Source organism: Trifolium pratense, linkage group LG1 (assembly GCF_020283565.1).
Source record: "Trifolium pratense cultivar HEN17-A07 linkage group LG1, ARS_RC_1.1, whole genome shotgun sequence".
NCBI classification, from domain to species: domain Eukaryota; kingdom Viridiplantae; phylum Streptophyta; class Magnoliopsida; order Fabales; family Fabaceae; genus Trifolium; species Trifolium pratense.
The window spans coordinates 30214234-30286322 of NC_060059.1; the positions used below are offsets into that span (position 1 = coordinate 30214234).

General features: G+C 34.7%; 4 protein-coding genes and 1 long non-coding RNA gene across 7 annotated transcripts; 4 read left to right on the forward strand and 1 right to left on the reverse strand.

Moving 5' to 3' along the window:
* Positions 1-1364: 1364 nt before the first annotated feature.
* On the forward strand, positions 1365-6715 carry LOC123892046 (protein unc-13 homolog). Its single transcript, XM_045941899.1, has 5 exons — positions 1365-1961; positions 2433-3320; positions 3820-4275; positions 4636-4822; positions 5337-6715. The coding sequence occupies exons 1-5, from the start codon at positions 1365-1367 to the stop codon at positions 6320-6322; spliced, it is 3114 nt and encodes a 1037-aa protein (XP_045797855.1). The 3' UTR covers positions 6323-6715.
* A 7866-nt stretch (positions 6716-14581) lies between these two features.
* On the reverse strand, positions 14582-25561 carry LOC123897241 (TNF receptor-associated factor homolog 1b-like). 2 transcript variants are annotated; one of them, XM_045947807.1, is made up of 13 exons: positions 25387-25561; positions 24349-24566; positions 24161-24272; positions 23697-23785; positions 23513-23581; positions 23294-23426; positions 22607-22765; positions 20985-21333; positions 19610-19722; positions 18349-18499; positions 17238-17710; positions 16961-17156; positions 14582-16110 (listed from the first exon to the last, which is right to left on the reverse strand). In XM_045947807.1, the coding sequence occupies exons 2-13, from the start codon at positions 24521-24523 to the stop codon at positions 14755-14757; spliced, it is 3375 nt and encodes a 1124-aa protein (XP_045803763.1). In that variant the 5' UTR covers positions 24524-24566; positions 25387-25561; the 3' UTR covers positions 14582-14754. The 2 variants fall into 2 exon arrangements, with proteins under 2 accessions (XP_045803763.1, XP_045803754.1); XM_045947798.1 differs by having other exon boundaries at positions 24349-24893; positions 25387-25513.
* A 28980-nt stretch (positions 25562-54541) lies between these two features.
* LOC123901909 (transcriptional regulator TAC1-like) lies at positions 54542-55166 on the forward strand. The gene has a single exon (XM_045951730.1). The coding sequence runs from the start codon at positions 54578-54580 to the stop codon at positions 55067-55069; it is 492 nt and encodes a 163-aa protein (XP_045807686.1). The 5' UTR covers positions 54542-54577; the 3' UTR covers positions 55070-55166.
* Positions 55167-65779: 10613 nt separating this feature from the next.
* Positions 65780-66643, forward strand: LOC123892054 (WUSCHEL-related homeobox 12-like). Its single transcript, XM_045941905.1, has one exon. It carries the CDS (start codon positions 65780-65782, stop codon positions 66641-66643), a length of 864 nt encoding a protein of 287 aa, XP_045797861.1.
* A 1458-nt stretch (positions 66644-68101) lies between these two features.
* On the forward strand, positions 68102-70273 carry LOC123902720. Of its 2 annotated transcripts, XR_006807708.1 has the most exons (4): positions 68102-68129; positions 68235-68404; positions 68510-68652; positions 70031-70273. It is a non-coding gene; the product is annotated as an uncharacterized LOC123902720 (long non-coding RNA). The 2 variants fall into 2 exon arrangements; XR_006807707.1 differs by lacking the exon at positions 68102-68129 and having other exon boundaries at positions 68160-68404.
* The last annotated feature ends 1816 nt before the right edge of the window (positions 70274-72089 follow it).

A 72089-nucleotide genomic window follows, 5' to 3' on the forward strand; every position in this document is an offset into this window, starting at 1 on the left:
ATATAAAAAATATAAGACACCGACACCGACACCGCTATATATTTACAAAACATATAATTTATAATCAAAATATATACATGTAAATCTAAGTTGAGCAAGTTATTTCTTAAAAAAAGTTTTAAAACAAGATATAATAATATTTTACCTTTTATTTATTCATCTACTATCGAAAAAACTAAAAATATTGATTAATAAAAGGTAAAATATCTACATATTTTACATTTTCTTTACCTTTTCGACACATATTTAATTCTTGTAGATATGTCTGTTATGTGTTTAAGGAGAGTATAAGTAAAGAAAAAAACCATTTTTTTGGGACACTTGTCCGATACGTGTCATATGAGTGTCTTACAGATGTCGGACACAAATCAAAGGAGTGTCAAAGTAAAAGAAAAATTGATTTTTTTTGACATCGGTCTGACCTATTCGACACGTGTCGTAGGAGTGTTATACGAGTGTCGGACACCGCGACACACCTAATTATAAAGGTGTCGGTGCTTCATAGCATTCAACATTCTAATTATTTACTAGGCATAAACTAGAAAGTACTAGTATATATGAATTTCAGTAATGGGGAAAAATTCTACGAATTTTACTTTACCATTTAAAACTAAAATTAAAATTGATTGGTAAATTTTATTTTATTTTTATAAAAAAAGGTTAAAACTTTATTTTTTATTATAATAAGATTAAAATATATGTATGAGAATATATTATAATTTTTCTTAAAATATAAAAATTGTTTTTTTTTATTATTAGAGCTTTTAAAAATTGTTGTTTAGCTTAGAAAAAATAAGAGAAAAAAAGCTAGCTAAAACTTCACCTAAATACATTACTTTTTCTTATTGGATAAGGATTTAACGACATAACTAAAGACGATATTTCAACTTTCAAGTGCCATATCAAACCACACTTTAAGCCAAATTAGGATTATGACATAACAAACAAAAAAGATAGAAAACAAAAAATGAGGTGAAATGAAACTAAAGAAAACGAACAAAATAACAACAACAACATATTTTAATTCCTAAAAAATCGCTTTTCGAAAATTGTGTTCTATATTTTTAGAAAGTATTCTCGTTTTCTTCGTTAATGACAACGTGGGTAAACCCAAAATCACTAATCATTTTCTCTCTCTTCCCCAATTCACCATCCATGCATATTAATGCTGTCATTAACAACAAAACCAACTCCATTACCCTTAATATTCATCTCCTCTCTATTATCCCTTTCCTTTAATTCAAATGCACCACTCTCTTCCTTAAGCCATTTATTTGGCATTATATTCATCTGTTGTTGTGTGGTCACCGGCGCCACCATTCATCGTCGGTTTTTGACCCGCCACACATCTTCACATTCACCTTATGGGTCCACCAGCTCGCCGCGAATCATATTCCGGTCCTTTGTTACCGACCGGATATCATAAGGAACATCATTATCATAACCACCACCATCACCATCTTAGTTATCCTCATGACCAGCGTGTATTCGAGGTTGTTGCAAATGACGAAGCTTATAATTTAGTCTCGCCTTTTGACAAACTTGAACGCTTTAGTGAAGATGACATTAGAGAAACGGCCTATGAAATATTTTTCACCGCGTGTCGTTCGTCTCCTGGATTTGGTGGTCGGAATGCACACTCATTCCATATAAATATAAATAATCAGAATGAGTCCAAGTCAAGCAATGTGGTGATGTCTCCTACGAGTAGGGTGAAGAAGGCTTTAGGTTTGAAGATGTTGAAAAGGTCACCGTCGAGGAGAATGACGTCCGGTGGAAGAGATGGAGGGCCGTCATCACCTGTTAGTGGTGGCAGCCCTTTATATCACTCTAACTCCATGTCGATGTACAGGCCACGGAGGCCGATGACATCTGCAGAGATCATGAGGCAACAGATGAAGGTGACAGAGCACAACGATAATCGCTTGAGAAAAACCATCATGAGGACCCTTGTTGGCCAAGTAAGTATACACACATCACTATTAGTATGAAATTTATCTTAATTCCGTCATTAATTAAAGATAAATTTTATATCTTTGATAATTTAATATTTTATTGATTCGTCTTTAATTGATTTGTTGCTAAACTTAGTGACACAATTATACACGAATTTCGTATTTTTTCGTCTTTAATTAAGTTTCTCATGTTAATTTAATTTTTAGTAGTTTAATTATGTCTTTCATCTCAAATCATTTTGTTTATGATTTTCATTTGTTGTTTAAAATACAAAAATGTTATATGGACACCAAATTTTCTGTACACCCTCGACACACCTGGATAATTACTTGCAAAATCGTAGTTAATTCAGTTGAAGAGATGGTTAATTTAGATCATGTTGAAAATTATGGTTAATTATGTAGTTGAATTAATTTCAATTTTGACTGTAACTTGCATGCTATTGTTCTAATTACATAAAAATGATTGTATTGCAGGCAGGAAGAAGAGCAGAAACAATAATTATCCCATTAGAACTATTACGCCACCTAAAACCAACAGAATTCAGTGATTCTCATGAGTACCATATGTGGCAAAAGAGACAACTTAGAGTCCTTGAACTAGGTCTTCTAACCCACCCTTTAGTCACCGTCGAAAAAAACAGCACATTCGCCTCGCGACTAAGAGACATCATACGTAATTGCGAGTCAAAACAAATAGACACAAGCAAAAACTCAGACACAATGAGAACACTTTGTAACTCTGTTGTGTCATTATCATGGAGAGGTCAAAATGGAGCACCAGCTGATGTTTGTCATTGGGCTGATGGTTTCCCTCTCAACATTCATTTCTATAATGCACTTCTTCAAGCCATTTTCGATATTCGTGACGAGACATTAGTCCTTGATGAAGTTGATGAATTACTTGAGTTGATTAAGAAAACTTGGTCGATATTAGGGATAACAAAGTCAATTCATAATATATGTTTTGCTTGGATTTTGTTTCAACAATATGTAGCAACTGGTCAAGTTGAATTTGATCTTCTTTCTGCTTCAAATATTATGTTGAGTGAGGTTGCTAATGATGCTAAGAAAGAAAAAGATTCTTTTTATCTTAAGTTGTTGACATCTGTTTTGAGTTCAATGCAAAGTTGGGGTGAAAAGAGGTTGCTTAATTATCATGAGTTTTTTCTTAGAGGGACTATTTGTCAAATTGAGAATCTTATTCCTTTGGTTTTGTCGGTTTCAAAGATTTTGGGTGAAGATCTGATGATAACTGATGTCCGTGAAGGAAGAGAGAACGGAGATACTATTACAATTGTTGATTCGTCTAGTGATAGGATCGATTATTACATTAGATCTTCTATGAAAAATGCTTTTGACAAGGTTTGTACTTTGACCTATATTTTTATTTTCCTTTCATCACTTAAGAAATAGCTTACATATATGCACTTGTGTGATAAGAACTTAGATACTATAATGCTTAATTAACTTGTTTATCCTAAGAAAACTAAATTTTTTCTAAGAAGTGATTATTTTGGAACAACTAGTAACAAAAGAGAAATAATGAAAATAAACGCAAACAATGAACACACAATATTTGATAACGAAGTTCCCCAAGTGGCGAGTATGTCTCAGACTGTAGAGTCACTACAGTTTGTTTCTATTAGATTGAATGAATGAATTAGGATTTCAGTGTGACAAGCGGTATTTTTTAATAATAATTTGGTCCATATAACAACAACAATACCTATGAACCGTACGGCGGGGGTTTCCCACCAAAACATTTGGGCCGGAGCCCTCAGCCCTCTTCCTGGTGCATATGAGCCATACTCGACAGATTAGTATTTTATTTAAAATCATAATTGTTTTTCCATGATTGTAGGTAATTGAGGCAGTGAATGCAAAGTATGCTGAATTGCAAATAAAGGGTGAACTAAGTGCAATTCTTCTTCACATAGCTCAAGAAACAGAAGAATTGGCAATAAAAGAGAGACAAAATTTCAGTCCAATGCTAAGGAAATGGCACCCTACAGCAAGTGCTTCTGCAGCCTTGATGTTGCACAGCTGTTATGGCCATGTCTTAAGGCAATATTTAAGTGATGTGACCTCACTTACACGGGAAGCCGTCGAGGTACTTCAAAGGGCTGGAAAATTAGAAAAAGTTTTTGTTCAAATGGTTGTTGAAGATGTTAATGAAGGTGATGAAAATGGAAAAACAGTTGTTAAAGATATGGTTCCTTATGAAGTTGATTCAGTTATATTGAACCTTTTGAAAAAATGGATACATGAATCACTGTCCAAAGGAAGGGAGTGTATGCAAAGAGCAAAAGAAACTGAAGTAAGTTTTAGCTTTATAATCTTCTTACATTTAAAGATTAAGGGTTTGTTTGGATTGATATATTTGAGTTTATCTACTGACATAGATACAACTTATCACTGACTTATAAGCTGATTTCAAATTTTTTTCCATAAGCACTCCAGGATAGCTTGCGAAACCATATTATAACTTATATATTCAAACGGTTTGACTTTATTTTATCTTTTGTTATAGAAATAGCTTATACATAAGCACTTATATGATAACTGCTTTATTACGTAATTTATCCAAACCGGTCCTAATTGGGAGATGACACAACTAAGAATATGTGTTTAGACAAACTTCAATGTGATTTTTAATTTCTTCTCTCTTTTACTACAGACATGGAATCCAAAATCCAAATCAGAGCCATATGCACAATCAGCAGCAGAGATAGTGAAACTGGCCAAGATAACTGTGGAAGAGTTCTTTCAAATTCCAATAGGAATAACTGAAGAATTGGTTCAAGATCTTGCTGATGGATTGGAAACTATCTTCCAAGACTACATGATGTTTGTTGCAGCATGCGGTAAGTATTGTAAAACGTAAATACATAATGATCGCTCTCGGGTCTATTTGAATTGATATATGATATATCTATTAGCACAAGGATTTGCGAGCTATGGAGCACGGACACTCTTTAGATTAAGCGTGTCCCAGTGTCGGACATGCATCGGTGTCAGACACCGACACTACACCGCCACTTATGATTACGTTGAATTATGTCATTTTTCAAATTATTATCGATGTCGACATGTCAGTGTCCGTGTCCGGTGTACGTGTCTGTGTCCGTGCTTCATAGCTTGCGAGACTGTTTGGAAGAACATATGCAGGCACTTTATGAAATGCCAATAAGCTGTTTATAGCTGTTTTTATAAGCTTTTCAGGATAGCTTATGAAACCGGTGTGACTTTATTTAATCATTTATTACAGAAATAGTTAATGCATAAGTATTTACATGATAAATGATAAACGCTTATGCTATAAACTCTTAGACTGATAGTTTACATCAAAAAAATGTTTTAAACTATACTCTTTTTCAGGTTCAAAACAAAGCTACATTCCTGCACTTCCTCCATTAACAAGATGCAACCGTGATTCAACGATCATCAAGTTCTGGAGGAAAGCTAGCCCTTGTGGTTCAAACCTAGCAGAGCTGGATCATGTAACTGGAACAAATGAAGGACACAATCCAAGACCATCAACTAGCCGAGGAACACAACGCCTTTACATTCGTCTCAACACCTTACACTACCTCCTTGCACAGATCAATTCTCTCGAAAAATCGCTATCTCTAAACCCCAGCCTAGTCCCTCCAACAAAGCATTACTTCACAAACAGCCAAAGATCGCAAAGTACTAAAAAAGGTTCATATTTTGAAATAGTAAACACTTCACTTCCAGCAGCATGTCAACATGTTTCAGAAGTCGCAGCATACCGTCTCATATTCCTTGATTCAAACTCAGTCTTCTATGATAGTCTCTACATCGAAGATGTAGCGAACGCACGAATTAGGCCGGCTTTGAGAATCCTAAAACAGAATCTCACACTCATGACTACACTATTAGTAGATAGAGCTCAACCATTGGCAATGAAGGAAGTAATGAGAGCTTCCTTTGATGCATTCCTAATGGTTTTGCTAGCTGGAGGTAACTCAAGAGTGTTTAACCGGTCAGATCATGTCATGATTCAAGAGGATTTCGAGAGCTTGAACAAAGCTTTCTGCACTTGTGGTGAAGGATTGGTGTCCGAAAATGTCGTAGAACGAGAAGCTGCAGTGGTCGAAGGCGTAATTGAGTTGATGTCACAAAATACCGAACAATTGATGGAAGATTTCAGCATTGCAACATGCGAAACAAGCGGCATTGGTGGAATGAATATTAGTGGACAAAAATTGCATATGCCTCCTACTACTGGAAGGTGGAATAGATCTGATCCTAACACAATATTGAGAGTTTTGTGTCATAGAAATGATAGAACTGCAAATTATTTCTTAAAGAGGACATTCCAATTACCAAAGCGGAGATAATATGCGCCGACATGACAGCATAATTTTTTTTACACTGTCAATCAATCATAGTCGTAGGGTCAATTAAAATATTTGACTTTAATCGTATCTATCTTAAAAGTCATATAAAATAAAAATGATAGTTTATGAATGGTTGACTGTAAAAAACATTTACACTGACAGTGGGTTTAATCTCTATGCATATATATATTTATATGTACACCTCTTGGTGAAAATATGGATTGTGACAAGGAAGAACAAGCATGAAGGGAAGAAGCACATAAGAGGTTGTGAAATATTGAAGAAAGCAAAGATTCTCATTTTCATCACATGTAAGAAGTCATTTTGGAGAGACTAGTGATGATGGCCATAGAATCTGTGCTGAATTGTATACTTACACAGATATTCTTTAATTATTTTTTTTGGAGGAAAAGAGAGAGGGTTAAAATGGTATTTTAATTAGTGTATAGTTTGTTAATATTACATATAGTCTATTTGAGTAGCATGTATAGCTGGCATGTATATATACCACCAGTTAAGCTACTATTAGTCTAAAGCAGATTACAGAAAACAGAAAGAAAAATAGTTTTTTTTTTTTCTTTTCTAATTTCAGTGTGAACTATAAAAAGCTTTTTGGAAAAAGGGCATTGTTAATAATGCACATAACAGTCACATAATAACTAGTACGGTCCTGATCTGTTACAGTGTCCTGTTGTAACAACAAAAAATTCAGATCCTAGTACCTTAAGGTACTCGTATAAAATGAAGTTTGGAGTATTTTTAGGCTAATAATAAGAAGGAATAAAAAAATCACATATTTTAAGATGTATAATTGCTAGAAATTATTTTGAAATAAATTTTTGCAATAGTAATCACAGTAGCAGCTAGGAATAGTGAGAAAAGACAAAACAAAGTACCTTCTAATCAGCATACAAGAAAACCTCGCTTGCTTGCAGAGGAAGTTACTCCCTATGTGGGAGAGTAGCTTCCCTTGAGAGCTCCTTGTTGTTCCTACTTTGCTTCTTAAGATGCTTGTATTTCTTTCAATTTATGAATGAATAATTATGGTGGAGAAGAGCTCTATTTAATTTTTGCTCCTTTTGGTATAATTTTCACAATTGTTACTTGGTTAAGTAACTTCGTTTCTATGAAATTGGCATGCTTTTGGTGTTGAAACTTACTAAAATATATTGTCGCATTAATATATATTTTTTATTTTAGATTTTAAAGAACATTATTTTGTTGTTCTTGTGAGCATAACTCAATTGGTAATTGAACATGTTCAAGATGAAATTAAACGGTTAATTTGAGATGAAGAATCTTAGTGTTGCTAAAAGGATACTTGGATTTGATATATTGAAGAAAGCAATGAAACGATTTAGTATGCTTATGCTAAAACTGTTGGCACTCTTTTGTGACATCACACGTACTCACCACATTCTTTCTCTCTTGCTCGAATTGGAGAGATTGCTCTAAATTCTTGTCACGTTTTGTAAATGCAGACTATAATGAAGATGTGGACACTAGAAAATTCTTGTCACGTTTTGTGTTTGCATTGTTTGGGACGACCACTATTAGTTGGAATTAAAATCAACAATTTGTTGTGGAATTATCTAAAACACAAGTCGAGTACGTACATATGGTTGAAGGGTCTGATTGGCGATCTATAGGAATTGCGACACCTCAACAAACTCTACCGGTTCCAGCATAAAGTATAGTGATACTCCATTTGTAAAATAAAGAACAACCAATTATACAATTAAAAAAGAAAAGAAAAAAATAAAATAAAATAAATCAATGAATCATGTGTCACATAAATAAAAGCTCTAGCTCTTTGATAATTTCCACTCTTCTATATCAAATTTTAAGAATAGTGAACTACCCAATGTTCTTATGGCCAAAGGAAGTGTTGTTAATTCGGATCGAATATCACACCAATAGTCTTGATGTGTGGAGCAAATCGAATAAGCAATCAAAACGTGGAAATAGCAATAATAATCACAAATCAAAAGATAAGTAATAAAACTGTAAAGAACACGAAGCAATTGTTTACCCAGTTCAGTCAAAACCGACCTACTCTGGGGGAGAGAGCCACTCTCCGTTCCACTATCAATGAAAAGCTTGATTACAACGAGATTCAATACAAAAGAGTTGCAAGAATTAGACTTCAACCCCAATTCTACCCTTTTCCCAAATCTCTTCCCGTGACCAAGAGATTTCAATGATAAGTGATTACAAGATGAAAGAATCAACACCCAAAACCTAGAGATGAACAAAGAGTAACCCTCTTAACCCTAGCCGCCGTTTTGGTGAAAGAAACCCTCAAAACTTGTTGTCAAAAAAAGAAAATGTGACCCTTTAAATACCCTGCAGCAATTTTCGCCCGAGGCACCACATGTTTCGCCTGGGGCGAAAATTTTCGCCTGAGGCACCAGTTTTTTCGCCTGGGGCGACAAGAAAACAGAGAGCCCCTTTTTCGCCTGGGGCAGATTAGTGTTTTTTCCACGTTTTCAAGGCAATTCCCAACAGGAAGGCTCCACATTTTTGCACAATATCTTTTCCCACCTCCATCAATTCTGGATGTTTTTTATCTTCTCCTTCTTTGAATGCCCATTTAACAAATACAGACAAGGAATCATTTTTGGAAAGACCTTGTAAAATGTGAGATGTGTTAATGCTCATCACATCAGCTGTTCTATGGCTACGTGTAGTCACTACGACTTTACTTCCTTTAGCACATACTTGAATTAAATCCTTCAATTCTTTCTTCCCATTTAACCCGACTCTCGTTCCATACATCGTCCAGGACGAGCAAGAGCTTTTGATCGGCAAGTGTGTTTCTTAAGTGATTTTGTAATTGTTCTAAAGTTTTGATAGTTTTCTTGCTGAAATGTGTTAGGAGAAGAATCACTTGTAGAATTGAGGGTTTTAATTTAACAAGTAAATGCTTAAGTTCAAAATCATGAGAGACACATACATACCCACATCTTTTTTTGAAAAGCCTCGCCTAAACGTTCATCATTGAACACTGACTTTGCAAGTGTAGTCTTTCCCATACCCCCCATTCCCACAATAGGAATAACATATAGACGTGTATCATCACCATCTTGCAATAAGAGGTTTATGATTTTTTTGCTTATCATGTTCTTCCTATGACATCTGAATCATTTATATGAGAATGAGTCAATTCGCGCTTTTGCACGACACGAGTATTATAATTGGTTTGAAGGCCAAAAATTCATTTGCTAAAGTAAAAGTAGTAGAGAGAAAAATGTAACAGTGATAGAATAGGAACTAAAATGGGTTTGTTCAAGAGGGAGTGAAAATTCGAGTAGATTTGAGGGAAAAGAGAGATGAAGGTGATCGAGGGCAAAGAGGGACGAAAAATAGTTTTTTGGGGTTCACCTAGAAATTCATTTGAGTTAAATAAATTTCATTCATATCATTTTTCCTTTTCATAAAAATATCTAATTAGTAATTAACACGCAAACATTGGTACATAAGTTTCTAAAAAAACAATGCAAAATATTGCTTTTGAAGAAACATAGATTAGACAGAAATTTTTTATGTATTCCTATTCAAGTATCACCATTTCTACATTTAAACATAGCATTTGCAAATTTTAATTAATATTATAACTTATGTGATTATTCTTCATAGATTAACATCTATATATGCACCTTAATTGTGCAGTATATATCTATGAAAAAACTATATGATACAATTATCTTTAAACAAAATTTTACATATATATACATCAATCAATCAAGAATCCTAAAAATATAGAACAAACAATTGTACAATTAAAAAAGAAAAAATAAATAAATAAACCAATGAATCATGTGTCATACAATTACAATTAATAAGCTCTAGCTCTTTGATAATTTCTTCCATGCATGGCCAGCAACATTCATGGGACAGTGTGTACCACCACTTCCTGGGATAAAGGTACAGCCAGAAGGCCCTGATGGAGGTACTGGACCCTTATCAAGAGATTCTAATATAAGCTCTTTTTTCTCAATGTTCAAGATTCTACCGCCAAGGTTTGGTTGCACATACATTATTGTAAGAAGTAGAAAGAGTACCAAAATAATGTTAAGAACCTTCATATGTGGAACCAATTTAATGCTTAATTTGTATATTATTCTTTTGAATGTTAATTTGTATATCTTACTAGAGGCTGTTGGTATTTATACATATATTTGGTAGGTAGGTACATCAGTACATGTATCCAATTTTGATGCCTAATTTTGTGACTGATCATATTTTATTAATTAAAGGTTTTTGACTAATGACTATACTTGTATAGGTTGGATTTTAAAGCTTACATAAAATTATATGTATATATTTGAATTGGTCATATTTTGTGCGTGTTAATTAATTAAGAATTTATATATACTTTACGTAATTCACAAGAAATTATGTCAATGGTTTTTTTTCATTATTTTCCACGTAATTGATCGCCATTGGTGCATGTTAATTAAGAGTTTATCACTTGAATTAATTGAATCTACGGTTTTATTCATGATTTTCTACCTAATTGAGATATACTAAGTATTTGCTTATGTGGCAATACTTATGAGAGAGAGAGATATCAAAATTGTATCCTTGTTTGACAAACAAAAGTTTGATCGTTTACTTGCTCCTACAGAAGGAAAGAAAAGCAATGGTCAAGCTTGAGAAATTTCTTGGAACTAAGGTTTGTGAATGTTACCATATAAATAGCTACATAACGAACGTATATATTGTACCAAAAAGGGTATAAAATTAAAAAGTAGCATATGGTAACGTGAAAAGTTGGTAAGGGACTTTGGCAAAAGGGCGTATAATATATAGAGAGGACTTTGATGTCATACAAACACCACCACACACGCAAGAAACGACTTGCATATATTATTTTTGCATATAGAGGACTTGCATATATTATCTATATATATATAAATCCTAGATAGTTGTGGAATTGTCTATCTAAACCCTAATCCACAAACCAATGAAAATATTTCATTTAGCCACATCATCCACTTACATCCATTTAATGTGGGGTACTAATTGTAATTATTATTATTATTATTATTATTATTATTATTTTGGGTTATTATTCATTTTAAATTTTTTTGTTCATTTTATTATTTTGTGTATTTTATTGTCTTTTTTTCAAAAAAGTTAATGTTTTTGCTAATAATCTTTTGTCCAATCTTTATAAATATAAGGAGTTGGTCGATTATCAGGACTACTTTTTAATGTTAGTAAAAAAAAAAGATAAAATAAATTTTATTAATGGTTGTTATGCCCTGTATGATTTTTATCATATTTGATATTTGAGTTTGAGTTAAGTTGGTTTATCTTTGCTCCAATAAGTTTCAAATTAATATAAATATCAAATTCGATAATGAAGTAGTTTTTTGGTAAGAGATAATGAAGTAGTTTATCGAACTCAGAATCCTCCAATGAGATTTATAATATAAATAAAAACTTATGTTTCAACATCGATTGTTTTCCATGGTCAATTATATGTTATCATTTCCATAGTTATTTTGAAGAATGAGTTAAAGATATTGCTAATCAATGTTAATGAAGAAGATACCAAAGTAACTTCAAATGTGATGTATAAATAAGTTTTTTAAATGTATAAACATCTATATATATAATTCATAGATAGTTGTGCAACCATTAATCTAACCCTAATCCACGTAAGTCATTTATATCCAATTAAACCACTCAATAATGTCACATCACTTCTACTTACATCATTGTCATCTCTATACACTTTTTCATATGCTTACATTTATATACCTATGATTTTTCATTATACACTCACACAACTAATAATAATAGGTTTTACTAAATTATACGCACTAATTAATCTTTTATACTATATATTGAATTATAGTGTCCAATTAAGAATCAAATGCACAGTGTATGAGTATGACCACAAACCGTTTTCATAGCGACATGATAATTTATGGATTACCAACTTATTTTGGTAGATGCAATAGGATCCATTGTAATCTTTTCGAAATGTATAAACACGTCTTTAATATCTATCTTATATTTACATCACTTTTTTATTATTATTTTGTTGTTGGTGTTGATGTTATTATTATAATTTTCATAATACTTATTGTTTCAATTTATACGAATGATTTTTCAACATTACAATATAAAATACCGCATAATACCCGTGCATCGCACGGGTGTGGGACTAGTTATAGTTATAAATCATCTAATCTTAGTATTGTTTGTTTCGCCACCATGTGAAAATATTAGCATGGTCAAATACTAGCATAAAACGTGCATATAGTTAATTAGGCATGTCACGACTAAGTAGAGCAAGATGGATCAATACGAATACTTAGATCCATTTAATTAGGCATGCATTCAATCACATCTTATAATATAAATATTTTTCGAGTTATTTTGATCTAATATAATAATGCGACATTATAGTAGTCGCATTGAGAAACACTTCTATGTATGAGCACAAACACACAAATTATTTAAATGTGGGCAGACATAAAAACTCAAATAAAATTAAAAGATAAATGAAATAGTGTCTAATTGATGTGACTAAATTATTTATAATTTATTTTTAGTCATTTATGTGTGAGGCTATACATAAAGATTTGGTGTTGTGCTTTAGGGATGATAATGAGTGTCCATGGGTGCGGGTTTGATACTATCCAAACCCACACTCATATATTCGGGTGCCACCTAAACCCAAACTCAAATGTTGTTCAGGTGGAAAAATGAAACCCACACACACCTGCTGAGTTCGGGTTTTTTCACTCAAACCCGAAACTCATAACAAGAATACGCATAATTGATTATCTGCTCAAACTCAACCCGAACTATATTCGATAAAATGCAAAATGTAACATAATTTGGTAATATAGTTTGTAAATTTCAAAATTGTTTTTTTTACTAAACAATTCATCAAATGTTATCATCGTTACATCATGCACCAATACAGTGTTAAAAAACTTAAAATGGAGCAAAATACATAGGGGTAAATATGTTATTTAATATATATAAACGGGTGGGTGAATGGATTTCGGGTGTGGGTTTGATAATCAAACTCACACCCATATATTCGGGTGCCACCCAAACCAAAACCCATTCAACTTGGTTTCGCCCGTTAACTTGGGTTTGGGTTCGGATGAGTCTATTTGGGTTTGAGTTTTCCTGTCATCCCTATTGTGCTCGTAATATAAATTCTTGTTCATCATATGTGTAGTATAGGTCTCGTCTTAATTTTTTGTGTAAACTGAGTATCCTCTGCGCACAACTGCAGAGACTAATCCCCTAAGTCTTGTGGGACTTAAATGGATGGCAAACTATTCCTAAGAGTTTCAACACTGTCGCATGCTCATGTCTCGTCTTAATTTTATTAGATGTATTTGTAAATGAAAATTATGCCGACATTAACAATGTATAGAAATCAGTCTTAAAAAACTAAATATTTTTTTCTCTTAATGACTCACATAACTTATGCTTGCATGTTTATAAACAGGAGTGACATTGTCCGTGTCATTTAAAAAAAAAGAGTCCCGTGTCATTTAAACTTATGAAATTATTATAATTTCACCTATAATTTTTACAGCACTGATGATTTCCTACATACTAAGTCAGCAACTTCTCATTTAGTTTTAAGCCATATTAACACGTTATAATAATTGGCCTTTCCTTAAAGTAATTCTTATATTGGTCTTTTATTTACAACTTTTTTATATTGTTACAAGTGGTTGTATCTTAAAATTTAGGCTTAATTGCATATTTGGTTCCTTCTAAACCACAATATCAATTCAGTTTTCACCAAACCACATTAACACATTATAACAATTTTCAACATCTAATAAAAAATAATCCTTCGTTTAAAATAAAATAAATAAAAGTTGTTACATAGCAATAATTGTGAAATTAGTCTTCCTTTAGCAAATTCATTATTTCCAACAAAAAAAAATTAAAAGTTGTTACATAGCAATAATTGTGACCAAATTATTTGATGTAGGCATCCTTCTAACTTTTAAAATGTAATTGTAACGTCTCAAAAAATGTGCTTGTAAAAGAAAATGTCAAGCATCATTCTGCAGTATAACTTCATAAAGTTTATTAATAACACGTGAAAAAATGCCTGATTATGATCGTTTTTGGTTCGTAACATTCAATCCATTATTTATAATACACTCAAAGAACATGTGTAATAGTCCCTGTAATCTCAGAAGACCAAACCAAACTCGCAAAGTGTCAAACTTAATCCCAAAAGATCATGGCATGTAAAAATTCATGGAAAGCTGGAAGGAACCAAATTACTCAGAAACACTTTACAAAATGTTTTCTTATCAAGGGATTACAACCTCGCTCCAATCTAAAATAGACCCAACAATTTCCTTACACACATTATTACATTCGTCGATGATCACTAATTTGTTGACAATCTTTGTCATCTTTTCCTTCTATTGACCATTTGAAGGCCTGAATACTGTATAACCATTGACACCTGTCAAATTTGAGTAATCTTGATAGTATGAGTAACCATCATTGTCTGGATTTCTCAGGCCTAGATATGATAGATCAGAACCAGCCATCTGCCAATGGTTTGGAACCAACCCATCTACCTTTCCATTTCCGTATGGTAGTGTACTTGCTTGTGGATGATAATCCCTCATCGAGTCAAAATGTCCGATAGAGGAGCCATACCCTTGTTGAAACCCAGGATCATGATAACTTCGTGATCTCTCAAACCTACAACTCGTTGAGGATCCCAAATCATCATTTGTATCCAAGTCACCAGGATATGTGAACTGCCGATTTAGCATGTGTGATCCATCATTGAAGGATTGGAAGACTGAACTTGTCCCGGCTGCATTCCCGATACCCTGCTCATCATCAAGCAGATCATTTATGATATCGAGGTGTGGGAACTCATCCGCCAACAACCCTTGGTTCGGACGCCTAGATGTGCAAGCTTGAAACTCATTTGCCATGTGGTCCAAAGATCTACTGTCTACTGGCCTGAACATGTCAAAGTTTTGAACATCATTGAGTCGGGATGATGGTTCATAGTGCATGCCTCTGCTGGTATCCCTATGAGAACTCTCCATCCACTGGGGGCCAGGTCCATTTTGCAAAATATCACGAGTAATCATATTGAAAGGAACGCTAGACTGTCCAGACATAGAATCCATTTTGTCAGAGCTTTGGGATAGAAACATTGGCGATGATACTAAAGGTGGTTGTGAATAGCCTGAAGATTGATGATTTACTCCTGAACTAGAGTTGGAATTAGCGAAACTGGTAGCTGTTGAGGCCATGTGATTCCCCATCATGGCATTTCTGTACGACTGAGGAACAAAGCTATGAGTTGCAGGTGAGGGATCAGGACCCAATCGGCCAGTTGCACTTGCTGAGCGTGCAAGAGGCGGAGCTGTTTGAACCACGGATACAGAAGTAGTTGGCCTGGGACCACCAGGAACCAGAGGAGCACTGGAAGGCCTTGACATCATAGCCACCTGTGTCGTAGGTTTTTCAGTTGGTCTAGGAGGTGAAGTCTTCGGGATTTCTGTTTTAGCAATTGTTGCTTGTGATGCAGACGTTAAAGATGAAGATGCATCTTTACCAGTCTGTTGTGAGACACTAATAGATGTTTTCCTGACATTAATGGGTGAGGGTAAGTTTCTAGGGGGACTCCTAGGCGAGGATGGCCTTACTGATGTCATCTCTTTCTGTAGGCTTCCAATATCAGCAGGTTTTTCAACATCAACTTTCTCTTTAATGCTCTGTTTCTTTTGTGGTAAAAGAACTTCCTCTTCCTATTAAGTAGAATAAAAAAGCCTATTAAATCAGGTTCCAATTGTAACGGCACTAAAGAGGAACTTTATTTGAAAAATAAACATGATTATTCAAACAAGGCAGCATTTAAAAAGAAAAATTAAGTCGACGTATTTAAAAACAAATAAACATGAAATCATCAATTTTACTGCAGTTCCATATCCAATCTCCCACCCCCAACCCTCATTTCAAGAGAAAGAAAGTTCAGATCCCTATGCTACATAAAAGCAACAGATCTTAAGCTGTGATTACAGCAGCACATGTAAATTAACGAAAGGAATGAAAAATCGCAAAATGTGAAAATGAGTATGATTACAGTCACTTTGAACTTCAGATCTACCGTTAGCATTTATAAGTATTAGAAAATGTTAGAGATATATGATTTCAAGTCATTCTCAATGAGCAAACTACTCTAGCTCTTCTTCCTTCGTGATATTGCTAGATATATAATATAAAAATCATCATGTAGTCAGTTGAAAGCTTATTTTGTTCATGAAATGGAATCAGAGCCACCATAACCAAGTAGTTAGAATTTAGACCTTGACACCCCGACTCTTGTAATATAAGTTAAATTTCAGCACAAGTATTGTCCAAACACTACTTCAAGTTACAAGTGCAAGAATCTTCCGCGAGGATGCATGTTAGTAGAAGTATAATTATAAAGCAATTGTATCTTCACCTAATAACTTAGCTTTTGAGATAGATAGTTCATGACAGGTAAAAATGAAACTAGGAAAATTCAAGTATAATCAAAATGAGAAAGCAACATGTAGCATGAAAAACTTTAGACTAAAGAAATTCATGAGGATGAGCTTTAAGAAAAATGACAACCTTTCTGACAACAGGCTTGTCAAGCCACTTCAACCGATCCTGTAAGCAGATTGCACCCTCAGACTCAGATTCTCCTACCTTACCACTTCCAGACTCGTTAATATCCACAGTATTTGGAGCTGAACCAGATGCCTGACTGTCCATTTCAGTTGCCAAATTACTCGCATCACACGGTGCTTTTACTCTGCTCTTACCTCTACAGATAAAACGTGACAAATCCCTCATAAGAAACAACTTTGACATTCATCCACATGAAAGAAACAATAGAAAAACTTACCTGGTAGGCGACTTTTGGACTTTGTAATTTGAAAAAGAGTTCCCCTTGTAGGGGTCATTCATCACCACTGAAGGCAACGAATCAGTAGAGCATGTTGAAGAACTGTCATCCATCACTGAACTGCTCCTTTTCTCAGCCATTCCATTATGCACAGGCGCAAGACCACCTATACCATTGCTACTAACCTCAGTTGAAGGATGAACTTCTGATGCATCAGTATCCCAATTAACAGGACTTGCATCTCTTTCTTCTGAATCATGTTGTGGCACTTCATCAACTCCAATCACAGAATCAGACACATCAGAAACAACTTCGAGGGCATCAAGTTTTTCATCCAGAGTTTGAACCTCATCCATGTTAGAATCTTTTTTCTCATCAGAAGCATCATCTTGCTGCTTGTCATATACAGCCACAGTAGGCCTTTCCTCCCTACCTTTATCCTTTCCTTTCCGATTGTTCCGTTTCTGTTTGGCCTGGAGTGACAAGAACCAACTGTCAGTAAGCAGCTAAAAAGGAACACACAGAACTACTCACATACACCCCGTGTATATGAAGAAACAACGTCCTTTAATCCCACTAGTAGCAAACAAGCATGCTAAAGCAAAGAAAACATGCAGAAAGAATATCGGAAGTTATAGTTTCTAAATTCCTGGCAAGATACTTCCAATGAAGGCATAATTAGCCGAAAAAATATTGACTAGTTTGTAACGTAGACAATTTATGGGAACGGGAGTACGTGACATTCAAAACTAAACATACATAAAAGATAAACAGAGGCAAATCATGTAGGCCCAACCTCATTAAAATCAGTAATCCAAAGCTAGTTTTAATAAAAATTATTACAAACTCTGGTCATAGCAGATATCGTATACCAGAAATTAGATGATTTCTTCAAAATATTGTTTTGATTGGACAGTTGTCATTTATGATGCATGCTCTGTAGAGGAAATTATTAGAATTTTAAATCGTGAATTTGTGAGATAATTTTTAATCTTGGACTGATGATTAAGAATAAAACCAATTTGTCATCAGGAGAGACAGAAAAGGCAGTACTTAAGTGAAAACTACATTAGGGTATCAGAAATCCTTTCAGAATGAAAGTGTGCCAGACCTGTTTCTTCTTTGCCTTCTTTTCCTTCTCGTTAACTCCACGTTTTGATTTCTGTTCAGTTTCAGCTAGCCATGCTGCCTCTTCTTCCCGGATGAGCTCTTCTTGTCTCTTCAGAGCAACGGCTTCCTGGTAAGAAACCTCAATTTTATTGCTGCATCCATTAAATAAAAAATTAGGATAACCTCATCCATTCACAGCTTACACAGAAAATACTTACAGGTAAACAGAGACTATAAAACATAAGCAGTACAAGCATAAAAAACACCGTACAATACATACAAAAAAAAGGCACATGGTAAAATCCAAATTTGAATTGTAAAATCCCACGATTTTGTGATTATGCTTCCCCTCAGAGATTAAAAGTATACACCAAATCGCCGTTAAAAAAAAAGTATACACAAAATCCTATTTTGGTGGAATCGTTTTGCGATTATGATTCTGAACAAATTTAAGTTTATATACATATTTGAAGTGTGATTTAAGGTTTATGAAACATTTCAGATTTATATAAAATTTTATATAGATGATCCATATGATATAAATGGTTAGTTTCCAATAAAAACTAATTGAGTGGTGTGATATTACCCAAGTGTTACACCAATGTAATTTGATTCCTCCTCAACATAATATATATATATATATATATATATAAACGATAGAAAGAAATGAGAAACGGAAACTGAAGAACAAAAATGGCTACTATGGTTTTTAACACCGAGAATGGAGATGACGGGTTGGATCGTATGTAGAATATGTTGCACAAAATGGGAAAAGAAAAATGGTTCTTGGCATTTGATTTATTCCAAACAGCGTACGTAAAAGCAACAGAGAACATCCTTCTGGCTCAACTTAAGTTTAGAGGTGAACCAAACATGCTCTTTGCAATTTGCAACAGATGACCGAGCCAACATTTGTTGGCATGATGAGAAATCAATCACAGGACCATACTAACTTGCCAAGTACACAATTACTTTGAGCAGAAAATTGCACAACATTCACTACGTGAAAACTCAATCCTCTCAACAAAACACAATTCTGAAATTTGTATTTGTATTAGAGGAAAAGTATCACAAGCAAATATACAACAGCAACAACCAGGCCTTATTCCACTAAGTAGGGTCGGCTACACGGATCAAACAACATCATAATGTTCTTTCGTATATCATATTTCTATCCAACTCATTAATCTCTAGAGTCCTAGCAAGAACTAAAATCAAGAGGTATAGATGACTAGTTAACCAAAACTAATTATATATGATACCTGAATATATGGGCAAGGACAAATATTTCAAGAGTCCTGCGACCCAATTCTGTGAGACGCCTTTCATCACGCTCTATGGAATCTTTATTGAAGTCCTCCCCAGAGTTCCCATCCTGCCAGAATAGGTGAACAAGGTTCTTAGCAATCAAAACAGTTTCGAAACTACAAAACCAAAATCTGCATATCCATTGACTAACAACTTCACAGGTGACCAAGAATACCATTCTACATGTGCATTAATATGTCCATAGACAAACTGGGCCTAGGTTGTCGACTATCCTAACCAGCTTACAGAAGTTCACTATTATTTTTTAAAATAACAGGGCCTATTGTTCAGAATATGGGATAGATTTTTATTTTTCCTCCTTTACATACTTTCTTACTTGGTTGGTTCGTGGTAGTTTTCTATAATCAGTAAATAAACACATGAGTTCATGCAAAAACTATTTTGTGATTGGTCCATGAATAATATCTAAAAGAAAGTATGCTATGATTTTGCCCTCATTAATATCTATAATCAACAACAGAAAGGAGCTGTTCAAAAATATTTAGAAAACAGAATAGGGATTTTGCAATATCAGCTTTGTCGGAAGCACTTGTTTATTGTTATATTATAACTGAATCCCGTTAATTCTTACCATCTGCCTTTCCTTCCCATTAATTCCTACCATCTACGTTTTTACCATGTAACCATATAGTTATTACACCACAACACAATGTGTTGTAATGAAAATTATGCATTTAATATCTACAAGTATCATAAATCCCTAGGACTTAAGAGGAATATCTTCAATTTAACAGTTCATATGAATCTAATGATGACATTAGGTTTGATATTCAACGATCATTATTCTGTGGGATTAAGGTTAATGAGCCATATTAGTTAAAATTCAGTCGTTCTTCGTCTTCCCGATTGCTGCTCTTCTGAGTTTTTGCTTTGAAATAATCCAGACCAACAAAATCCCTGACACAGAAGACAAGGAAATGGGAAGGAAGAACTACTGAATCTGATACCGGGAACAGAACAGTAAACTCCTATAAACAATAAAACATGAAACAACTCTAAGAACAGTAAACATATAGTAAATAACTAACTCTCCTCAGTGTAAAATTAATTTATGAGCTACCGATTTGTCATTTAATTAAAGTTTCACGACTAACAGACTACAGCAAAATCAGATCATTAGAATTTAGAAAGAAGATACATTATCTTTTCCTTGGTTTTAATCAGAATAAAACTCTTTATTGATACCTATTTTTCAATTCCTCATTCTCTAAAAATCTCTAGCACTATGTCACCGGCTATCAGATTACCCTATGCCACCAGCTATCAACATAATTTCCAATCATTTAACCAACATAAACAATTTCTCACCTTTGTGCGATTTTGAGGACCCTTCTCATCTTTTGGAGGGAGAGGTTCTATAGCAGCCCTCTCGAGTAACAATAGAACATCATCCACCAGGACAAACATATCTTTCTCAGCACGAACAATTGGAGCTGGCATTTCTTCAGCATCCAACAACTTTACCCTAGCTTTCTTGCTCTTAGTCTGGCCTTCAAGAGCCTTCAATCCACTATATAAGGAGTCCATTACCAAAGTAGAGGTCACTTCTTTCTCAATAAAGAAGTGCTTCACTACTACTTTCAAAATTACATCTGTTTTTTCCCTAGACATGCGGCGCCTAGAAGTTTGATCAATTTCTCGCCAAAAAGTACAGAAGCTACAAATATTGCAAATACATAATTTCATTAGCCAACAAAATAAGAACCAAAAAATCAAGATCTGATGCAAGTCATAAAGAATCCTAATATATCAAATCAAATAGGATAAATTACATAAAAAAACGAAGACAGATAAAGCTTGTTATGTAATGTATAATATAATATACAAGTGAAACTCCAAATACATAATAAGAGGCATAAGACTACACAAAGTTGCCTAGAATGCATCTCACCAGTCACATTACAAGATTAAACTACAGCATTGCCCTTCTGTAATGATTTCTTTCCTTCCATACATGACTAACATTTTTCATTTTCCTAGATTGGAGGAAAATTAACTTAAATGATTTAAAAATTCAAGCAATAAATTGCTAATGATCATAGAGCATGGAAAGGTAATAATTAAAAGATCCTCACATTTTAGGTTACACTTTTGAGCAAGATAATTGTAGCAGCAAACATAAGGAGATATTGATAATTCACATTATATATAGGGGGGCATTTCATATAAGAGGAATGTCTTGGTCTTATTGTGAGAGATATGAGCAGCAAATATAAACAATAGGATGTAAAGGAGCGGTCCAGATTAAATTCCCTTTTTAATAATAAATATACATTGTGTCCTACTGCCATCTCTCTCCATCTTCTCTCAGACCTCCATCTTTCATTACTCACCCATTTCATTGTACACATTCATACACAGTAGACTCCAATATTTAGTTTTTTGAGTCAGATATATAAATAGCACATGGTTGATTTTGTACCAATTCAAATTCGTTGTGCCAACTTCAATTAATGCATTCATCCATGGCATTATGACACTCCCACATGTTTGTTCTACTATTGGTCAAAACTTTATGCAATTGTAGATTTTTAAAAAAATAAAATAAAAAAACTTGCTGTTTGATATCAGGAAATTTAGATTTTGGGCTTTATAAGAACTTTCAATTAATTTCTAGAAATATGGTAGGAACAAGCACACATCACCAGACCAAAATATGACTTTGAGAACTCATTTTCAAAAACAAAATTGTAGTATAAAAGAAAATGAGAGATGGTGCAGAAAGGGGAGGAAGGGAGTAGATATACTAAAGAGAAGTGGAACGTGCAGTTTAAAATTGAAATTGCATCTGGACCTTTCATTTTAATACAATGGTTACTATTTAACCCTCTCATCTCTTACAATAAGACACTCCCCTCACTTGATATGCCCCCTATATTTAACCCTCTCATCTCTTATTTCAAAAGGTAATATTAATGAATACAAAATACCTTGACCACCTAGCTTTATCTTCTATCAGCTTCCCAAGCTTGCTTCTTCTCTCCTCCACAAAACGCCGGCAAATTTGTTCTACATTTGTCAAATATACCCTAACAAGCTCTCTCCTATACTGACAATCAAGGCAACGAAAAGGCCTGTCAGCTTTTTCCCTGTACATTAAAAAAGCATACATAGTCATAAATCAGAATCAAAAGCTACCCATTCAAAAAAAAGAATCAAAAGCTACACATCACATTACATCATTGCAAAACATCAAATACAAAAGTAAAAAGATATATTCTACCAATAGCACAGTTTCAGAAGGGTAGGTATTATATCGTAAATAACATGAGTTTTGAGGTTTACATTCCCAGATATGAATGTTAAAACAATGACACAAATGAATTCATAACCTACTTCACAAAAAAATACTCAGAAGTTTCAACAAAGAAAGAGTATCATTTCTTGCTAGCTATCAAATTTCCTATAAGCTGCATTCTTAAAAGGATGAGTCACTCTAACTAGTCAGTTAGAGAACATTCACATTTACTTCTTTCCAGATAAGTAACAAATAAAACGAAAAACACATGTTAAATAACCTAATCACTATTAAAATGTATACAAGGAGGTGCATATTTGTATATTTGTAATATTATAAAGTATTAAATAAATTTTAAAATATGTTAAGCATAAAACACCTAATAACTTGAACTTGAGCTTTTATTATCAGATTGTCAGAAGTGTCAACAAAGCCGTCATACACCTTTGAAAGCTCCATAAACTTTTTCCATCCCCAGTCATGCTCCTTCTTCCAAAATCGGTGCAATGTATCTAAAAAAACTCAGGTAACATAGGTTAGCAATGCTGTTTAAAAAAATTGTAACTCCAATAACTAAAGTAATTATTTACCAACAGACCAGAATATTTTGATTTCTTGGGGTCTTTGTTAACCACAGCTATTGTAAATTGTGCAAAATGACTCCATCCTGCATTACCCACAAAAAGAGGGGAGAACAAAAAAAGAAGTCAATTATTGTGGGATTAAAAGAAGCTAGTAAAACTAACAATCATTAATGCAATGTGAAAATTCAAGAATCCAACCTGGAAGAAGTTTGTCATGATTGGCAACACAGAGAAACAGAGAGAGATGATTGCATACATCACAACCTTGTGGATAAATTAAAATATACCTGCCATATACAACATCATCATTTGATCAAAACCCCAACTTTAATGAATGGCATCAATCAAATCTTAAGGAGTGTCTCAGCAAACCATATGCAAATATTATATTTCAATTTTCAACACTGAATTATCTACTTCTGATATATGATACACCTTTCACAAATCAAATAACGTATATTCCCCTTGTTTGACAAATTAGATATAGTTACACAGTCATAAAGTATGGGATAAAACAATGTAACCCAAACCAATAGTTTTCCCTATTAGATTTGTAGATTGTAGATTCATAAAAAACATGAATGGCAAAAGCCGTAATGGTTTATTTGGGTACTGTATAGTTATAAACACGTAGGCCAATAAGTATATCCAAAGCCGCATACCACTTGTAGTTGCCGACTTCAAATGCATTACTACGGAGTTCCCTTTTGGTAATCTGAGAAAACTTTTCTATCTTCCAAGTATATCTTCCATACAACTCAGATGGTTTTGGTCCTATAAAGAGAAAAAATACATTAGATTTTAAACAACTCCTAATAGAAAATAAATTCTAACAATTATAATTCACCACCATCATCATCCTCGTCGGTGTCCCAGTAAGGGGGTGAAGTTGACGGTATTCCATTCTCCACCTGTTCAGAAGATCGCCATTCTGCCAACGCTTCTCCAGATTGACAACGGTGCCCACTATAACTTCCCTCTGAAGACTTTCCCGCTCCAGATTCCTCACTCGCAACCCCAGCCATTCCGTGATCGAGCACTATTTCACTAACACTCTTCTTATAACAGCTGCTAGACATCAAGCACAAAAACAAAGCACCAAATCAACACCCTTAAACCCCATTACATTATATCATACTTTATAGTATAAATAAATCATTCAAATATTTCAATTAAACATTTCCAACTACATCACAGAAAATCCTACATAATGATCACAAAAAGTCAACAATTATAAATTATCAACACTACACATAAAAGTATTCAAAAGCACACATTGTCACAGAAAATCAAAGGGAGAACACAACAAATTCAAAAGGTTGCAATTCACCAAATGAAACCGATGAAAGCAACACATGACAAAGTGATGATGGTGTTATTGATACTTCCCCATTTCTGAAAAACCAACAAACAACAATTGAAGACAACTAAATAAAATAAAATAAAAAATTTAATTCAAATTATTACACTCCTCAATACCATTGAACCCAAAAACCCAACTAAAAAAATTAACCTAAAAAACCCATGAATAAAACCCTAAAATAGAGATTAAAAAATAGCAATAAAAATGAAAAATTAAACCCAAAACCAATCAAATAAATTCAACCAAACCCAAATTAAACCAAAAAAAAAAAAAAAACTAGATTTCAAAAAAAAAAATCATCATCAACGCAAATTGCATGAATCCAAAAACCGAAAACTCAAAGTGAAAATCAACACTAAAAAAACAAGAAAGATCTCAGAAAACGATTTCCATGAGAAACATTGATCGAAATCGAAGAAATGGAGCAAAATGAAAAACCCCCGAAAAAATTTAAAAATGAATTGGAGGACGAGGAATTGGAAAATCTGTGTGGAATCGAATGGATCGAGAATAGAGAAGACGAACCTGGAATCGAAGGAGGAGACAACAATAGCGGCGTGAGAATCAGGGAGTCTGAGATTTTAGAGAGAGAAAATGAGATGAGAGAGAAAATTGATAGAAAGAAAGACAGAGAAGAGATGAACAACGGAGAGCAAAGGCATAACCAAAAAAAATGAAAAATAAAAATACGAGTATTTGTATTTTTTTTTTTTTATGTTCTACTTTATTTTTGTCTTTTTATTTTTGACCAAAATTTATATATATTATTTTTTTTGAAGGAACCAAAATTTATATTTTATAATTTATATTTTATGTTTTTAAATAAGAATTATTATGGATTTTCCTTATTAATATTTTTCCCTCAAAGAATGTATTTTAATTTTTTTTTTAGAAATTATAACATATTTTAATTTTAATTTTTAAATTATAAAATACTTCCTCCGGTCCTTTTTATAAGGAACACTTTAAAAAAATTACACAGACCACGAAAACACATTGTAAATAGTTATTTTCATTTAATACTCTTATAAATTTAAATTTATTACTTGTATACCCTTGTTTAATTACTTTAATTCAACTAGCTTACTTATTTTTAATATTCTCTTTCATAATAAATAAGAGCATAAGTGAAATTAAACTTTAAAACATTTTAAAATTGGTAAAAGTTTTTTTATTAAAAAGTCCAATTTTTTTTTTTCAAAATGTTCCTTATAAAAAGGACCGGAGGGAGTATTTTAATAAGTAATAATTGGTAATTAAGTAAAAAATATAAATCAGAAATATAAAAATATGGTTAAATATGTTTTTAGTTTCTCTAAAAATACCAAATTTTATTTTTAATCCCTCTAAAAAAATTTCTTCGAATTTTCATCCTATAAATTTTTAGTTTTCAATTTTTTTTAAACTCGATATCCGACCTTAGGACCGACTAATTCGAGGATCAATCTCACCACCCACTTTTTGTATGGACCAGCCCACCGAAATTGATACCAGAGAGAATTGAACATGAGACCTTGAGAGGAGCATACTCCAAAGACTCAAGCCAACAGCACTAGGTCAACCCAAGTGAATTTAGTTTTCAATTTTAATCTCAGTTTTTATCAAAAGTTCACGTATCAAATTATGAATCACTTTTTTTAAAAGAGTCAAATAAGTTTTTAGTACATATAAACATCTCAAATTTTTATAGAAAGTAAAATTAAATTTATATATTTAGAGTGATAAAAAAACATATTTAACCCATTATAAAAAAATTATTTAACCCAAAAATAAATAATATTTGTTTAGTTTATAAATGATGCAGTGTCAAATAATTTTAAACATTTTCTTTTTGTTGAGGTAAATAATTTTAAATGGTCAATCAATTAAAACTGATTTTAGATTGATAGCAAACAAAATATTTCATACGCATTATCCATGAATCAAACCCCTTACCATATGTTTAAGGGGATCAAAACTCTTACCACATGGACCAATTCATTTTTAGATAATAATTTACATTATAAACTAATCTTAATATATCTTAATATAATATAATATAATATAATAATAATAATAATAATAATAATAATAATAATAATAATAATAATAATAATAAGAAATTAATTAAAGACAACCACAATAGCCACCACCACTCTCCGGTCGTATCCAAAACCTCCTCATTTTAAGATCTAGACTTTGACAACTATTTAAGTGCGAGGTGTGATTATCTTCACATTTGTTTCAACTTTCAACCCTTTCAATGGTAACAGCTGGCTCCTTACTTTCTCTGTCTGTGGTTCATTTTATACGACTAGGTCGGATTTCGCGGAGGGAGTTGGTTCTTCTAAACCTGTTTTTGGATCCTCCAACATATAGGCCGGTTTGTTTGTGTGTCAGTGTGTTTTTAGATATATTTTTTGCAGTTTCTATTGTCGGTTTCGTCACTTCGCTGATGGTTTGTGGTTGGCTTTGGATTGTTTGGCTAGAAATGGCTGTAGTTGCTTGTTGTCGGTTGTGCAGTGAGTTGACGATTCATGGAACTGGTCTGTGTTGGGGGACGAGTCCATTTGTCGTTCTCAATTACGTTTCTCTTGTTTCAAAATGTGGATTTGTCTCAAGATTGAAGGAATGTATATTTGTTTCAAGATTAAAGGTTCACCGTTATTATTCAAACCGATTAGCTCGAAAGAGTCAGATATTGTTTGTTGTAGCGTTTGTTGCAGGGAGTTGATGATCTTAGTGATGCTTAATTATTAATATTCTTGTCACATTCTCGACTTGACGTAGGACTATTTGGCTTGAAAGAGTCTCGAATGGTTGTTGTGGCTTATGGGTACGTGATTTGGTCCATGTTGACAGTCATTTCATTTTGAGTTGGTGCTTACAGACCGTGACAATTTGTAAGAATTAATAAGGTAAATTTCATCTGTGCTGAATTTATATTTGTATCATCCATTTAGGTCGATATGCACTTTTTGTTGGGAAAAACCAGCATAGAGAAAATAAATGAACGCAATCACAACACAAGAATATACGTGGAAACTCCAAACCGGAGAAAAAACCACGGTCGTTGTCAAAAACGACAATCAGAGAATAAACACTATGTGAAAATTGTTACAACACATAGACTACCCTCAATCTTCCCTTGGCCCCCAATACACCCGCACTCTCCAAAGCAAATATCTAACTACATCTCTCAACCCTCTAATACAAGAGTAAAAGAGAAAAATAAAAAAGTCAGATATAAGCTTAAAATGCTACTGACCGGTGCAATTATAAACAAAGAACTTAGGTCCATTATATAGCCTTGATCCCCCATTGCTTCACCATTCTAAGCGATGTGAGACTTCTTTAATATAATTTCTTTGACCTTTTTTTTTCTTCATTAGCAATGTGAACTTACATTGCAATCAACCCCAACACTTTTGTGAGCTTCTATTGGACCAGGTTCTGATCTTATCTGTTGATCAGAACAGGTAGAAGGCCAGCTGGAAGTCCGTTGAGCAGGTGGTAGGCAGCAATCCGAGCAGATGGTCCACGGAGGGGGGGTTGTACCTGCAGGTGCTCCGATGCCAAAGTCAGACAAGGAATAAAGAGCAAAAGAGATACTAGAGAGAAGTTAGAGAGAGAGAATAATTGTGATAATGAATAGTGTTCTACCTTGCTCTCCCAAGAGGGAGAGTATTTATAGCCCCCAGCTCTGGGCCAAAGGTCCTCTTAGTGGGCTGGACTAGCCAAGGCCCATTAAGAGGGACTGCCAAGATATTACCCTTAGATAGTGGGTAGAGTAGTAATTTTACCCTATCTTGGTGGAGAGGTTGTGCCATGCTGACATAGAGGTGGTTGGGCAAGCCATGTGGACTTTGTGAGGGTCTAGGTGGACTAGCATTAGTCTAGTCCAGAACAGGAGCCCCCCAAGTCGTTGCTCCTAGGCGTAGGAGTGATGACTTTAGATGTGTGCCCAAGTGCAAAAGGAAATTTCCTTGCAACCTCTCTTGAACAAATGTGGACGAGGAACTTGCTCGTCAAGGCCTTGCTCGTAGCAAGTATCTGCAATGTTTTGCTCGAAGTGGTTTTTCGAGGATATTTAATATTCTGCTCGTATCTACTGCGAGGAGATAACTACGAGAGGGATTTGTTGCTCGTATTTATGACGAGGAGATAATTTATAAGAAGGAATTGTTGCTCGTTGTTATGACGAAGAAGTTAGCAACGAGGAGGTTTTCTGTAAAGCGCAGCCTTTTGCTTGAGGACTTGCTCGAGTGAAATTCGAGCATCCTTTTTCATTGGGGATGTGAAAGGGTGCATTTACTGCTTTGATTTTTACGAGGGAGTGTAAGGACCATTGGATCAAAGCGTCTTTTCACTTTCCTGGCTTGGTCTATATAATAGAGGAGAGTGAATTTCATTTTTACTTTTCACTCTCTCTCTTCAATTGTGAATCTCTCTGAAGTTCCAATTTACTAGTCAAATCGTTCTTCAGATTTTCTTCATATTCAAGGTAATTCTTTCAAATTTTGTTCTCTAGATCCATTTTTTGTTGTTCCTGCCCAGCTTTGGGCGTTTTTTTCATGAAGATTGTATGAATGTATGAATGTTAAGATGAATGTGCCGGGCACCATATGAATTTAGTGCCGAGGAGCTTTCCTCCCCTTTAAAACTTTAGGTTTGACGACTAGTGACGGGGAGCCTATCTCCCCGTTTCAAGCTTTGGATAGTTTATTAAGTGACGGGGAGCCTATCTCCCCCTTTTTTAACTTGGAGAATTTTGCTGAGAATTTGTTGTTAAAATTTCAACCGGGGAGCTTACCTCCCCGTCCTCGATTTAAGAATTCTCATGAAATTTGTTGTTTAAATTTCATGCCGGGGAGCTTACCTCCCCGTCTTTAACTTAGAAGTTTTGAGGAAATTTCGTTATACAACCTTAGTGCCGGGGAGCTTACCTCCCCGTTTTTGCCTGCCTTACCCTCCTCGGTTTGCTTTTGATTGCCATTTGAAAAGGGCTTTGGTCGGGGACAGCGTCCTCGTCCTATCTTGCGCCCTTTCACTTGAATTGCGGTGAAAGGGTGGATTTGGTCATCGAATTCACTTTGTTTTTACTGCATTTCAGGTTTTAAAATGTCAGAATCCGAGGAGGTTGTGGAAATCCAGGGTGCGGAGAAGTATACGCTGGTCGACTGTATAACTGATCCTGCATTGGATTGGGTTGCTCCTGAGCCCCGGGGAATAGCTTCGGCGCTTACTCCCAAGGATCCTAGATTATATACCACGGTCGAGCAGAGGAGAGCGAACGAGCCCCAACACTGGTCGATCCGTTTACCCGGGGAGGAAGAACGGGTGTGCTCGTCTTTTGCCGGGCATGATTTCGCTATGTATGAGTTCGTCTTCAAGGAGATGGGGCTTAGGCTGCCGTTCAGCCCTTTTGCGGCCAGTGTTCTTAAAGCCTTGCAAGTGGCTCCGTCACAGCTGCACCCGAACTCTTGGTCATTTATAATGGCGTTCGAGCACCTCTGCGTATATAAAGGTGTTCGTCCCAGTCTTCCCCTCTTTTTTAGGATCTTCAAGATTCAGCGCAAGCCGACGAAGGAAGTAGGACGAGCACCTCGTCAAAATTGGGTTTCGTTGAAGCATCACGAGGATGTTAAACTCTTTAAGATGTTTGTGGATTCCGTTAAGGATTTCAAGGAGAGGTACTATGTCGTCCGGCCAGAGTCTCCATCTGCCCGGGAGAGTTTAATGGAGCTGGAGGAAGATAGGGACGAGCAAGGTGTTGCTCGTAAGGATGCCGGTGGGCAAGTTATAGTTCGGGCAGTTCCTAAGTTCCCGTTAAGCTGGTCGTACACCCACTTCCAGAAGGAGCCTAAGGAATATACAACCGGGGACGCAGATTTGTCTCCCGAGGACATGGCTGCTTTCGAGGATTTGAAGGCCTTTGTGGCCGGTTTTACTCCCGGGGTCTGGACGACTCGTAAGGGAGTTACAATAAGAGATGAACACGGGGTGCCTAAGGCCTCTCCTCGTTTTATTAATACTAGGACCCTCCTCAAGTGCAGAAATGTCGGGGAGGTCAAATTGTGTTTGGGTATTGTTTCCTTTCTTTTTAACTTAGAAAAATTTCTGTTATTATTGTATGTATTCTTCGTCTTTTACTAACTTGTTCGTCACTTGTTTGCAGACGAAATGGAAACTATTGCCGAGCGCATGTTGAAGGCCAAGCAGGATGAGAAGGCGAGCAGGTCTGGCCGAGGAAAAAAGAAAATTGTTGCCAGAGCTTCCCAGGAGGTGAGGCCGGGGACCCCTTCCGTGCAGGTTATTGGGACCTCGAGGGGTGGTTCGGGCAGCCCTTCCTCAGCTCCCCGGCCTCCTCCAGCGAAGAGGACAAGAGAAGAAGATCCCCCGGTTGAGGAGGCGGGCATGGGTGCATGCAGCAAGTTTCCTGTTCCTCGGTGCTTTACCGTGGACAGATTTTTTGAGAAGTATCCTCCGGAGGTCTTTGAAGCTGAAAGGACTGCTATTCTCAACCAAGAGCCTGAGGTCCGCAAGCAGCAGCATGCTCGTGACATGGCTGCTGTGGTGCGAATGGTCTCGAGCTCCCTAGTCCTCGGTGACGAGCGGGAATTCTTAGTCGAGCAGCTGAACACTGCCTAGGCCAGGCACGAGCGGGCCAAAGGTCGGATCAACCAGCTCAAAATTGTTGTGGATGACCTCAAGGAGAAGCAAAAACGCTGGGGTGACCAGCTGGATGAGCACCGTAAAAGGGGAGATGAGTTGGAAGCTGCTCGGGCTGAGATTGAAAGGCTTACTGCTGCTATGGCACCGGGCGAGAACGAGCACAAGGCTGCCGAGGGCTTGACCACCCGAGCAGACTTGGTCAAGGTGATTGCTCAGCTGTCCCATGACTTTGTAGAGGGCACTGAGTACGCTTTTGAGAATGTCGTGCAGCAAATCAAGTGCCTTAATCCTGACGTGGAATTGGTGACCCGGGGAATGCATGTGAACGGGCAGGTCAAGGATGGGCAGATTGTTATCCCGGCTGGTCTGGCCGACTCTGATGAAGAGGAGGATGATGTTGAAGTGGTTTTCGAGGAGGGTCATGAAGACGGGCTGGGTGACGGGCACGAGCAGGAAGATAGGTGCGAGGAGTAGATGTCCCCGGCCTTTTTATTGTAATTTCCTTTCTATTGTAATTTATTTTGTCTCTTTGAATTTTTGGGGCCTTTGAGCCATGGTTTGTAATTTTGGAACAAGTGGGCTTTTGTCCCTGTTTGATTTTTATGACAATTCCGGGCAGGTGCCCGTTTTATTTATCTGTGCTTGTTTATAACTGCTCGTCTATACCTGCTCGCATGTATGTTTCCTCATTCTTTAACTTGGAAAATTTTACGAAATTTTGTTGTTTAAAATGCCAACCGGGGAGCCTCCCCGTAGAAAATTTTTGATGAAATTTTGTTGTTAAAATTTCGACCGGGGAGGTCTGGTCCCTACCTTTAACTTAGCCAAATTTTATGCTAATTTCTTGCTCAAAATCTGAGCCGGGGAGCTTGTCCCTATTTTTAACTTAACGAAATTTGTTGTTTAAATTTCATGCCGGGGAGCTTACCTCCCCATTTTTGAGGTGCTCGTCTGGGCATGCTGGTATGCTCATTCGAGCAAGTTGGTGTGCTAAGTTTTGCCTGTTTATTTTTATGCCTGTTTTGTATACTTATCATATTTTTGCATGTATGGATGCTGCGCTCGTTGTTATTTTGCCGGGGAGGTTTCCCCTGCTTGATACTGAGCATGTTTTATTGAGGGTAGTCTCCTCTGTTTTGACTTAAACAGTTTAGGGAACTGTATAAGCACTTAGAGTTGTTTCTAAGTTACGCGAATACGAGCACGCTAGTGTACCTTTCTTCGCAACCTGAACCTCCCATCGCGAGCTGGGTGCTAGGTCGTGGCACGGGGACGATGGGCTCGTTTCGAGAGTTATCCTCGTCTAGCAGGAGTTCTATTTCCCTTATGGTGAATTAGTTCCCCTGCTATGGTTTTAGATGAGCACGTGTGCCATGGTGCCCTCCGTTGTTTAAGGTGCTCAATTCGTTGTGTTCTGAAGTGCGAGCAGCCTTTTTTTGGTGTGGCAATAACTTAGCTGTAATATTGTTTCAATTTCTGGGCGTTCCAAGGTCGAGGAAGTTTCTTTCCTCGAAGGTCCTCGAGATAGTATGCACCATTTTCTGTTTTGTCAATGACGCGGTATGGTCCTTCCCAATTGGGTGCAAGTTTGCCATCCTGGGAGTCTGCATTGCGTCTTAGGACGAGGCTGCCCACCTCGAATTCTCTTTTGATGACTTTGGTGTCATGACGGGCAGCTATTTTCTGCTTCAGGGTGGCCTCTTTTAAGGAAGCTCCCGTTCGAATTTCTTCGACGAGGTCAAGCTCCTCTCGAAGTGCTTCATCATTTTGCTCCTCGTCTAGAGGTTGCTCAGTCCGACGAGATGGTTCCCCAATCTCTACGGGGATAACTGCCTCCGTTCCGTATACCATTCGGAAGGGGGTCTCTCCGGTTGTGGAGTGTGGGGTTGTTGGATAGGCCCAGAGTACATTGTCAAGCTCTTCGACCCATTTCTTTTTGTTTTGGTCGAGTCTTCTTCGTAACCCTCTCAGGATTACTCTGTTGGCTGCTTCAGCTTGCCCGTTGGTTTGGGGGTGCTCGACCGATGTGAAGTGCTTCTTGGTGCCCAGGGCAACAAGGAATGCTTGAAAATCTTTGTCTGTAAACTGTGTTCCGTTGTCTGTGACTACCACCTGTGGTATTCCGAATCTAGCTAGCACATTTCTTTTGAAGAAGCGCAGGATTCTGAGTGATGTGATGTCGGAGAGGGGTTCGGCTTCCACCCACTTTGTGAAGTAGTCCACTGCTACTATTAGGTAGCGATTTTGATAAAGTCCTTTGGTAAAAGGACCAAGTAAGTCCATGCCCCACCAGGCGAAGGGCCAGGGGGAAGACAAAGATTTTAGTTCTCGAGGGGGAGCTAAGTGCATATCCCCATGCCTTTGGCATTTGTCACATTTTTTTACGTGGTCTTTGGCGTCCTGTTGCATAGTAGGCCAATAGTACCCTGCTCGTAGAGCTTTCCTGGCCAGTGACCTTCCTCCCAGATGTTGGGCGTTAATGCCCTCATGGACTTCGCGCAGGATGTAATCTGCTGTGTCCTCGTCCACACATTTTAGGAGAGGAATGGAAAATCCTCTCCTGTATAACTTTCCATCAAGGATGACATAGGAGCAGGCTCTTCGTCTGACTATAGTTGCTTGTTTCTGGTCGTCAGGGAGAGTTCCGTGCTCGAGGAAGTTGTATACTGGAGTCATCCAGCAATCTTTGTCGCCAATGACATTTATGTCCACAACCTTGCTTGGTTTCTCTATGCTTGGTCGAGGGAGTATCTCTTGGATGACAGATTTGTTTCCGCCCTTCCTTTTTGTACTTGCCAGCTTGGACAGGATATCTGCCCTTTTGTTATGCTCGCGGGGAACATGTAATATTTCAACAGAGTTGAACTTGGTGATCTTTTCCTTTACTAGCACTAGGTATTCAGAGAGGTTATCATTCTTGGTCTGATACTCTCCTAGCACCTGTGAGGCGACCAGTTGCGAATCTGTGTAGATTTTTATCTCCTTGGCCTGTAGGTCCTCGGCCAAACGTAGTCCAGCGAGGAATGCTTCATATTCTGCTTGGTTGTTTGAAGTTGGGAAGGATAGTGCTAGGGACACCTCGATTAGTAAGCCATTCTCATTTTCAAGAATGATACCTGCTCCTGCTCCTGTGGCGCTTGATGCTCCATCCACAAAGATTGTCCATTTATCTGCTCCGTCCACTGCAGGGGAGGAGCTCGTCATCTCTGCGACGAAGTCAGCTAGGACTTGGGCTTTTAGAGCTTTTCTGCTCTCGTAACGAATGTCGAATTCTGAGAGTTCGAGGGACCATTTGAGCATCCTGTCCGCCATATCTGGTCGGCCAAGCAAAGACTTGATTGGTTGGTCTGTTCGGACCACAATTGTATGGGCCAGGAAATAATGTCTTAGTCTCCTCGCAGCATAAACTAGTGCAAGGGCTATTTTTTCAATTTGTTGGTACCTTAGTTCAGGACCCTGCAAGGCTTTACTCGTAAAGTATACTGGTTTCTGCCCTTCGTTTGTCTCACGAATAAGAGCTGCACTTACAGCCTCTGAGGCGACGGAAAGGTACAGGTATAATACCTCCTCGTCATTTGGTCGTGAGAGGACAGGTGGCTCTGATAATGCCTTTTTCAGATGTTGGAGAGCTTGCTCGCATTCATCTGTCCATTCGAAGACTGCTTCTTTCTTTAGTAATTTGAAAAAGGGAAGTGCATGTTGTGCTGATTTGGATACAAATCTGGAAAGCGATGTTAGCATTCCATTAAGAGTTTGTATGGACTTCTTATCGCTCGGAGTGGGGAGCTCGGCAAAAGCTCTGCACTTGTCAGGGTTGGCTTCAATTCCTCGCTCGGTTAGGTAAAACCCCAGGAATTTTCCTGCTCGGACCCCGAAGGTGCACTTCTCTGGATTGAATCTCATGTTGTATTTCCTGGCCTGCTCGAACACCTTTCGAAGGTGCACGACATGGTCGAGTTCCTCGGGGGATTTTACGATCATGTCGTCCATGTATACCTCGAGCATGTCTCCTATTTGTCCTCGGAAGACTTTGTTCATCATTCGCTGGTATGTAGCTCCTGCATTTTTGAGACCGAAGGGCATTACGTTGTAGTAATAGTTGCCCGACTCGGTCATGAAAGCTGTTTTTTCTCTATCTGCTACTGCCATTGGAATTTGGTTATAACCTGAATAAGCATCCATAAAAGACAATAATTTAAAGCCAGAAGAATTATCAACAAGTCTATCAATGCAAGGTAAGGGATAAGAGTCTTTAGGGCAAGCCCTGTTAAGATCGGTATAATCACAACACATCCTCCACTTTCCATTAGATTTTTTGACGAGTACAACGTTGGACAGCCAGGTTGTATACCTGGCCTCCGAAATGAAATTTGCCTCTAAGAGGTCTTTTACACATTTTTCTGCAGCCTCCGATTTCTCAGGAGACTGCCTACGCCTACGTTGTACAATGGGAAGTGCAGTAGGATCAATAGTCAGCTGGTGACATGCTACGTTGGGGTCCAAGCCGGGCATCTCGGAAGCGTGCCAGGCGAACAGATAAGCATTTTCCTTCAAGCAGGCTTCAAGTTGCTTCCTAGCAAGTTCGGGGAGCCCAGTCCCAATCTTCACTGCCCTGCTCGGGTCTTCTCCGAAGGGCATCAGCTCGAACTCCCCGTCTGGAACCGGACGACGGTGCTCTTGGCTTGCCTCGTCGTCTTCCTTCTTCTCCTTGCGGAGCTTCTTCTCATCTTTGTTTTCCTGTTTGGAAAAGCGGCTGTCGAGGTCGATGGAGCTGATTTCTGGCAAGGGCAGGGAAGTTGTTGCCTTGGACTTCTTGGACTCGGGGAGCTGCCCGATGTATTCATTTCCTTTGGAGGATGCATTGAAGACTCTCCTTGCAGCTTCAATGTCTCCATGCAGTGTCGCAACTTGGCCTTTATGAGTATAATACTTCATCTTGAGGTGGGCAGTTGAAGGGACAGCCATTAAGTCAGCAATAGCTGTCCGGCCCAGGATGCACTGGTAGAGAGAAGGGCAGTCTACTACCAGGAATTTCACTTTGATGGTCTTTGAAGTTTCTTCAGAGCCAACGGTGACTAGCAGGTCTACATGGCCCCATGGCTTAGTTGTTGCTCCATTAAATCCGGAGAGATCAGATCCAAAATAAGGAGTGAGGTAGGTTTCATCTAGTTGCAGAGTCTTGAAAAGTTGGGAATACATGATATCACAGGAGCTTCCTTGGTCGACCAGTACCCTGCGGACGTCCATATTTGCCATGTCCACTCTGATGAGCAGGGGTATCTGGGAGTTTGCAGTTCCACCGGGCAGCTCTTCCATATAGAAGGCTAAGGGCTTTGATTGCCCTTTCGGTTTATCTAAAGTTGCGCTCAGGTTGGAGGAGCCATCTATCAATTCTTCAAACTTTCTCTTGATGGATCCCACAGTCTGTTTGTCAAAACCTCCACCAGAGATAACCATAGCTTGGGCAAGTGCGTCCCATTTGTTCAGTGTGGGAGCAACATAGGTGTCGTCCAAGTAGTCAGGGACAAAGAAGTCTTCAGGTCTGGAGATGGCAAGGGCAACTGGCTTGTGCCCGGATTTTTCTGGTGCAGCTTCTTCAGTGTTGCTGGTCTCAGCAGCTTCTGCCCGGGGAGCATTGCCCCTCTTCACGTATTGTTTGATTTGCCCATTTCTAATCAAAATTTCAATGGCATCCTTCAATTGGATGCAGTCGTCAGTCAGATGGCCGTAACCTTTGTGGTACTTGCAGTATTTGCTCTTGTCTTGGCCAGGCTTTGTGGGTTGTTGTCTTGGAAATTTAATTCCTGCTCTAGTGAACTCAGCTGAGTTGCACTCTTTCCAAATTTCTTCCCGAGTTTTACTAAGGGGAGTATAGTTGCTGAAAGTGCTGGGAGGTCCACGGGGTTCTCTAGGCCTTTCGCCTCTTCGTCTTCCTCCTCCTCGGCTGGACTGTTCAGCATTTGAATGAGGAGCAGACTGGTTGTTTCCTGCTCGCCCATAACGGGCAGCATCTGCAGCTTGTTGTTCCTCATATTGGATGTAGGCTTGAGATTTAAGGAGGAGGTCGCTAAAGGTGCGTGGTTTTTCAATTCCCACGGCTCTTGCAAAGTCACTATTTGGCCTAAGGCCCCTTTGTAGCAGGTATTTCTTCATGTCATCAGTTGTTTCTACCTGGACGGCTTCCTTGTTGAACCTCTCTATGAAACTGCGGAGAGATTCATTATCAGCTTGGAAGATTGCGTCCAGGACTGCTTCAGTCTTTGGCTGCTTGCGGGAAGCAGTGAAGTGCCTGCAGAATTGGTCGGTCAGATCCATCTATGAGATAACGGAGCGAGGAGCTAGGCTGTGGTACCAGGCCATAACTCCCTTTCTTAGTGTGGTTGGGAAGATTCTGCATCTAATTGCTCCGCTGACCCTTAAGAAGTTCAGGGTAGCATTGACTGATGCGATGTGTTCATCTGGGTCAGTAAGTCCATCATAAGCTGGGAGAGGGGGTGGTCGCTCACATCCCTTTGGAACGGGTGCTTGAAGGATGTCGTGAGATAAAGGGCAGCGGGGATCCTCCTCGTCACTCTCTTGTGAGTTTAGGGGAGGTGAGCCTTCACGATCAGGAGTTGGGCTCCTGGAGAATTGGTCAGTGTGATGGCTGCGGCTTACTGGCTGCCCTTGTTTGGTCATCAAGCTGAGTCCCTGGGGAGAATGACGACGAGGAGGTGTTCGGTCCACAATTTTTCCTTTTTTCACGTTTGGAGAAGATATACCCTCGCGGGGAGGGGAGACATGGTCTCTTTTCCTGCCAGGTTGCTCAATCCTCTCAAGGGCAGGTCGTCGTTGTCTGACAGTTTCCTGACGAGGAGGGGATTGAGAAGTAGGAGTTCTCCTCGGGGGAGAGTTGTTCCTTGAGAGTCGCTGATTCCTTTCCAAGCGATCGAGTCTCAGATTCTGCTCGTCCATTCGGCGATTCTGGCCTTGGAGAGCTTCGGTGGTTTGCTTCAGGGCAGCAATGAGTGTTGCTAGTTCAGCATTGGTAACTGAAGCAGCGGACAAGTCGGTCTCTGCTGATTTGCCCTGCTCGGACTGGGGGCGCTTCCCTGCCTGCTTCTCAGTCAAGACGACCAAGTCGCCATCCTCAGAGGTCCAGGAAGTTTCCTGCCCGTCTCTAGGGTCTGACTCGGGGAGGGCCTGGAGGTCAGTGATGAGAACAGGAGACAGACGGGGAGAAGATGGAGGAGCAGCGTCCTCAACGTCATTGTTGAAATGAGATGAACTGGCCATGATGAAAAAGTGATTGATTGGTTTTGTTCTTTGGTTTTCTTGCTCGAAATAAAGAAGGGGAGAACTCAGATCCCCACAGTCGGCGCCACTGATCTTATCTGTTGATCAGAACAGGTAGAAGGCCAGCTGGAAGTCCGTTGAGCAGGTGGTAGGCAGCAATCCGAGCAGATGGTCCACGGAGGGGGGGTTGTACCTGCAGGTGCTCCGATGCCAAAGTCAGACAAGGAATAGAGAGCAAAAGAGATACTAGAGAGAAGTTAGAGAGAGAGAATAATTGTGATAATGAATAGTGTTCTACCTTGCTCTCCCAAGAGGGAGAGTATTTATAGCCCCCAGCTCTGGGCCAAAGGTCCTCTTAGTGGGCTGGACTAGCCAAGGCCCATTAAGAGGGACTGTCAAGATATTACCCTTAGATAGTGGGTAGAGTAGTAATTTTACCCTATCTTGGTGGAGAGGTTGTGCCATGCTGACATGGAGGTGGTTGGGCAAGCCATGTGGACTTTGTTAGGGTCTAGGCTAGACTAGCATTAGTCTAGTCCAGAACAGGTTCCATGTCCCATATTTGGTACGATAAAGATCTTTGTAAGTGCCTTTAATTGATATTCTTAAAGATCATTTAATTCCTGCAATTCTCTTAACTTAGAAAAAAATAAGAAAATAATAGGTTAATTTACCTTGTTGCCCTCATAACTTCTCATGCTGACATTTGGCATCGATCACTATATATTGCCATCAAATCAAATATATTCGTTGTTTTGTGTTGAACCATTTTTTTTTATTTACATGGTCATGCAAAACCTTGAGACATGCAAACAACTCTCATAAAAAATATGCTAATCGTGAGTCGTGACATACTTGTTGAATATTCTTTTTCTTCTCTCTTAGACCATGAGCAATAGGTGTTGAAGGATGATGTTGAATGAGTGTTGAAAGTTGAAAATGATTGGAGAAGAGAAGTGTTGAATTTTTTTAACTGTGTTGAATGCTGAAGCATGGGACTTGCGGCACAAATTTTGTGGTCCAACCATGGCGCGTGCTGCACACGCGTAGATAGGGTGCGTCGGCGAGGCTGTGACGCGGAGAGAGAAGCTGTTGCAGGACACGTGGGGAGCTGTAATTGGTCGTTCGAATTTTTATTTCATCCATACTTTGAACTCAATTATTTTATTGCAAATTAATTTTTATTTTTTTACCAAAATTCTTGATTCTTTTTTTGTTTATAAATAGAGACTTGATTCATTTGATTTGGACACAAAAAAAAAACTAATTTTTTCACTATCTTAATCTTATTATTATCTTTCTATTAGTGTTTATTTTGAAGTTTTATAACTTATTTTTGCTGCAAATGATAAGTGATGATAATGGGGTGCCAACATAGTTGGGATGTCATAGTTATCATGTGATGCATGTGCACGCTAATGTTTTATATAAAAAAAAAAGAAGTTTTAGTATTTTTTTAGTGACTTGGTTCATTACATTGTTTGTGTGTGTATTGCATTTTAAATTACTTGTATCGTACTAATTATGTTACTTGTGTATTGCATTTTAAATTACTTGTATCGTGTATTTTAAATTAAGTTAAAATGATTTGTATCGTATAAATTATTTAAATAAATTTTGTTTTTATTAAAAAAAAACTAAAAAATAAATTGTTAAGTGTTTATTATTTTAATTTAATTTTAATCGATAATTGTAATTTTATGTAATCATAAAAACAAAAATATAAATTTAAATAAGAATATGAAATAAAAATGGTGGGCTAGAGAAAGTGGTAGGGCAGAGTGTTGAATGAAAAAACCATTGGAGAGGATAAAAGTTGAATGAATGTTGAATGATTAAGTGAAAAAAAGATAAAATGATGTGGAGTATTGGGAAGTGAAAAAATTGTGTTGAAATTTTATAACCATTGTACATGGTCTTAACATGCTTTAAATCAACACACTGAAAATCTGTTCAAAATATATCATATCATGAATTTAAGCATGTCAAATCATCATTTATATATCAAGTCATTATTTATGTGGAACTAGCGCGTCAGGCAAGCGCGTTCTGCGCCTGCCTGTGTCTAACTTATGTCGGAAAAAAAATATATGTCTTATGTTACTGTGAGTTTGTTAATAAAAGATTTTTGTTGCTACTAAAAAAATTAAGGGTATTGTTAGTATTATTGTTAAGTGTTATTTCAAATGATAGTGAAGGACAAAATTGACCAAACAAAAAGTCAGACCAAACTCTCTTATCTCCTTTATATATTGTTATATTTATGTGGAATATTAAGCTAAGAGCTTAAAAAGACGAAATCTTGACAATAAAGACTTTAATAAAAATAATATTATACTTGTTCAAAAAAAAAATATTATAAGGAATAAATTGAAATTCGCTACATAAGGGATAAACACTATTTTATCTTCTTAATTTATTTTTTTAAGAAAAAAACTTATCCCTTGATTCTTTTCTCCAACTTTGCTTCTTCAATTTTCATTCAACTTTCAAATTAATGAACTTCTTCATTATTTTTGTTTTTTTACTAACATTAAATACTCTCTTCTACGACAAGCAAAAAACTCTTTTCTCCATCTTTCCACTGGTCATTTATTTTCCTCCTTCTCATGTTTATGTTGTTGCAGAAGTAACCCTTTATCACCTAGTTGGTTTCGAGGTAAATTCCATATTTATAATAGTTATGCATGCTAGCTTTTTAAACTGAATCCTCTCCAATATTCATATTGTTTTGTTGCATGCAAGTGTGTAGTCAAGATCACATTTTTAGGTATATAACGTTCTTATTTAGATCTAATTTATTATACACGTACTTTTAAATAGTGCTATTTGTAGTTAGGGTTTTATTGGATTATTTGAAGATTTTTGAAGTTTTGTTTGCTAAAAAAAATCATATAATATTTTAATTGCATGTGTGTTTTTTAAATTTGTCAACACTACTTGTGTTTTTTTAAAGTGTTTGCTTACATTATTGTTACATTTAAACATATTTTCATTTTTTATTTTGTTGTTGTGTCCATTTTGTATCCATAGACATGGAAAAACCTCGAGAGAAAATTAGAAACATTAATGATGATAAAGCGATGTGGAAGATTGCTTTTAGAGTTAAAGATTTTAGATGCAAAAAACAAATAGCATATAGAATTAGTTGTTTTTTTATAAAATAAAAAAACTCGATATCCGGCCCTAAAATTAGTTGTTTGTGATGAACTGGTAATTAATCAAATATTATATCTTTATATAATAATAATATCTATTTTGCATGCATTTTCTTTGAACTAATTGATCACAGACAAACCTTGACGAAGAATGCAATTGGCGATTATCAAATTGTTGGTCACCCAATTGATGAAGACTGACCATGGAGTAGCTTGATGTCAATTCCAAATATAAAGGTGCTAGTAACATTTTCTAACGCACACTTTTTTATTGGTTAAAATTTATATGGATCTCATACAAATTATATGGATCCACGTTATTTTATGGGAAATTTAAATCAATAAAAAAAATGTGTTGAAATGTGTATGTTAAAAAGTGTGTTATTAACATTCTTCTTGCTAATAACATATCCATATCCTTGATATATTCAATTCTTGGTCTCGAGATGATGAAGACTCCTAGATGCAGCTCCAAACAGGTTTTTGTTCCAAAGACATACTTAAAATGATTTTTTATCTGGACACATACTCTCAATACTTTAGAAAATTGTTCTAACGTCACTCTCTCATTCTACTTTTATTTTTTCTCCTTTCACTATTTATAATTTTCTTTATAAAAAACTATTTATCTCTCTTTCTCTCTTTCCTAACCATTTTTAACGTTTTTATCGTTTTATATTTTCACACACCATCCACCAGGACCGTCACTGACTATTTAATTCGGAGATCCCCAAAGATTTACAAAAATGTACACCAAATAAAAAAATACAATTATTTTTTTTTTTAAAAATAACATCAATAACATTAAAAGTAGTTATTCATCCTTGTAACTAACATAAAATGAAAGTCATAATATATCAATAGTAAATTTTCCCCTTTCGTGTAAATATTCCCCTTTCGTGTAAAATAAAATCTATAGTAAATTTTCCCCTTTCGTGTAAATATTGTTCTTGATCATAATATATCAATTGCATTCAATCCCAACCTTTTGATAGGTTTTGATGAACAAAGAGAAAGAATTTTGAAGTTTTGAAGCCTTCGCTCAGCGAGCATCAGCGAGCAAAGGCAGTGTAGTCTGATTTCGTGGCGAGCAATAGCGAGCAGCAGCTAACAAGCCTTCGCTCGGCGAGAGATGGCGAACAAAGGTAGTGAGATAGGGTCTCTCAGCGAGCTGTGGTGAGTAGTGGCGACCAGTGCTGAGCTTGGCGGTTTAAGTGCTACGTGTCAGCAAACCTTCTTGTTAAGTAACTTGGTCGCTCAGCGACCACTCTGTTCGCTCAGCGAACATGTATTTTCTGAAAGTCTATAAATAGTCATAAGATGCAGAATTTTGAGAAGCTGACCACTTTTTACAGAGCTAAGCAGATAGAAAAATATAGATCTAGGGTTCTAAGAATATTTTGAAGGTGAATTCATCCAAACTTGAGACATCAGGTGTGATGTTCATTCACTTACTTTCTCTTCATATTTGTAAGCTTATCATAACTATGTGTGGCTAATTTCTCTTTGTTGGGGTTAGATGTAAATGACTGTTGAAGTATAAAAGTAAGTATATTTTTATCGTCTCCACAGGGACTAATGTGATATCGAGATGTCGTTCAACAATTAATATAATTTTAAGTAAAGTGATTGAAAGTGTTTGTTTATGAGAAAGTATGAAAATATGGTGATGGTGGAGAAATGATCGAAATCACAGAGAGATAAGTTTGCTGGGATTAGATTTCATTACTCATTCATTTGTATTTCCCTAATCAGTTATATAGATTTTAGTCATCTACCAATATTATCACGTATCGCTCGTCATACGTTTCCGTGTCCAGATAATGCCGAGATATCTATTATACCTATTAACCTCCGATGTCTCGGATGATCAATCAATACAATAGCATTAAGATCCGATACAAAAAGTGAATATTAAACCTAAATCTATGTCTAGAATTTAAGCTTTAATAGATATCATCTTAGTTTTTTTAGATTCAAAGAGTATATGTCTATAACAATTCAAATCTTAAAATAAAACATGAGATTTAAAGATAATATCAATATTGATAGATAAACTAAAACATACTCATAATATTGATTTAAAGATATATACTAATAGAGTAATTTACACCTAATCCCAACAAAAGAGAGATTAGCTATTCATATTCATGATAGCTTTATAAAAGATAAGAAGAAAAGAGAGATGAATAAACATCAATGATGATTTCCCAACAAAAGTTGTAGATCCACACTCAAATCTCCTTGATTCTGGCTCCTAGGTCTCTCTCTGCTTCTGGACGTGTTTTTGAGTGGTTGAAAGTGAATTGGATATGAAAAAATGAAGTCTGATGGCCTTTTATAAGTGACAGAAAAGTGGATCTTCGCTTAGCGACGGAGGTTTCTTCACCTTGAAGTACTTTTTAGCCGCCACAGCTTCGCTGGCTCTCGCTACAGCTCGCTCAGTGACGACCTCTCGCTATCCCTCGCTATCTCTCGCTACAGCTCATCTTGCCATTGACTTGACTCGTTATCCCTCGCTCAGCGATGGCACTGATTTTTCTGCATTTTATGCTTGCGTCGCTTTGTTTGTCGCTTTGTCGTCGCTTAGCCAACAACTCATACCGAAAATCTTTATCTCTTCATTCCAAATTTCATTAAATCCAAATTTTCCTATAAAAAGTGTTGAAATTAGATAGAAATAGTAAAAATAACTAATTTTCTCATTAAAACTAATATTTACAATTAGTTGGGTTTTTTTTATATGAAATTACTTTTAAAATAAGTCAATAAGTGTTTAAAATATATAAGCAAAACTACCAATTTTTGGCACTTATCAATGACTTTATGATTATGTATTCATCTTGATCTTGTTATATATGTTTTAGTTTATCTATCAATATTGGTGTTGTCTTTAAATCTCATGTTATATCTCAAAGATTTGAATTGTTATAGACATATACTCTTTGAATCTAAAAGAACTAAGATAACATCTATTAAAGCTTAAATTTTAGACATAGATTTAGGTTTTGATATTCACTTTATGTATTGGATTTTAAAGCTATTGTATTGATTGACGATCCGAGATTTTAAAACAATTCCAAATTTTTTTAGCTTTAACACAAGAGTCAGCCATACCACACAATGTCAAATTAAGACTATGGCAACCATGACAAGTATTAAAGGCTCTTGGTTTTATGTCTAAAAATTTCTTTTGTACACCTTGTTGTTTTTTTTTTATATTTTATCCATGATCATAACATTGTAAATATATCATATTTTTTCAATCGGTCTTGTAAAACATTAAAAAGTCCTTCACGAGTTGTAACATTCACATTAAAAAAACCTAAAAAAGATTCTTCAATGCTAAAAGAATCTGAAGAAACAATCATGTATCGTATTATTAAAAACATTTGTTCTTGGTGACTAACATCAAAAGTACAATCAAGTATCACTGATAAATACTTTGCTTGTTTGATTTTTCTAGTGTTTTCATTTTTAATTGCAGAAGCAACCAAAAGTATTTACTCGTTTTTGATGTAATGCCCAAGAAAGTGAACATGAACTTTATCATTTGTAATACGTTTGACATGTCCTTGGACAATTTGGTCAAATTCCGCTAAAATTTCAATTAAGCCAAAGAAAAAAAAAAATCCATTGTTATTTTGGTACAATTTCTCATCAGAACCACGAAAGAGCAAATTATATTTAGCAAGAAATTTTTTTATTTAATTAATTCTTTTTAAAATAATTTTCCAATGTTCCTTTCTAAGTCTTTCACTAACATTCTTTCCCAATCAACCTTTTAGTTGTTTTATCAATAGTTTGAAAATTTTGCATCCTAACTATACCAAGTAGTCATATTGTTAACATGTTGCATGTCTCATGCCCTCTAAGTCTTTCACTAACATGTTTCCAAGTAAAAAAACCTCGTTTGCTAATTGACCTCTACCAATCCCTCTTTTAAAGGAAACAAATAGCTACTACAACACTAAACACCAAACAACATAACTGTACAAAACAACAACAACTCTAAAAACACAAATCACACGCCACACTATCACATCATTCTTCTTCTTCTTAGCAATGCTCCTCCATCCCTCATTCTTAGAGATATGAGATTGTTGGTGTCTGTTTTTTTTTTTTTTTTTTTTTTTTTTTTTCATTTTAAAAATCAAAAATTTTTTTTCTTTTGAAATTTTGCATATCTCATCTTCTGTTTTGTGTTTGTTGATATACCTCGTTAATCTTTGTCTTTTTTACAAATCTAAAATCTAAGATTTTTGGTGTTTGTTTTTATAGATCTCATCTTCTATTTCATTTTTCTTTACAGATTTGAGATCGGAACAAGTTCCTCCATCATGTATCAAAAAAAGTATTTATTGGCTGCTTAAGGCCGTCAAGAAGTTAAAACTTGTGTAAAAAATTTATTGAAGGCTAAAGGCCGCCAAAAAGTTGCTTCTGGAAATTTATTGATCGAGGGTGCCAAAAAGTGTTAACGACAAGCTTTTTATTGGCGCACGAAGACAGCCAAAAAATGTTTTTTTTCTAATGGTTTTTGGCAGTTAATTGAGACTTTCGGCTGGCAATCACTACAAGAAAACACATTTTTCGCAACGAAAAAAGTCGTTGGAAAATGTCAAAAGTTGCTGCAAAAGAGCTTTACCCCAACAACCAAAAAGTCGCTGCTGGTTGTTGCGATAAGTTCCGTTACAAAAAGTTTTGCAGCGAAATTTAATATTGTTGCCGTTTATAGGTTTTTTCCAACAATAATATTTGTTGCCATTTTTTAAAATTTTGTTGGGATAAGTCAACTTTTCCAACAAAAAATGTTGTTATATCTAACTTATCTTAACGACTAAAGTTGTTGCGATAACATTTTTTTCAACAATTTGTAATCTTTGTTATTATATTTTTTTTTTCTTTTCCCCATAAAAGTTGTAGCCATAGAGTTTATTTATAAGTTGTAGCCATATAGTTTGACATTTAAATATAAATTATTTTTTACAATATATTATGAAATTTTACTTCATATTAAATTTTATATTAATATATATTTTTAATATAATCATATCACTATATTCTTAACGAAAAAAAATGAACACAATATAAATAAATTTAATTAACATAAATAAATAAATATCATAAATTTGGTTTACATAAGAGTTATATTTGTTTCCCTTCAAAGAAACACAAGAATCTCTCTACCAAACTTAAAAAGAAAACAGAAACACAAGAAAATGATGAAAAATATAAAATACGATTACAACATATATTAATTAAATCTCCTAACTTTATCTTGACCCTCTCTTTGTAATGTAGTTGAAGCTTCCATGTTTCCCTGCAATTTTTAGCCAAATTTTTTTTTTTATAAGTTTAGTATGTCAACGAATAATGTATAAAAGTAAATATAAAAAAAAAAGTTAGCTACCAAAAGCAATTAAATTATTAAATAACATAATTATAGAACTCAACTTATGCACTTATTAATACAAATTAAGAGTAATATAAAAAATGTACCAGAAAAAAAAAAGAGTAAAATAAGAAAATAAGAATACCTTTGTGCACATATGTTACTAGTACTTTCAACTCTATGATCATGGTATGCTGCATTGTTCCTACCACTAGAAAATTGTCCAGCCTATATAAATGTTCAAATCAAAATACAAAGATCAATTAATGAAATATTAAAAATACTAAACTAATAAACTTGTAAAAAAATGTTGATTTTGTTAAAGTTCAGAGAGAAACACAAAGTGACGGCTAGGGTTTCAATAATATTATAATAGCATTACTTAACAAAATAAGGATTACAAGACAATTTATAATAATTCCTAATGGGCTACTAAACTACTAACATATAAAGCCCAATACTTAAAGCCCTAATAATATTATTATCTAACACTTCCCCTCAAACTCACGATGCATTATCAGATAATCATCGAGAGTTTGTCAAACAAAAAACGAAAATCAAACTACTCTAACTAAATATTTTATTTCTAATACTACCCCTCAAGCTAAAGCGTACTAAGCTTTGAGCTTGTTACAAATCAACCCGAAAATAAACTAAATTAACTAATAGCTTCAAATTCAACTTCTTCGGATTTCAGACTTCGAATTGTGAGTATTCCCTCACCGGATTCAATGTGAGTATTCCCTCACCGGATTCAATGTGAGTATTCCCTCACCGGATTCAAATTTCAAATTGTGAGTATTCCCTCACCGGATTCAATGTGAGTATTCCCTCACCGGATTCAATGTGAGTATTCCCTCACCGGATTCAAATTTCAAATTGTGAGTATTCCCTCACCGGATTCAATGTGAGTATTCCCTCACCGGATTCAATGTGAGTATTCCCTCACCGGATTCAAATTTCAAATTGTGAGTATTCCCTCACCAGATTCAATGTGAGTATTCCCTCACCGGATTCAATGTGAGTATTCCCTCACCGGATTCAATGTGAGTATTCCCTCACCGGATTCAATGTGAGTATTCCCTCACCGGATTCAATGTGAGTATTATCTTAACTCACCCGAGAGAACCAAACAAAAAAAAACAGTCATGACAAACCAAACCAGACCGCAAGAAGCGAAGCATAACCAAACAAAACAGAACAAAAACCAAATCAAATGGAACTGAACCAAATTAAATCAATCATACCAATCCAACTCAAATACCAATCCGATGCACATAATTCCATCAGCATGTGCTGCCGTCTTCTTCATATACCATATACACTATACTTCCATGAGAGTATATGGCACCGGCAACTCTGCCAACAATAAAAGTGACCTTTGATATATTGGAATAGCTATTAGCTTCAATACGGCGGCTGCGGACGAAATTAACATCACTCAACAAACAGAAAATTGTGATTCACTTTAAGCTGTTCCTCAAAAACAAATTTGCTCTTTCTTCAATCGATTTCTTTGAACAATACGGAAAAGAACCAACAACCAAAAGATCAGTATTAAATTTCTTTGAACAATACGGAAAATCAAATACTGGAACGGAAAACAAAACAATCAATCAAACACCGAAAATCAAAACAAATAGATTCCCAATTATTATTATTTTTTTTGGGAACTCGACAACGGAAACTACGAATGTTTCAAGGCGGATCGAACCTTGCTCTGATACCATGTTAAAGTTCAGAGAGAAACACAAAGTGACGGCTAGGGTTTCAATAATATTATAATAGCATTACTTAACAAAATAAGGATTACAAGACAATTTATAATAATTCCTAATGGGCTACTAAACTACTAACATATAAAGCCCAATACTTAAAGCCCTAATAATATTATTATCTAACAGATTTATTATTATTTTTTACTATTTAATCCATACTTACCGTAAAAGGATTCATTCTAAAAAAAATATGTGCCAATTTTTCCTCAAGTTGCTTCTCCATTCGTTCTTCAAGCTGTCTTTGAGTCTCTTCGAATTGTGTTGCCATTTCTTCTCTTTTGTCACGCTCTTCTTGAAGTTGAGCTTCAACCTCTTTCAATTTCATTTCTATATCATGTCTCTTTTCACGTTCACTTGCTAACTCTTGATTTAAAGCTGAAGATTTTCCTCTTGTTGGTTTAATTCCAACTCCAAGACCGCGACAATACCCAGTTCGCTTTCCCACAATTGATTGGAAAGCCTCATTAATAATTTGGTCTTCATCAACATCTTCATTAATGTCTTGCAATATCTCAGAAGTTGCTTCTTGGACCTTCAACTATTAAATGAAAGTAAATCAAAATTATAATTCATAATTGAAAATAAAAGTTCATTGAAACTATTAATAAATATAATAATTAAGTCATACATGAACTTCTCTAGCTCCATCTATCCATTCTTCACTATTCTTCATGTGAGTCATTTGCCATAAATCTTGAAAATTTGGCTCTTTTCCAGTCTCAGGATCTCTCTAAAAATACAAACACAAAACATTATATTAATACATTATAATATAATAGAAAATTAGTAATAAATTGTCATCTTTTAATATATTATCACCGCATCATAGCTAATAGCTTGAAAAGATTTTCGTCCACATATATGATTGATGACTTGTTTTGCTTTGTTTGATTTATTCCTTTCACTCATTGCCTAAGATAATACAAAAAAAAATACTTTAATTTATATTGCATTATACATCTTAATTTAGTAAATCTATAATATTTTAATTCCAAAATACCTTGTACTCAGGGCTTGAAAAATAATTTACCAAATATGCCCAATCATCTTCATCCACTTCATCAGGTTTGTTCTCTAAAGCTTGCTCATTTGTTTCAAATTTTTTATAGTGGCTATGAAGTCTTGTCCTATGATTTCGGTAGAGTCTTCTTGATGTTTCAAGTATAACATCTCTATTATGCTCAGATTCATCAATGTCAAAAGTATCCTACATTTAATAACGGAAATAAAAATCATTATTAAATACTATTAACTCAAGAAACAAAAAACCATGTGTATGAAACTAAGATTACCAGAACGTTTGATACTATATTTTCTTTATCATCTTCAGAAATGTCTTTCCAATTCTTAACATTGAGAGGGGCATGTCTTTCCAGAAGCTCCTGGCCCAACGGCTACCATTCTATCGGTCGGAATAAAAACATCTAATTTTCCTGTAGCACTCTTCCTCTTTTTCTTTGCAACACCTAATCCTGCAGTTTTACCTCTTCCATTTTTTTTGGTACATTCTTTTTATTTATATCAAGAACATAAAAAGAAGTTAAGATAGACACAAAGAAGCATGATTAAAAAAAAAAAAAAATTAACATAAAAAGAAGTCAAATTATTCTACCTTTTTGAAGTAAATCCATATTAGCACTTGAAGGGTTTGGATGAATTGAATTTGATTGATGACTTGGATGCTCCATTATGAGATTCTTATGGTGTAAGCAAGTGGAGTTTGCAGAGCATATTTAGATTCATGACAGAATGTTTATAAATGAGTAGAGGTTTGAAATGGTTTCCTATAATGGCAGTTTCCAAAAAAAGTGCAGCACATATGAATAGCGGGAACATTTGATTTTTCATCTTAGAATGAAAATAAATTCAGATGCTAAATTTTACAATTCATTTAGCGCCTAAAAAATTATATAGTGAGAAAACTGCAATGTAAGTTCATGGCTTCCAGCATTTTCTCACCACTAAGTGAGTCACTACTCAAGAAAAAGTGATTTATAAATTAATACTGTGGATTAGTCTGATGAAAAAAAAAAGGGTGGATTAGTCTGATGCAAAAAAAAAGATGAATTAGTTACCTGATTGATAGGCATGAACTTTTTTTGGTTTACATGATAGGCATGAATTACTTACTTACTTACTGATAAGCATGATTTTTTTTTTTTTTTTATAAGCACTGAATATAACAATAAATAAAATTATTATATAAAAAGTTTTTTGTACCAAAAAAAAAAATTTAGATTTCATTGCCACGTTATTAGGAATTTTAAAAATAAAAACTACTACTCCGTACTATATTATTATTTTGTTACTTATTTTTTGGTAAAAAAAAACTAGTATATTATACATTTATACTACATTAAATAAAAAAAAAAGTAGTATCTTATAAAAAAAACTAGTATATCTCTTTGCCATATCATTATTAATAATTTTAAACATAAAATTGCTAAACAAAAATAGGTCTGTGAACAAAGTAGTATATTCTTGTTTCACGTCAAATCCTCATTTGAAAGAAAAAAAATGTGAATCAACAAAAAAAAAAGAGTATGAAATATATGAACTAATATTATTAATGAAGTAATCCTCTCTCTCCCCACAATGTCCACATAGGAAGTTGTTTGTTTATGTATTTAATTATTTTAAATTTAAATAAAATTACCACCCACTACCTAAAATTGAGGATGTGATGGTTGTTTTTAGCAACGATCTCATTACAGTATTGCTGCTAATGTATTATACTTCCCAACAACACTTAAATTGTTGCAAAAAAGTCGCGGCAAAAACTATCAATTCTTGTAGTGAATAAGTGTTTGTTTTCTTGTAGTGTTTGCGTGTCAAGAGTCAAGAGTCTCTCCGACCAACAAATTCAATTTCACTCACGTAGTGAGACATCCAACATGGTTGTTATGCATATCCTTGTGCATATCATCTTTTACGAATACACATATGCACTCACTCTCGAGGAATACATATTTCACCCAATTCATAGACATTCATCTTGTCTTGTTACCACCTATACTTAATTCTATTTAGGTTGAGTATCACTTGTACTTCGATTCTTCTATTAATTACTGTAATATATTAAGATAGAAATGAAATAGTAGGTAGTCTGTTATGCAAGAATTAAGATAGAAATGAAATAGTACGGCAGTTGTGTTGTTGTCAAAGACACATACATCCCTTTACCTTCCATTTGTCTAATTATAAGAAGATTCATATCTTGGAAAACGTCACATGAATTTGAGCAAGTAAAAACTGATGAATCAGTTTCATGCAAGCTCATCCTATAGGGTAAGCAAAAAGCACCAATATCTTTTCAAAGACGTGTCCAAAAGCAAAATATTACTAGATGGTATATAAGCATTAAAGCCGCCTTCATATTAATCCAAGAACACACAGACAATTTTGTTTAATATTCTTCTAAAAATATATAATTACTGGTTAGCATGCATCATAATCATTCCTTTTGAACTGCTCCTCCTTGTCTTCTATATACATTTATAGATAATTAATAAAATTACAACTAAGATATAGTGTCACACTTAATGGATGAATTAGCTGACACAGAGGTGTGTATATATATATATATATATATATATATATATATATATATATATATATATATCAAATGGATGAAATAATTTTTATTATGCTGAACTTGATAGGGAGGATCACTGTTTGATCCCTTACAATTACGATCAGAAAGGGGCTGAAACTACTTGATGCTAGAACTGACCCTGAATCATATTAAATTAAACTGGTGATGAAAAAAATAAATTATTATTATTTATTTAGCCTTATTAAAAAAATATATAGGTGAGTGAGTGGATTCTGCAAACTACAGTAATAAACCATTTGACAAATGATCTACAATAGATTAATATATATTTCAATTTGAAATTATTTAAATATCAACGAAGACTAGCTAATTTCGGCTTTAAAGTACAGTTTATGGTTATCATTAAAAAAATCACTAAATAGTGGATTTTCATGGTATAGATTTTTGTTAAGTGATGAGGTGCATATGGATAGTTAGAATTAGCTTAAAATTGTTGCTTGTAGTACAAGTTATCAAAGTTAGTTATGTTTTCCGCCGTTCCTAATTAACTGAATTTTGTATCATATATGTGCTAATCATATAGATATAGTCGTCATTAGCTTGTAGCTTGTAGTATAATTAAGTAAGTTTGTACCTCACCTTTGAAAAATCAAGTGATCATAATGAAGATTCACTCCAATTATTTCTCAATTTTCCTTTACATTTGATATTATGGATCTGCGACATCTTATATAAATTAATATTAAAAGAAAAATTACAAAAAGTTGGAGAACATAAAATCTAAACTAGTAAAAACATACCACCAAAGAGTAATACAACAATAAAAAAGTATCAAACTACAATTACTCAATTTGAAGAAATCACTACACACCAAATGTAAAATCTTGCGAACCATCCCGCCAAAATCTCTTTAGGCGAAGGATGATTACATATATTAATAATACCGTAGGTGTGTTTTGTGGAAATTCAATGGAGCTTGTGGAACTCCTATAGGTTTGTTTGAGTTTTTAATTAGTAGGGAAGAGTATTGGTAGGAGGGTATACTTGTGATGGTTGCTAATTTGACATGCTGTTATTTGGTCAATCTGAAATTTTCTAAACAACTTAATCTTTTTTAGGAGATCTTCATCTATTGAATATCTAGTTGATAGGGTGAAACTTTTTTTCTTGGAAGTCGTATCTAGTTAAAAATTCTGCCAACCCTTACTCTCTTTATAAAAGGAAGATGCAACCTATTTTGTGTTGGAACCATTAAAGTCTTGTATGGTGGTGATCCTAAGGTTTGGCAGTCTTAGAGGGGTGTGGGCTTGCCTTTTTTTTTTTCTTCCTTATGTTTCCGATTTCTTCTTTTTCTCTCTTTTTTTTGTCAAGTTAATTCTTTGGGGATTGGTGATTCTCAGTCTAGTCAGAGCCTTAAAAGTTGTCTGGCTTCTTTGCAATTTTTCTTTACTTTAGGCACTCGATACTTCTTGCATATACTCCTTTTTGTGGACTCTTTTTTATGCATTTGTTTTTTCTTTTTTATATATTATTATATTATATTTACCATTTTAAGAAAAAAAAACATCAATTTTATTGATGAAAGCAACGTAACCAAAGCTTGTCACCAAATTAAAATGTAATAGAATGGTATAATTATTAGTAATAAAAAAATTACCCATGATTGGACCCATTAATAGAGCCGGCTAATTGAACAACCCCATGAACAAACGCCAAACAAAACAATCTTTCTCCAAATAGAAACCCACACTAATGATGATGTATTAGAAACAAAGTCAATTTCATCTTCTTTTCACCTTTCCAACTCATATAAAAACCCTTCTTTCTCTCTTTCATTTTCCATCATAACATAAAAATAATATCTCAAACTTGGATAAAATTTAAATTTTGCTATTATATATCCATGGAATTAGAGATGGTAACTTCAAGTGAAGAAAGTGATGAGCAAGTAGTTCAAGATGAATCTATAGAAACCAAACGTTCTTATGATTGCACATTTTGCAAAAGAGGTTTCACTAATGCAAGGGCATTAGGAGGCCACATGAATATTCATAGAAAAGAGAGAACAAATTATAAAACCAAACAAGGCACACAAAATTCCTCACCTTTTGTTCCAATTGTTTCAAGCCAACCCTCAACTTATTATTGCATTTTGGAATCTCCTAGGAACTATGACATGTATCTTCAACCATCAAAAGCTAACCCTTCCCCACCTAGCTTTTTTCAATATGATTTTCTTAACACAAATTCTCAGTCTATGATGGGAACCAATTTGAGTCTCCAAATTGGTTCAAGCCATGAGGGTAATGATCATGTTTGGAGAGGAATAGGGAAAGATGGTGAAGGGGTGGACCTAGAGCTTAGGCTTGGTCATGATTCATACTCAAACTACTAAGGTATGTCATGCACGTGCAACTGCAGCTACTAATCTCTTTCTCGTCGGATCACGAATGCTAATCAACAGAGTTTACTCTATTCACTAGCACTAGATATCAAACTACCTAGTGTTTTAGAGGATTCGTGTCCCTATATATGTTGTAAAATATAAATATTATGGTAGTTTTGTCAACAAAAAAAAATATTATGGTAGTTTATTACTAATTATTAGGTTCTCTCCTTACCTAAACTCATTTTTTGTTGTAGCGTGATCTATGTAATAAATAGTATAAGCTAGCTCTATGTTTAAATTTTATGTTTGTAAGTTTATGGTAGCAGAATCAGTTCATAATATAAATAATGCTTGAAACACACTTTTTATATAGAAGTAGTGTTTTTTGACGTACGGCATACAAAAGCAGTGTTGTTACGTTGGTTTTATGGTTTTATTCGTTCTCCTTTTCTAATATTATTTCTTTTTTGTGACCTTTACCATAATAGTTTTGGGACAATTACTTATAGGTGAGACATACTCTAACTTTTGATAATTTGGAGGTCTTAGTTACATTGTAGTTTGATGCAATTTTTTTTTTCGTGTAATATTGAAACAAGAATAAGAGCTTTATTTTTTTATACTTATCAATTTTTTATAAGCAAAATTTATTAAACATATAAAGGCCGGATCGATACTCAAAATTACAATGAAAAAATTTCATACATTTTATTTTTTTTGTTTCTGTCTCCTTAGAAATCAAGGACACAGTAATACGATCCTATAGAACAGATCCTGTTCAAGTAAGGTCGTAAAATTTCATACACTTTGACGGAAAGAAAGTGGAATTTTCCATCGGTCCCATAATACAAATTTTTCGCACTACTAAAAAGCTGGTAATTTCGAACTAAACAAGTTTCATCTATAACCATATTAATTTTTTAGACGGATTTGAAATAGAATGTGCTATAAATGGGTAGAACTGAATAGTTTCTCTAGTGAGATCACGGTGTAACTGATGGTGCTGATGAAGCTTAGGCATGACATAAATGCATACTTACAAAAATATTAGCACTCCAACGCTCAAATCAGATATGTTCATTCCAAAAATATTAGCATTGCACGAAAGATCGAGGAGCACCACCAGACAATGTTGACTCTGATCAAGATAAGATCAGATATCATTTCTAATACAGGTTCTAAATACCCTAAAATTTTCAGGGTATTTTTTTTTCTTCCAAATTTGGGGTTTTGATTTTTGTGTTTAGAATTTAGAAGATTGAGGTAAAATGAACATATATTTATGATATTTGGAGATATATTTAAATAGATAATTTTTATTCAAAGAAGATGATTCAAAAGACAGAAGATGAAGATTCAAGGAAGATGATGAATTTGTTCATCATTTTTCCAGATTTTTTTTTTATTTTCAACAAAATATATTTTAAAAAATAAATTTATTTGATGTGGCTTGTCACATCAGTATTTTTTCAATAAAAAATGAGAAAAATGACATATGTGTGTTTTATAAGAGATAAAGGACCAAATTATTAAAAAAATAATAATAAAGGATCAAAGTGTTACAAAAAAATAAGATAAAAGACTTGCAGTATAATTTTGCCAACAAAAATGTATTAGGTCATAATTTGAATAGAATACATTTGACTCTTTTATGATTTTTTTTTTTGACAAACTCTTTTATGATATTTAAGACATGAGGAAAATATTAATTAAAGTATTAATACAAACTCTTAAATTATTTTGATTTACAATGAAATCAATGAGGATTAAACCTAACACCTCATGCATACTATCCAAACCCCTCATCTAGGACTTAATACAAACTCTTAAATGGTATGCTCATTATACTAACTTCAAGTTAATATCATAAAACCAAAATATTATGAAAAAAATAATAAAATATTTATTATATCTTAAAATAAAAACATTAAAAATTGATAACTATGATTTATTTATTTTTTTGGTCAATATCTATTTATAAGTTACCACAAATTTCTGTCAAAAAAAAGGAAGTTTTTTTAGTCAAGTCAAAAAAAGAAGTTACCACAAACATGTTACATATATTATATTAACTACGTGTAGGGGTGTACATGGGTCGGGTAAATCCGGTTGACCCGGTCAAACCCACCCAATCCAACCCAAAAAAGTGGGTTGGGTCGGGCAAGTGGGTGGGTATGGATTTCAAAAATGAAAAACCCATAAAAAAAAGTTGGGTTACGGGTAAAACCGGACCCAACCAAAAAAACCCACTTACCCACTAGTGCTATGTTTTTTGAAATATTTTTTATGAAAATACTAAAGATTTTTCCATTTGATCATTAAATATTTTTTATATTGAAAATAAGTTATACTATTTTTTAAGAAAATAGAAAGATTGAATAATTTTTATAAACAAATATGATAATTTATCGCACTATTTAAAAAATAAAAAGAAAAACTTGAATAATTTTCATGAATATATATTATAATTCATCATTTAGTCATTTGATATTAAAAAAAGAAAAAAAAATTATTTGGGTAGCAAACTATCTAACCCGTAAATTAGTGGGTTTACACGAAAAATATGTGATTATTTTTTATAGTGAAAAAAGTCACACTATTTTTCAAGAAAATAATATGGTTCAGTTATTTTTATGAAAAACTAGAATGATTCGACATTTAAATATTTAATATAAAAAAATAGAAAAATAATTTGGGTAACCCACTACCCAACCAAATCCAACCCGGAAATTAGTGGATTTACCCAACCCGGCCCAATGTTATAACGGGTGGTTATTTTCCTCGACCCAATCCGGAGTATCCTATGTGGTTCGGGTTTTGGTTTTGGTCAAACCCAACCCAATCCGGCCCACGTACACCCCTAACTACGTGACAATATATTTTTAATTTTGAATTAATTTTTTTTTTTAAATTTTATCTCTCTCCCTCTAATAAAATATCCATTTTTTATTTTTATTTTTATCAAGTAGTTAGTGGCTAGAAATTTCACCTTTAAAGTGGATAAGTGGGATGACCGAGTTTAAATCCCTCACATTTCTCTGTCAGAAAAACCTGAAGAAACAAATTTGCTATTACTAATCCACCACCACTTTTCAATCACACACTTCACATTTCTTCATTGAAACTTAGACACACAATTGTGAGGTTTTATTTGAACATGAATGAAGATGTCCAATTTAATAATATTGATATTATTATTTGAGATAGGTCTTATACAAGTTTATATGAAAACTATTTAATTTGGAATCTCTAGCTTTAATTATAAACAAAAGTGAAACAAATAAAATTGATGTATATTAAGTTGAATTTTTGAATCAAATTATACAAAAACTTTTTGGTTTTTCATAATATACCGTAAGAACACTCTCCAAAAGAATACTCCCCCGAGCCAATCCAAAAAAGCCCTACTCATTTCCTCGTCCAAAAAACCAAAAGAAATTTTTTTGCAATTACTAATCCAACGGTACCTGCTTTCCCAATCACACACACTTCACATTTCTTCTCCACTTTAAAACCTCCACCCTCACTTATTTACTCTTAGAATTACATCATCAATCAACTTCGAAGTATCCATTACAATTATTACTTCTACTACTCCTTCTCTTCAATTACATATCATCATCTTCCATTACAATTGCTTCATTGATCATACAAGCGCACCAATTTTCTTTGGAGTATCCTAAACAAAATTAAACAGGAGACGTACATTTACTTAGCGAGGGGCAAATGAACCGAAGAATTCTTGAAAAAGGCATAATTCCTTACTCAAGCAAGTCCATGATAAAAACCTGACTCTAACAAGAAAGCAAGTAAACTACCTTTCGTTGGGAGAGTTCTTCTTTAAGTTTCTTTCATGCTTCTTCACTCAACATCGAAGAAGGTCACAGAGGTATTAGACAACAAAGACATGTCATAAAATGCATTATGGAAAGCCGCACTATTGTAAGTAAGACAAGGTTCTTGCTGTCATTTGTTCTTTTTTGATTGTTTGTTTGTTTATTTCTCATTTATTGTTTTTGAAACGGCTAAAACCAACTCATACAACCTCTTCACAAAGGAATAGCAAACCCTAAAATCCTTATAAATCATTCATATAAGAAAAACTGACACAACATAGAACAAAAAACGGTGCAGAACACCAACATACTGATCAGGAAAAAAAAAGCCAACGTCAAAGTGAGATACGGGGCAAACACAACAACAACAACAGATAACCCAAATCGAGGGTGAAATTGGATACCAGAAGCCACTCTCATTCATATATCAATCCTGGTATGTGTGTTTCATGTATTGATCCATAATTTCATTCATTGATCTATGTATGTATTTTTTTTTTTTTTTTGTCAAGTAACCTAATGACAAGACTCATACATTTAAATGTGGAGAAACGTGAAATCCGGGGTTCGAATCTCGGCCACTCCAATAATATTCCTGGTAGCTATCATTTGAGCTACACTTATGAGATGAATCTATGTATCTATTAATCTAGTATTCGTCGATCTATTGATATTTACCATAAATTCTATTTCAATAATTCAGGTATATATCATTCAATCACCTTCATAATTATCATGGATCCGTCAAAAAAACAATGGACAAACTTGTTTAAAAAGCTCAATTTTCAAAATTCCCAGCATGGCATCAACTCCTCGGGTAAATATTATTATGTTTATTTGTTTGCTTTTTTAATATAAGCTCCTAAACTTTGAAATATGAATTTGATTGAACAAAATCATATAAACTCATTCTTCATCAACTTGATCTAGATTTCATGAAAAGTTATTGGAAAATCCAAACATAATCAAATTGGCCATTTATAATTGCTTTGGATTTTTTTTCCCTCTCTAGAATAAGGGCTTGTTTGTTATAGAGAATATAAAAACTGATTTTCAGCAGGGACGGACATAAGTACACATAAATTGATATTTGAGAGACGTGTTTAAAGATTAGTAACTACCGTTTGGTGCAAAACATGTACCCACAACATAGTAATTGTAACAATTTACTTTAAAATATTTTGATAATATATATTATACACTACTAAAATATAGTAATTGTATAAGTGAGAGATTATTTTCTGCTAAGAAGATTGTGAAAAATAGGTTGAGAAACAAGATAGAAAATGAATTTCAAACTAATTATGTGATTACTTACACCGAGAGAATAATTGCTAAAAATTTTAATACAAATTCAGTTGTTGATGAATTTTATGATATAGAGCAATGTTGTGTACAATTTAGATAAATAATGTGATGTATTTAAATACTATTATAATTATTATTTATTATTTAGTTATTGCCACCTCCCGTTTTATGGATTCCTGGATCCGTCCCTGATTTTCAGACTCAATAAGTTAGAAATGAAATTTAGAGATTTTTCAAAAAAGTAGAATTTATTTTATTTGTTTATCATAATAAAAATTACTTTTTTTTAGTTATTAGAAAATAATTTCCTGATAAGCTACCAGAAAAAAATATTCTTAAGCTACCAGAAAAAAAAAATCTTACTTAGGGTTTTTAGATTTTTTTTGTTTTGATTTTTTTTTTTTAACTTTTAAAATTTGTATCAATAACAACGGGTTCTTTTAATGCAAAAACTGCCCTAATTTTCCCCTAGGCTCTTTTAAGTTTTAACAGAAAAAAAAAGAAAAGAAGCCAAATGAAGATATACATGTTGGGTTTCAAGTGTAAGTGGTTAAGTCCCATATCGACTATGTATAGGAAGAATGTTTGATTTATAAGAGAGGTGACACATTAACCAAATGTCTTAAGGTTTTGGGTGGAGATGTGACGTCTCCCTCTCTTGTGTGGTCATGGAAGCATTGCCCCATTTTTTCTCCTGAGCTGCCCCGGACTCCCCAACATGTGGTATCAGAGCCTGGTTCAACTTGGTGGGGCAGCGGGACGGGATCCTGGTATTGGATCGCCTATAGGATGTGGGAACTGACACTAGGGGGGAGATTGTTGGGTTTCAAGTGTGAGTGGTTAAGTCCCACATCGACTATGTATGGAAAAAATGTTGAATTTATAAGAGAGGTTGACCCATTAACCTAATGCCTTAAGGTTTTGGTCTCCTGAGCTCCCCCGGACTCCCCAACAAGTGGTATTAGAGCCTGGTTCGGCTTGGTGGGGGAGCGGGAGGGGATCCTAGTGTCGGATCGCCTATAGGATGTGGGAACTCACACTTGGGGGGAAATTGTTGGGTTTCAAGTGTGAGTGGTTAAGTTTCACATCGACTATGTATCGGAAGAATGTTTGATTTATAAGAGAGATGACCCATTAACCTAATGCTTTAAGGTTTTGGGTGGAGATGCACTACAAGAAAATAAGCAATTTGCGACTGTTAATATTGTACCCTGCGACGGTTGAAACCGTTGCAATTGTACATCTGCGACGGTTCTTAAACCGTTGCTGATTTGTGTGTCGCAATAGAAGATTGCGACAGTTTTGAAAACCGTCGTTACATCTGTTCAAAACTGTCACTATATTTTTTCCCACGTGATAATAGATTTATTAGTAGAGGTTGCAACGGTTTTAAAACCGTCGCAAACTAGTTTTTTTTAATATTAATTTAAAACATTTTTTTATTCATTTTGATAGCTAATTAAATAATAGTTACAATATCCATACAATAACAAGAAAATTAAAATGCACAAATATATAATTATAAATAACTTAATCTCATTTATATAATTCATTCAATTCAATACTAACAACATTTATACATAAAAAATCTGATTAAAATACATGAAACTCCAAAAGAAAAAAAAAAAGAATAATCTAATGTAGTTCAATCATTCAAAAAACTAAAACCTAACCATTAGTAGAGTGGCAAAATATACAACACGTTAAGTCAAAATAAGGATTTAACAAAATATCTCAATATTCCTAGCATGTGATGTTGTTTCGTGATCCTTAATTAGTGCTAATTAAACTCCGAACATTTGCCATCTCTTAGACTTTTCTAACTCAGTTACCTGAAAAAACATAAGTATATATTAGGATACTTAAATAAACGGAATTATATAGACTAACTTAGTCCATGGCATAATTCCACAAGATAATGGTTCCTTCAAAATCTATTTTCTAAATACATCAAATAAATGAAATTATAACCGAACAAGTTTTTATTTTTTGAAAAGCAAAGGAATAATTTATTAATGAAAGATGAAATAGAGACATAAGGTATGCAAAAGAGTCACAAGACAAACACACCAAAACTGACAAACACAAATTATTACAATACGTACCAAAGTGCCTCAATTATTAACAACCTCAAGCCTTACTAAAATGAATCAAACAACACCACACAACCTGTGTCACAACCGCAATCTCTAAGCTAGAATTTGATATCACATTCCTCAAACAATCCTCTATAGAATTTTGAGCACCACTAGTGAATCCACTAGAGTTAATACCTATAAGTAAGACATAATCAGTCCGCAAAATCTATGCCACAATGCAACATAATGACAATATCATGTCAAGCTATTGCATTGGATACTAACATCTTCAATTTGAAATGAATTTACACACATCATTTTTAAATTGTTCAGTTTAGAATGAAACACATGTATGAACAATCAAATGTACACAAAGCAACCACAAATGTACTAATTCTGGAACAATCTTACTCACACCCATAAAAACAAAGCACATCATGCTAAAAGAAGAAAAACAAAGCATATCACGCAATCAAAAGTACTTAATGGTTACTTTCATTCCACCGGTAGACATGATTGATCTACCATCATCATTTGGTTCCTATCTTAAAATAAGATAACAATAGTAACAACAACAAAAGAAATAAAAAACAATCATTTATAGCCCATAATAAGTTTTGGTAAATACATCAAACCAAACAGAAAAGTAAGAAAGACAAAACCAAATATGTAGAATCATTAACTCACCTTGTATATAAATATATGGAAGAGAATGAGATAATTACGCAAAAAGCTAGCACAAGAACAATCCATCCATTGCAAAAATAACAAAAAAAGAGGAACCAATTGATTGCAAACAAATTTCATTTTAATAAGAGTCCTACCTCTGGCTCTTGGAATTGCAGTAGCTTGTTGTATATCAGCCTCGAGTATTTGGAGGGGATCCTGATATGGTAATTGAGAAAGGTAGTATGACATCAGAAGCTGCTGCAACTCTCTGATTCACTGATGTGCTTGGACTGTAGCTTTCACAAGGCTCTGAAATGTTCAAACAGACACGGAATCATTAAATCGGGAAAAGATTCAAGCAAACTGAAGCCATTCATTAGCTTTCGGTGACCTAATGAATAGGATCACCAACCTTGAAACATGAAGTCCATGTTCTGTTAGCTAATAGCAACCAATGCTTAAACTAGAAAATCAGTCCAAATTATCCAATCAACAACACTCACATAGAAAGAAACAAAAGAACTTAACCTGTGAAACAAACAAAAGTGTTTTAATAATCAACTCATTCTTAAAAGGCACTAAAACTTAATTTAGTTAATGATAGTGGAGACACGAAATAAAATAAATTTCAAAAGAAGCATAATACGTAGTTCATCAAAGAAAAGAAAAAAGAACTTTAGTTATTCCTGCACTTACCTTGTCTCAAACACCATATTCACAAATTAAAAATAGTTCCCTCATTTTTAACAGGACTATGTGTCACATTCGTTTCAATACTTTCAATCTCTCTAGAAATATAGAAAAATGAAAGAAGCATCTGCTATATGTCAATCATCCCAACATTCGATTATCCAACGGAAATATATTCTCACATATAAACATCAGTGTAAATGACATGTGAAGTTGGTAAAACATGAGGGTATGCAATAACTGAGAAAAAAGCAATACATGTGCTTGTTTGTCACCTAATTTAACATAACTGGTTAATTCCTGAATCAACACCAAAAGCAATAACTTACAAAGGAAATCATAGGAACAAAGTCAAATAAAAATAAAAATAAAAATCAAGAAGTAAGAAACCATGAAACAACAGCTGGGACTAAAAACTAAAAAGCTACAAAGTCCCAAAAACCATCACCTTACCCAAACTACCAGTAGGAAAAACAGATATAGAACCACAAACAAGAGAACCAAAAACCATACCTAAGGGCCAAAACCCAAAAGACAGACGCCAGGAAACCCAAACCAAAGCAGGCCTTCAAGAATAACATGAACTAAGAATCCAATCACTCAAGTCCCGAGCAAGAAACTAGAAAGCACATAAAAACCAGTACCAGAGGCCAAAAACACCAGCAGCCGCAACCAGAAAAAGACCAAACCAATGCACACACCAACTTATCCGAACCAAAACCAAACTAATTCATCTACAAAAATAACAAAACTATGCACTTTGAGAAGACCATTAAAGAATAAAATTGTGAAGAAATCAATGAGTAATATTATTAATATAGAGAATTAACAAAAGCGATAAGGTACATAACAACCGAGAAACTAACAAATTTTTGGTTTTTTTATGGAGAAATCACAGAGGAAGCCGCGATTGATAGACTTTACTTCCGTAAATCATTCACCTCAATAAGTAGAACATAGAGAAACATAAAATCAAACATGAACTGAAAAGAAATTGAGAGACTTTAGTTCTCTAATATTGTTAACCTCAATCCTCGAATTAATATTTCAACGCAGGCAGATATATTTAAGGGGGAAATAGAGGAGACAAAAATAGGAATAATGTTTCTTAGATTATTACCAACCAGAGAGGCTCGAAGCACATAGAAAGATGATGAGTGACAGATTGGCGGACGAAGAACAAACGAGTCACGACACAAGATCTGTGAAGAACGGCGGAGAACAAAGGAAATGAAAACAAGCAAAATAGCATCTAGCAATATAAATTTTTCCAGAAATAATAGTACACAAAATAAAAACACCGAACTTGAGATGTGAGGCTCAAATGAAATCAATGAACTTTGCTCAACGAGAGAACAACGAACCTGAGATGAAAACAACCAACTCTGCTCAACGAGAGAAAGAAAGAGAAGGTTTGTCATGATAAGCTTTGTCAGAGATTTAAATATTAGGGATTGAAATGATGAATTAGTTTAGGGGTTTGGATTTGGAAGGATTTAGGGATTTGTGGTTGCAGGAACTCCACAGTGCCTGTGATTGCCGGAACGCCCGTGAATGACCGACGGCAAAGGAAAACGGCGATGCGGCGAAGCAGCGATGCTGTGATGAAAGGGTTTTTGCGTTTTAGAAGTTTGGTTTTCTTTTTTTTTTTTCTTCTGAGTGTTCAATTTTTTTGTTTGAGATTCAATTTTTTTGGTAGTAAAGGATTCAATTTTCACTAAGCGCTAATGTCAAATTTTTCCCGGTTTAGACACAAAACATTGCAACGGTTGTCTAAACTGTCGCATCAACCATTGCAAACAACATAAAAAAAACACATTGCGACAGTTATTTTCAAAGGGTCGCAATTGAAGTGTCGCAAAGTGACAATTTTCTTGTAGTGATGTGGCGTCTCCTTCTCTTGTGTGGTCTTGAAAACATTGCCCCATTATTTCTCCTGAGCTCCCCGGACTCCCCAACAATCCAAATATCAAAGGACTCCATATATATATATAATTAGCATATTTAATTAAATTTCATTTTATAACAAATATTTTTTAGGTGGAGATGGTAAAGAGAAAACTCCAGAACCAAAGGTAAGATGGTATCCAACTATAGAGCAATTCCAAATTCTAGAAACCACCTTCAAATCAGGGATGACAACCCCTTCGAGCGGAGAGATAAAGAGAATATGTGCGCAGTTACAAGAATTTGGCCCAGTTGGTGAATCTAATGTATTCTACTGGTTTCAGAACCAGAAGTCACGGAATAAGGATAAGCACAAGCAAAGACAACCATACAATAAGAAGAGTGCTAGAGTAATAAAAAAATCGGCAATTTCTTATGGTAACGCCGCTTTAATCCCAACTCAAAACGTCACAGAAACACCTCATTCATCTTCATCATCTTCCCATGATCACCAAAATGCACCTCCTAGTGAATTATTGTTACCTAATAACAATGATGAATTTGTTGGTTTGAACCAAAACCAAGTTGATGCTTTTTGTTACAACCCTACTCAAACTGATCTTCAGCTACCTTCGACTATAACTCCATTTTTCTCTGATCAGCCCGCCGCAGCACCTACTCAAACTGATCTTCAGCTGCCTACAACACCATTTTTCTCTGATGAGCTCCTCAATATGAGTCAACCTGCATTTCCTACTCAAACTGATCTTCAGCTTCCTACAACACCATTTTTCTCTGATGAGCTCCTCAATGTGATTCAGCCTGTATTGGCTCCACAAATTGTTGATGTGCCTGATTTGCTAAATGATGAGGACTTTATGAGTTATTTGAATGACCAACATGATCAAGGGAATAATCAAGATGAAGGAGCTTCAATGAATATGTTGCAACAAGAAGAAGAACCACAACTGAATTTTGGGGTTAGTTCAAATATAAGCAATCATGATTCAACTGATCTTGCTCCTCTTCCCCCCATTACTATTGAGGCACCTGTTGTTGATCCATTCCCCATTACTCAATTTCAAGGTAATCAATTACAGTTTGTTTACTAACTGAAATGATTTTTAATTTTTTTTTTATGATTGGACGTGTGCATGCACTACACCAGGAAAATGCTACTATAGCGCTTTTTTCTAGCTTTAATAGCACTTTTAAGCGCTATTGAAGTTGACACTATATATTATAGGTCTTCTGCCTATTATAGCGCTTTTTAAAGAGCTATCATATGTTCCATCTTTAATAGCGACCGTACACTAAAGCGCTATATAGTATGCATGTTTAAAGTGCAATATATAACATTTTTTGGCAGTTGATTGATGTTTGTGTTTTTGAGTGTGTTGTCAGGTGTTGGTGAGGCTGATGGTGGTCTGGCGAAATGTACAGTGAGTATTAACAATCAGGTATTCGACATTGATGTGGGACGCTTTAACGTCCGCGAAATCTTTGGAGATGGAGTCATTTTCGTTGATTGCTTCTTCCAACCTGTTCCTATCGACGAGTGGGGTGTCACCCTTGAGCCGCTCCAAAATGGTGCTTCTTATTTCTTGGTAAGTATGTATATTTTTTTATAACATATGTTATGTTAATTACTCTTTATGCCAGAATTTAAAAATAATTAAAAGTTTATGCTTTTTGTTAATCAAATATATCAATTTTTACACATAAAACATTTTTATATTTTTTCATTAGTCAACCAATATAATCTTCACATCATTACTTTAAAAGATTCAATTTGATAGTGTAAAATGGTAAAATATTTATTGTGAATGTTTTACCATGATTTTTTTTGTCAAGAAAAAAAAGTTTTTTCACAGTGGTATATTTAAATTAAATTTACTAAATTTATATATATACATATATATTTTTTGTTGGTAAGGAAATTTATATAGTACATATTTTTGTCAAGTATTTTATGAATACGAAAAGCATCTACATTTTAATGCTATTAAAAAAATTCAATCTTTTTGTTTTTTTAGGTTTAAGAAATAAGAAGGTGAAGCATATATATGGTGTATGTTCTGAGACGTTGCATGACGACTCAACTCATTATGTCTAAGTTGTTGAAACTATGGAAACTCATTGTGGTCGGATATGTATTTTTCCTTTTAAATTATTTGTATTCTTGTTTATTTGCAATGACATTGAGTTTTATTGCGTCTAAGTTATTGAAACTATGGAAACTCATTGCATGTGGTCAGATATTAATTGCAGTTGCAGTTCCGGTTCAATAGTATGTATGAATTATGTTGAGTTTAATTTTTATTTATTTATTTATTTAACAGCAAAGCAATGTAATTTTATATATAAGTTAGAAAACGAATAAGAGGTACTCCATCCACCCGAGTAGGTATAGTACATGTAGAACTCCGTCCAAACAAAAAATCAACTATTACAAAATATAGTGGAATTAGTTGTTCTAAAACAACCCCAAAACCCCACAACATATCAAAATTATTCTACACCTCAACTACTTCAAATTGGAGCTTTCATGTGCAAATTAGTGTCTCAAATCATCATCTTATATTTTGGGGAACTGAGGTAAGGTTCAAGACTTGGTTTTCTCTCCTTTCTTCCTCTGTCCAGCGAGCTCTAAGTCTTAATTTCATCTCTTAATTTTTCTATTGTTGTACGTGGTGTTTTGAGGAAATGCAAACTCGTGGGTTTGAGGGAGATCAAGTTCATAACCTTTCAATTAACCATTCAGGAAAAATAAGAAAGAGCTTTCAAAGTTTTGGAGTTTAAAGAATTGGGTTGGTGATTTTAGAGAAATTTATGTTGAAACCCGTATTCCTGGATATACCTTCACTAAAAAGGTAACTGCGCTTTCTCTGTAACTCCGATTGAGATTCCGTCTGTTTCTATGGAAAGCTGACGTTTTTCCCGTCGTTTCGGCACCTGATTTGTAAATTATGGTTTAGGGATGAGCTCTATGGACGTGTTTGAAGTTGGAGTTCTGAAGCTGATTATGCAGAAAAAATCAGTCATGGAAGTTGCGTATTTGAGCGACACCAACAGACGTTTAAGAGCGTGTGGAACAACTCGGAATTGCTAGACATCCCAAGTGGGTTCCTTTAGAAGCTTAACTTTTAGATTAGTTAGCACCTTTAGTTTCCCCAAATTCAATATATGTATGATAACATTAGTATTAGTTAGGAAATTAGTCTCCCCAAAATTATGCATGACAACAATAGAGAAAATTAGGAAATAATTGTGTCAGAAGGTTTAATCCCAAAACCATCTCCATTCTAATTATATAATAATATTTTAGTTGCTTATGACTGGACATGAATGAGATTGTAGGTGGAAACTGATAAACTCTTTTAAAAGTAAAAACTGAGAATTGAACTGGTATTCTCGCATACCGAGCATCTTGTTTCGCTAAGCGAGCGTATCAGATTAGGACTGTGTAGAAATCAACATTTTAAATAAAAATCCACTCGTTTTATATCCCTGACTATTCTGGAATATTTCGTAAGCAACATAATAATATTATGGGTCCGTTTGGTAAAAATAAGCTATAAGCTAGCTGATAGCTGATAAGCTAGCTGATAGCTGAAAAGCTAGCTTATAGCTGATAGCTGAAAAGCTAGCTTATTGAAATTAAAGTGTTTGGTAAAATTAGCTTTTAAAGTGGTTATTAAATATAAAATTACATAATTGATAGTGGGTAGTTTATTTTTTAGAGTGGGTAGTTATTAAATTAAAGGGTAAAAATGGAATAAAGTGTAAAAAGCTATAAGCTATAAGCTCAAATGCTACTTAAAATAGCATCTGAAAAAAAGCTATAAGCTAGTACAAAAAGCTTGTTACCAAACACCTCTAATTTTTTGAAACAAGCTTATAAGCTCATATAATAAGCTATAAGCTAGCTTATTTGTGTTACCAAACAGAGCCTATGTGATTAGAATGTTTATCACGCTAAGGAACTTAGGTTCAGGAATTAGGACAGTTAGAATTACCTCGGGAAGATTTTCTTTCTTTTGGGTAGGATAACTATTCAGGATTAGAAATTATGTTTCAGAATATATCAGGATGTTTGGTCATTAGTACCAATATCAAGAAGCGTGGTCATTAGTACCTTGTCAGGGGATTCATTCAGAATCCAAAATCATGTAATAAGAATTGTAAGATCATGTTGTATTCCGACGTACATTATTATTGGTAATACCAGGCCAGGCACTCCGGGACCGGCTTACCCCGGGGTGATCCTGTTATGATAAAATTGACAAGATAATTATTATGTGTGTTACACCTTTATTGCTTTATTATCATATTATGAAAACTTCAGGATTATGTCATGATTAGACTATTAGATATTCAGGTTCAGATTAAAGTTAGAAACTATTAGTTTCAGTTGCCCCGGTGTAGTCACCAGTAGTTGGGTAGTAGGAGCTCACTGAGGCTTAGTAGTCTCATCTCACGACTTTCAATTTTTTTAGGTAAACAGGTTAACCGGAGCAAGGACCAGGCAGAAACTGATGATCGAGGTTGAGCTTGGATTATCGGATTAGAAGACTACCATCTTCTTTTTTGTTTTTTGTTAATCTGTTATTAAGATTTCAGTCATCATTTCAGCTGTGTTGTATTGATTATCACATTATTCTCGTGATAATTTGTAATTCGATTAATTATTCTGTAAATTTTATGTACTCAGATTCAATTATTAATATCTCGACTAAATATTCTAGACAATTTAGTTGGGGTGATACTGTAACGCCCCAAAAATTAGAATTCATTTTATTTAATTATTTAGTTATTGTGGTGTTGATTTTCTTATTATGGTGTTGATTGACGATGTTTATGTGGTGTTGATTGACGATGTTTATTTAATTATTTTGTGACGAATAATTAAATAATTGATAAATAAAAATAATGACGTTGCTAATTAAAAAATAAAATAAAAAGGTGTTGGAAGCATAGAGGGGGTGTAGATAAGAAAATGGTAGAGAAAGAGATAAATGAGAAGAAACATAATTTTAATTCTCATTAAAACATTTCAATAATAATAATAATGTCACATTTTAATAATAATAATAATGTAGTTGTTTATTGACATTAGTTGATAGAAGAAGTATGATGATTCATAACAAAAAAAAAAACACAAAAAAATAGTGTTAGTGAGTGAGAGAAGAGAAAGAGCTCATGGGAAAGTGAAGAGAAGCAAAGGAAGGAAAAGCTTAATCTCAATTTAGCGAGTTCACTGCAATCCATGTAAGGGAGCTTTATACTCTTGAAATTCTGAATTCAATAGGAATATTTGATGTACTTATTATGTGTGTGCTTAAATTGTTGCTCTTATGCTTCCTTTTTCTATGATGTTGATGTTGATGTTGTTATTGTCGTCGTTGTTGTTTTGATTTGAGAGGAATCTAAATCCGATTCTAATTTCCTTATATTATGATTTGTGTGTTCTATTTCGTGAATAAGAGGTACTTTGGGGTTCAAGGGTGGTGTTGATTATTTTGTAAAAGAAAAACACCAAAATCGGATGAATTGTGGTTTTGGCCTATTAATAAACAAAACTCAGTTTTCATAATAATTTAAGTGTCCAAATCAATTTAAGAGAGTTGTTACAATTTTGGGATTGTTCTTGAGTTTTAAGAGTTTAAATTTTCGTAATTGAATGATTCTCAATTTTAAAACGTTTTCGAGTATTCTAATGTGTTTTAAACGTGTCTATAAATCTTTTAAAATTTTGGGATTCATAAGGGTTGAAAACTAATCAAAACCGAGAGCTTTTGCATGATTTTAATGGTGTTGTTGTTGAATTTCAAAGAGAACTTTAGTCTCCTTTTTATATATGACTCGATCGCCGAGTTTAAAAACTAATACGGCGAAACTTTCTAAAATTTAATGACGATCAAAACGGTATAAAGAACATCGAATTCCGTTAAGAAACGAGGGAGATACGTCCGGGTCGGGTAATCGGGTCGCGTGACCCGTTTGCAGAAAACGGGTGGAGAAGACAATGAACAGTGCCGCGCGTCACGCCCAGTCGCGAGTTTGGCACGTGAGGGCGCGTGCGAGTGCAAGGAGATCATTTTTTTTTAAAAGTTATTTTTATAGAAAAATAGTAAATAATTTTCTTGAAATTTTGGTACCTCTTTGGTAATTTTTGGACACTCGTAGCTATTTTTAATTAATTATTTGGAGTAAAAAGGTGATTAAAAATATTATAATTTCGTGAAAATTTCCCAAAATTTTATGTAGGGTATTTTGAATATTTTGCAACCCTCTGGTGTATTTCACTCTCCTTGGTTTTATGTAATCTTAAAGATTTGAATTTATTTCACAATTTTATTAGTTAAATTGATTTAAAATTCATACTTTTCGTTGATAAACTAAACTGAGTTAAATTGGGTTAAGGATTAGGTTAAAGACGAGTAATAAGTTGTTATCCTGAGAGGAGTGAATGATTAATTGGGTTATGGAGTTTTAGTTGGTGTTGTAATCGAAGTTGTTAATAATTGTTGGGTATCAGTGTTGTTTTAAGTCGTT

Excerpts from the sequence above, each read along its gene's own strand:
- LOC123892046 (XM_045941899.1), top strand. The coding sequence starts at position 1,365 with ATGGGTCCACCAGCTCGCCGCGAATCATATTCCGGTCCTTTGTTACCG. Across the intron at positions 4,276-4,635 it reads AAAGAGCAAAAGAAACTGAA|ACATGGAATCCAAAATCCAA; the intron begins GTAAGTTTTAGC and ends CTTTTACTACAG. Across the intron at positions 4,823-5,336 it reads GATGTTTGTTGCAGCATGCG|GTTCAAAACAAAGCTACATT; the intron begins GTAAGTATTGTA and ends ACTCTTTTTCAG.
- LOC123897241 (XM_045947798.1), bottom strand. The coding sequence starts at position 24,577 with ATGTCTAGCAGCTGTTATAAGAAGAGTGTTAGTGAAATAGTGCTCGAT. Across the intron at positions 19,723-20,984 it reads GTCCTCAAAATCGCACAAAG|GATGGGAACTCTGGGGAGGA; the intron begins GTGAGAAATTGT and ends CTATTCTGGCAG. Across the intron at positions 16,111-16,960 it reads ACAAGCCTGTTGTCAGAAAG|GAAGAGGAAGTTCTTTTACC; the intron begins GTTGTCATTTTT and ends TCTACTTAATAG.
- LOC123901909 (XM_045951730.1), top strand. The coding sequence starts at position 54,578 with ATGGAATTAGAGATGGTAACTTCAAGTGAAGAAAGTGATGAGCAAGTA.
- LOC123892054 (XM_045941905.1), top strand. The coding sequence starts at position 65,780 with ATGACAACCCCTTCGAGCGGAGAGATAAAGAGAATATGTGCGCAGTTA.